This window comes from Haematobia irritans, chromosome 5, assembly GCF_050003625.1.
Source record: "Haematobia irritans isolate KBUSLIRL chromosome 5, ASM5000362v1, whole genome shotgun sequence".
Lineage (NCBI taxonomy): Eukaryota > Metazoa > Arthropoda > Insecta > Diptera > Muscidae > Haematobia > Haematobia irritans.
In genome coordinates, this window is record NC_134401.1 from 51,576,107 (window position 1) to 51,648,195 (window position 72,089).

Sequence of the window (72,089 nt, forward strand, 5' to 3'; positions counted from 1 at the left end):
AAATTGAAAAATCCACCCAAATCCTAAAAAAATTGAAATTTTCATATGAAAAACTTATTTTGGCCATATCTCCTTAAATATGCGTCCTAGAGCGAAAAGGACGATAATTCGTGACCACCCTCAAAAAATTGAAAAATCCACCCAAAACCTAAAAAAAATTAAATTTTTATATGAAAAACTTCTTTTGGCCATATCTCCTTAAATATGCGTCCTAGAGCGAAAAGGACGATAATTCGTGACCACCCTCAAAAAATTTAAAAATCCACCCAAAACCTGAAAAAATTGAAATTTTTATATGAAAAACTTCTTTTGGCCATATCTCCTTAAATATGCGTCCTAGAGCGAAAAGGACGATAATTCGTGACCACCCTCAAAAAATTGAAAAATCCACCCAAAACCTAAAAAAATTGAAATTTTTATATGAAAAACTTCTTTTGGCCATATCTCCTAAACTAAGCGTCCTAGAGCGAAAAGGACGATAATTCGTGACCACCCTCAAAAAATTGAAAAATCCACCCAAATCCTAAAAAAATTGAAATTTTCATATGAAAAACTTATTTTGGCCATATCTCCTTAAATATGCGTCCTAGAGCGAAAAGGACGATAATTCGTGACCACCCTCAAAAAATTGAAAAATCCACCCAAAACCTAAAAAAAAATTAAATTTTTATATGAAAAACTTCTTTTGGCCATATCTCCTTAAATATGCGTCCTAGAACGAAAAGGACGATAATTCGTGACCACCCTCAAAAAATTGAAAAATCCACCCAAAACCTAAAAAAAAATTAAATTTTTATATGAAAAACTTCTTTTGGCCATATCTCCTTAAATATGCGTCCTAGAGCGAAAAGGACGATAATTCGTGACCACCCTCAAAAAATTGAAAAATCCACCCAAAACCTGAAAAAATTGAAATTTTTATATGAAAAACTTCTTTTGACCATATCTCCTTAAATATGCGTCCTAGAGCGAAAAGGACGATAATTCGTGACCACCCTCAAAAAATTGAACAATCCACCCAAAACCAAAAAAAATTTAAATTTTTATATAAAAAACTTCTTTTGGCCATATCTCCTTAAATATGCGTCCTAGAGCGAAAAGGACGATAATTCGTGACCACCCTCAAAAAATTGAAAAATCCACCCAAAACCAAAAAAAAATTAAATTTTTATATGAACAACTTCTTTTGGCCATATCTCCTTAAATATGCGTCCTAGAGCGAAAAGGACGATAATTCGTGACCACCCTCAAAAAATTGAAAAATCCACCCAAAACCTGAAAAAATTGAAATTTTTATATGAAAAACTTCTTTTGGCCATATCTCCTAAACTAAGCGTCCTAGAGCGAAAAGGACGATAATTCGTGACCACCCTCAAAAAATTGAAAAATCCACCCAAAACCTAAAAAAAATTGAAATTTTTATATGAAAAACTTCTTTTGGCCATATCTCCTAAACTAAGCGTCCTAGAGCGAAAAGGACGATAATTCAAAAAATTGAAAAATCCACCCAAAACCAAAAAAAATTTAAATTTTTATATAAAAAACTTCTTTTGGCCATATCTCCTTAAATATGCGTCCTAGAGCGAAAAGGACGATAATTCGTGGCCACCCTCAAAAAATTAAAAAATCCACCCAAATCCTAAAAAAATTGAAATTTTTATATGAAAAACATCTTTTGGCCATATCTCCTTAAATATGCGTCCTAGAGCGAAAAGGACGATAATTCGTGACCACCCTCAAAAAATTGAAAAATCCACCCAAAACCTGAAAAAATTGAAATTTTTATATGAAAAACTTCTTTTGACCATATCTCCTTAAATATGCGTCCTAGAGCGAAAAGGACGATAATTCGTGACCACCCTCAAAAAATTGAAAAATCCACCCAAAACCAAAAAAATTTAAATTTTTATATAAAAAACTTCTTTTGGCCATATCTCCTTAAATATGCGTCCTAGAGCGAAAAGGACGATAATTCGTGGCCACCCTCAAAAAATTGAAAAATCCACCCAAATCCTAAAAAAATTGAAATTTTTATATGAAAAACATCTTTTGGCCATATCTCCTTAAATATGCGTCCTAGAGCGAAAAGGACGATAATTCGTGACCACCCTCAAAAAATTGAAAAATCCACCCAAAACCTGAAAAAATTGAAATTTTTATATGAAAAACTTCTTTTGACCATATCTCCTTAAATATGCGTCCTAGAGCGAAAAGGACGATAATTCGTGACCACCCTCAAAAAATTGAACAATCCACCCAAAACAAAAAAAATTTAAATTTTTATATAAAAAACTTCTTTTGGCCATATCTCCTTAAATATGCGTTTATATGAACTAGAGCGAAAAGGACGATAATTCGTGACCACCCTCAAAAAATTGAAAAATCCACCCAAATCCTAAAAAAATTGAAATTTTCATATGAAAAACTTATTTTGGCCATATCTCCTTAAATATGCGTCCTAGAGCGAAAAGGACGATAATTCGTGACCACCCTCAAAAAATTGAAAAATCCACCCAAAACCTAAAAAAAAATTAAATTTTTATATGAAAAACTTCTTTTGGCCATATCTCCTTAAATATGCGTCCTAGAGCGAAAAGGACGATAATTCGTGACCACCCTCAAAAAATTGAAAAATCCACCCAAAACCTAAAAAAAATTAAATTTTTATATGAAAAACTTCTTTTGGCCATATCTCCTTAAATATGCGTCCTAGAGCGAAAACGACGATAATTCGTGACCACCCTCAAAAAATTGAAAAATCCACCCAAAACCTGAAAAAATTGAAATTTTTATATGAAAAACTTCTTTTGACCATATCTCCTTAAATATGCGTCCTAGAGCGAAAAGGACGATAATTCGTGACCACCCTCAAAAAATTGAACAATCCACCCAAAACCAAAAAAAAATTAAATTTTTATATAAAAAACTTCTTTTGGCCATATCTCCTTAAATATGCGTTTATATGAACTAGAGCGAAAAGGACGATAATTCGTGACCACCCTCAAAAAATTGAAAAATCCACCCAAATCCTAAAAAAATTGAAATTTTCATATGAAAAACTTATTTTGGCCATATCTCCTTAAATATGCGTCCTAGAGCGAAAAGGACGATAATTCGTGACCACCCTCAAAAAATTGAAAAATCCACCCAAAACCTAAAAAAAATTAAATTTTTATATGAAAAACTTCTTTTGGCCATATCTCCTTAAATATGCGTCCTAGAGCGAAAAGGACGATAATTCGTGACCACCCTCAAAAAATTGAAAAATCCACCCAAAACCTGAAAAAATTGAAATTTTTATATGAAAAACTTCTTTTGACCATATCTCCTTAAATATGCGTCCTAGAGCGAAAAGGACGATAATTCGTGACCACCCTCAAAAAATTGAACAATCCACCCAAAACCAAAAAAAATTTAAATTTTTATATAAAAAACTTCTTTTGGCCATATCTCCTTAAATATGCGTCCTAGAGCGAAAAGGACGATAATTCGTGACCACCCTCAAAAAATTGAAAAATCCCCCCAAAACCTAAAAAAATTAAATTTTTATATGAACAACTTCTTTTGGCCATATCTCCTTAAATATGCGTCCTAGAGCGAAAAGGACGATAATTCGTGACCACCCTCAAAAAATTGAAAAATCCACCCAAAACCTGAAAAAATTGAAATTTTTATATGAAAAACTTATTTTGGCCATATCTCCTAAACTAAGCGTCCTAGAGCGAAAAGGACGATAATTCGTGACCACCCTCAAAAAATTGAAAAATCCACCCAAAACCTAAAAAAAAATAAATTTTTATATGAAAAACTTATTTTGGCCATATCTCCTTAAATATGCGTCCTAGAGCGAAAAGGACGATAATTCGTGACCACCCTCAAAAAATTGAAAAATCCACCCAAAACCTGAAAAAATTGAAATTTTTATATGAAAAACTTCTTTTGGCCATATCTCCTAAACTAAGCGTCCTAGAGCGAAAAGGACGATAATTCGTGACCACCCTCAAAAAATTGAAAAACCACCCAAAACCTAAAAAAAATTGAAATTTTTATATGAAAAACTTATTTTGGCCATATCTCCTAAACTAAGCGTCCTAGAGCGAAAAGGACGATAATTCAAAAAATTGAAAAATCCACCCAAAACCTGAAAAAATTGAAATTTTTATATGAAAAACTTCTTTTGGCCATATCTCCTAAACTAAGCGTCCTAGAGCGAAAAGGACGATAATTCGTGACCACCCTCAAAAAATTGAAAAATCCACCCAAAACCTAAAAAAATTGAAATTTTTATATGAAAAACATCTTTTGGCCATATCTCCTTAAATATGCGTCCTAGAGCGAAAAGGACGATAATTCGTGACCACCCTCAAAAAATTGAAAAATCCACCCAAAACCAAAAAAAATTTAAATTTTTATATAAAAAACTTCTTTTGGCCATATCTCCTTAAATATGCGTCCTAGAGCGAAAAGGACGATAATTCGTGGCCACCCTCAAAAAATTGAAAAATCCACCCAAATCCTAAAAAAATTGAAATTTTTATATGAAAAACATCTTTTGGCCATATCTCCTTAAATATGCGTCCTAGAGCGAAAAGGACGATAATTCGTGACCACCCTCAAAAAATTGAAAAATCCACCCAAAACCTGAAAAAATTGAAATTTTTATATGAAAAACTTCTTTTGACCATATCTCCTTAAATATGCGTCCTAGAGCGAAAAGGACGATAATTCGTGACCACCCTCAAAAAATTGAACAATCCACCCAAAACCAAAAAAAATTTAAATTTTTATATAAAAAACTTCTTTTGGCCATATCTCCTTAAATATGCGTTTATATGAACTAGAGCGAAAAGGACGATAATTCATGACCACCCTCAAAAAATTGAAAAATCCACCCAAAACCTAAAAAAAATTAAATTTTTATATGAACAACTTCTTTTGGCCATATCTCCTTAAATATGCGTCCTAGAGCGAAAAGGACGATAATTCGTGACCACCCTCAAAAAATTGAAAAATCCACCCAAAACCTGAAAAAATTGAAATTTTTATATGAAAACCTTCTTTTGGCCATATCTCCTAAACTAAGCGTCCTAGAGCGAAAAGGACGATAATTCGTGACCACCCTCAAAAAATTGAAAAATCCACCCAAAACCTAAAAAAATTAAATTTTTATATGAACAACGTCTTTTGGCCAAATCTCCTAAACTAAGCGTCCTAGAGCGAAAAGGACGATAATTCGTGACCACCATCAAAAAATTGAAAAATCTACCCAAATCCTAAAAAAATTGAAAAACTTCTTTTGGCCATATCTCCTTAAATATGCGTCCTAGAGCGAAAAGGACGATAATTCGTGACCACCCTCAAAAAATTGAAAAATCCACCCAAAACCTAAAAAAAATTAAATTTTTATATGAAAAACTTCTTTTGGCCATATCTCCTTAAATATGCGTCCTAGAGCGAAAAGGACGATAATTCGTGACCACCCTCAAAAAATTGAAAAATCCACCCAAAACCTAAAAAAATTGAAATTTTTATATGAAAAACTTCTTTTGGCCATATCTCCTTAAATATGCGTCCTAGAGCGAAAAGGACGATAATTCGTGACCACCATCAAAAAATTGAAAAATCCACCCAAATCCTAAAAAAATTGAAATTTTTATGTGAAAAACTTATTTTCGCCATATCTCCTAAACTAAGCGTCCTAGAGCGAAAAGGACGATAATTCGTGACCACCCTCAAAAAATTGAAAAATCCACCAAAAACCTGAAAAAATTGAAAGTTTTATATGAAAAACTTCTTTTGACCATATCTCCTTAAATATGCGTCCTAGAGCGAAAAGGACGATAATTCGTGACCACCCTCAAAAAATTGAAAAATCCACCCAAAACCAAAAAAAATTTAAATTTTTATATGAAAAACATCTTTTGGCCATATCTTAAATATGCGTCCTAGAGCGAAAAGGACGATAATTCGTGACCACCCTCAAAAAATTGAAAAATCCACCCAAAACCTGAAAAAATTGAAATTTTTATATGAAAAACTTCTTTTGACCATATCTCCTTAAATATGCGTCCTAGAGCGAAAAGGACGATAATTCGTGACCACCCTCAAACAATTGAAAAATCCACCCAAAACCTAAAAAAATTAAATTTTTATATGAAAAACTTCTTTTGGCCATATCTCCTTAAATATGCGTCCTAGAGCGAAAAGGACGATAATTCGTGACCACCCTCAAAAATTTAAAAATCCACCCAAAACCTAAAAAAATTGAAATTTTTATATGAAAAACTTCTTTTGGCCATATCTCCTTAAATATGCGTCCTAGAGCGAAAAGGACGATAATTCGTGACCACCCTCAAAAAATTGAAAAATCCACCCAAAACCTAAAAAACTTGAAATTTTTATATGAAAAACTTCTTTTGGCCATATCTCCTAAACTAAGCGTCCTATAGCGAAAAGGACGATAATTCGTGACCACCATCAAAAAATTGAAAAATCCACCCAAATCCTAAAAAAGTTGAAATTTTTATATGAAAAACTTATTTTGGACATATCTCCTAAACTAAGCGTCCTAGAGCGAAAAGGACGATAATTCGTGACCACCCTCAAAAAATTGAAAAATCCACCCAAAACCTGAAAAAATTGAAATTTTTATATGAAAAACTTCTTTTGACCATATCTCCTTAAATATGCGTCCTAGAGCGAAAAGGACGATAATTCGTGACCACCCTCAAAAAATTGAAAAATCCACCCAAAACCAAAAAAAAATTGAAATTTTTATATAAAAAACTTCTTTTGGCCATATCTCCTTAAATATGCGTCCTAGAGCGAAAAGGACGATAATTCGTGACCACCCTCAAAAAATTGAAAAATCCACCCAAAACCTGAAAAAATTGCAATTTTTATATGAAAAACTTCTTTTGGCCATATCTCCTAAACTAAGCGTCCTAGAGCGAAAAGGACGATAATTCGTGACCACCCTCAAAAAATTGAAAAATCCACGCAAAACCTAAAAAAATTGAAATTTTTATATGAAAAACTTCTTTTGGCCATATCTCCTAAACTAAGCGTCCTAGAGCGAAAAGGACGATAATTCGTGACCACCCTCAAAAAATTGAAAAATCCACCCAAAACCTGAAAAAATTGAAATTTTTATATGAAAAACTTCTTTTGACCATATCTCCTTAAATATGCGTCCTAGAGCGAAAAGGACGATAATTCGTGACCACCCTCAAAAAATTGAAAAATCCACCCAAAACCAAAAAAAAATTAAATTTTTATATAAAAAAACTTCTTTTGGCCATATCTCCTTAAATATGCGTCCTAGAGCGAAAAGGACGATAATTCGTGGCCACCCTCAAAAAATTGAAAATTCCAGCCAAATCCTAAAAAAATTGAAATTTTTATATGAAAAACATCTTTTGGCCATATCTCCTTAAATATGCGTCCTAGAGCGAAAAGGACGATAATTCGTGACCACCCTCAAAAAATTGAAAAATCCACCCAAAACCTAAAAAAATTAAATTTTTATATGAAAAACTTCTTTTGGCCATATCTCCTTAAATATGCGTCCTAGAGCGAAAAGGACGATAATTCGTGACCACCCTCAAAAAATTGAAAAATCCACCCAAAACCTAAAAAAAATTAAATTTTTATATGAACAACTTCTTTTGGCCATATCTCCTTAAATATGCGTCCTAGAGCGAAAAGGACGATAATTCGTGACCACCCTCAAAAAATTGAAAAATCCACCCAAAACCTGAAAAAATTGAAATTTTTATATGAAAAACTTCTTTTGGCCATATCTCCTAAACTAAGCGTCCTAGAGCGAAAAGGACGATAATTCGTGACCACCATCAAAAAATTGAAAAATCCACCCAAATCCTAAAAAAATTGAAAAACTTCTTTTGGCCATATCTCCTTAAATATGCGTCCTAGAGCGAAAAGGACGATAATTCGTGACCACCCTCAAAAAATTCAAAAATCCACCCAAAACCTAAAAAAAATTAAATTTTTATATGAAAAACTTCTTTTGGCCATATCTCCTTAAATATGCGTCCTAGAGCGAAAAGGACGATAATTCGTGACCACCCTCAAAAAATTGAAAAATCCACCCAAAACCTGAAAAAATTGAAATTTTTATATGAAAAACTTCTTTTGACCATATCTCCTTAAATATGCGTCCTAGAGCGAAAAGGACGATAAATCGTGACCACCCTCAAAAAATTGAACAATCCACCCAAAGCCAAAAAAAAAATTAAATTTTTATATAAAAAAACTTCTTTTGGCCATATCTCCTTAAATATGCGTCCTAGAGCGAAAAGGACGATAATTCGTGACCACCCTCAAAAAATTGAAAAATCCACCCAAAACCTAAAAAAAATTAAATTTTTATATGAACAACTTCTTTTGGCCATATCTCCTTAAATATGCGTCCTAGAGCGAAAAGGACGATAATTCGTGACCACCCTCAAAAAATTGAAAAATCCACCCAAAACCTGAAAAAATTGAAATTTTTATATGAAAAACTTCTTTTGGCCATATCTCCTAAACTAAGCGTCCTAGAGCGAAAAGGACGATAATTCGTGACCACCATCAAAAAATTGAAAAATCCACCCAAATCCTAAAAAAATTGAAAAACTTCTTTTGGCCATATCTCCTTAAATATGCGTCCTAGAGCGAAAAGGACGATAATTCGTGACCACCCTCAAAAAATTCAAAAATCCACCCAAAACCTAAAAAAAATTAAATTTTTATATGAAAAACTTCTTTTGGCCATATCTCCTTAAATATGCGTCCTAGAGCGAAAAGGACGATAATTCGTGACCACCCTCAAAAAATTGAAAAATCCACCCAAAACCTGCAAAAATTGAAATTTTTATATGAAAAACTTCTTTTGGCCATATCTCCTAAACTAAGCGTCCTAGAGCGAAAAGGACGATAATTCGTGACCACCATCAAAAAATTGAAAAATCCACCCAAATCCTAAAAAAATTGAAATTTTTATATGAAAAACTTATTTTGGCCATATCTCCTTAAATATGCGTCCTAGAGCGAAAAGGACGATAATTCGTGACCACCCTCAAAAAGTTGCAAAATCCACCCAAAACCTGAAACAATTGAAATTTTTATATGAAAAACTTCTTTTGGCCATATCTCCTAAACTAAGCATCCTAGAGCGAAAAGGACGATAATTCGTGACCACCCTCAAAAAATTGAAAAATCCACCCAAAACCTAAAAAAATTGAAATTTTTATATGAAAAACTTCTTTTGGCCATATCTCCTAAACTAAGCGTCCTAGAGCGAAAAGGACGATAATTCGTGACCACCATCAAAAAATTGAAAAATCCACCCAAAACCTAAAAAAAATTAAATTTTTATATGAAAAACTTCTTTTGGCCATATCTCCTTAAATATGCGTCCTAGAGCGAAAAGGACGATAATTCGTGACCACCCTCAAAAAATTGAACAATCCACCCAAAACCAAAAAAAATTTAAATTTTTATATAAAAAACTTCTTTTGGCCATATCTCCTTAAATATGCGTTTATATGAACTAGAGCGAAAAGGACGATAATTCATGACCACCCTCAAAAAATTGAAAAATCCACCCAAAACCTAAAAAAAATTAAATTTTTATATGAACAACTTCTTTTGGCCATATCTCCTTAAATATGCGTCCTAGAGCGAAAAGGACGATAATTCGTGACCACCCTCAAAAAATTGAAAAATCCACCCAAAACCTGAAAAAATTGAAATTTTTATATGAAAACCTTCTTTTGGCCATATCTCCTAAACTAAGCGTCCTAGAGCGAAAAGGACGATAATTCGTGACCACCCTCAAAAAATTGAAAAATCCACCCAAAACCTAAAAAAATTAAATTTTTATATGAACAACGTCTTTTGGCCAAATCTCCTAAACTAAGCGTCCTAGAGCGAAAAGGACGATAATTCGTGACCACCATCAAAAAATTGAAAAATCTACCCAAATCCTAAAAAAATTGAAAAACTTCTTTTGGCCATATCTCCTTAAATATGCGTCCTAGAGCGAAAAGGACGATAATTCGTGACCACCCTCAAAAAATTGAAAAATCCACCCAAAACCTAAAAAAAATTAAATTTTTATATGAAAAACTTCTTTTGGCCATATCTCCTTAAATATGCGTCCTAGAGCGAAAAGGACGATAATTCGTGACCACCCTCAAAAAATTGAAAAATCCACCCAAAACCTAAAAAAATTGAAATTTTTATATGAAAAACTTCTTTTGGCCATATCTCCTTAAATATGCGTCCTAGAGCGAAAAGGACGATAATTCGTGACCACCATCAAAAAATTGAAAAATCCACCCAAATCCTAAAAAAATTGAAATTTTTATGTGAAAAACTTATTTTCGCCATATCTCCTAAACTAAGCGTCCTAGAGCGAAAAGGACGATAATTCGTGACCACCCTCAAAAAATTGAAAAATCCACCAAAAACCTGAAAAAATTGAAAGTTTTATATGAAAAACTTCTTTTGACCATATCTCCTTAAATATGCGTCCTAGAGCGAAAAGGACGATAATTCGTGACCACCCTCAAAAAATTGAAAAATCCACCCAAAACCAAAAAAAATTTAAATTTTTATATGAAAAACATCTTTTGGCCATATCTTAAATATGCGTCCTAGAGCGAAAAGGACGATAATTCGTGACCACCCTCAAAAAATTGAAAAATCCACCCAAAACCTGAAAAAATTGAAATTTTTATATGAAAAACTTCTTTTGACCATATCTCCTTAAATATGCGTCCTAGAGCGAAAAGGACGATAATTCGTGACCACCCTCAAACAATTGAAAAATCCACCCAAAACCTAAAAAAATTAAATTTTTATATGAAAAACTTCTTTTGGCCATATCTCCTTAAATATGCGTCCTAGAGCGAAAAGGACGATAATTCGTGACCACCCTCAAAAATTTAAAAATCCACCCAAAACCTAAAAAAATTGAAATTTTTATATGAAAAACTTCTTTTGGCCATATCTCCTTAAATATGCGTCCTAGAGCGAAAAGGACGATAATTCGTGACCACCCTCAAAAAATTGAAAAATCCACCCAAAACCTAAAAAACTTGAAATTTTTATATGAAAAACTTCTTTTGGCCATATCTCCTAAACTATGCGTCCTATAGCGAAAAGGACGATAATTCGTGACCACCATCAAAAAATTGAAAAATCCACCCAAATCCTAAAAAAGTTGAAATTTTTATATGAAAAACTTATTTTGGACATATCTCCTAAACTAAGCGTCCTAGAGCGAAAAGGACGATAATTCGTGACCACCCTCAAAAAATTGAAAAATCCACCCAAAACCTGAAAAAATTGAAATTTTTATATGAAAAACTTCTTTTGACCATATCTCCTTAAATATGCGTCCTAGAGCGAAAAGGACGATAATTCGTGACCACCCTCAAAAAATTGAAAAATCCACCCAAAACCAAAAAAAAATTGAAATTTTTATATAAAAAACTTCTTTTGGCCATATCTCCTTAAATATGCGTCCTAGAGCGAAAAGGACGATAATTCGTGACCACCCTCAAAAAATTGAAAAATCCACCCAAAACCTGAAAAAATTGCAATTTTTATATGAAAAACTTCTTTTGGCCATATCTCCTAAACTAAGCGTCTTAGAGCGAAAAGGACGATAATTCGTGACCACCCTCAAAAAATTGAAAAATCCACGCAAAACCTAAAAAAATTGAAATTTTTATATGAAAAACTTCTTTTGGCCATATCTCCTAAACTAAGCGTCCTAGAGCGAAAAGGACGATAATTCGTGACCACCCTCAAAAAATTGAAAAATCCACCCAAAACCTGAAAAAATTGAAATTTTTATATGAAAAACTTCTTTTGACCATATCTCCTTAAATATGCGTCCTAGAGCGAAAAGGACGATAATTCGTGACCACCCTCAAAAAATTGAAAAATCCACCCAAAACCAAAAAAAAATTAAATTTTTATATAAAAAAACTTCTTTTGGCCATATCTCCTTAAATATGCGTCCTAGAGCGAAAAGGACGATAATTCGTGGCCACCCTCAAAAAATTGAAAATTCCAGCCAAATCCTAAAAAAATTGAAATTTTTATATGAAAAACATCTTTTGGCCATATCTCCTTAAATATGCGTCCTAGAGCGAAAAGGACGATAATTCGTGACCACCCTCAAAAAATTGAAAAATCCACCCAAAACCTAAAAAAATTAAATTTTTATATGAAAAACTTCTTTTGGCCATATCTCCTTAAATATGCGTCCTAGAGCGAAAAGGACGATAATTCGTGACCACCCTCAAAAATTTAAAAATCCACCCAAAACCTAAAAAAATTGAAATTTTTATATGAAAAACTTCTTTTGGCCATATCTCCTTAAATATGCGTCCTAGAGCGAAAAGGACGATAATTCGTGACCACCCTCAAAAAATTGAAAAATCCACCCAAAACCTAAAAAAATTGAAATTTTTATATGAAAAACTTCTTTTGGCCATATCTCCTAAACTAAGCGTCCTAGAGCGAAAAGGACGATAATTCGTGACCACCATCAAAAAATTGAAAAATCCACCCAAATCCTAAAAAAGTTGAAATTTTTATATGAAAAACTTATTTTGGACATATCTCCTAAACTAAGCGTCCTAGAGCGAAAAGGACGATAATTCGTGACCACCCCCAAAAAAATTGAAAAATCCACCCAAAACCTGAAAAAATTGAAATTTTTATATGAAAAACTTCTTTTGACCATATCTCCTTAAATATGCGTCCTAGAGCGAAAAGGACGATAATTCGTGACCACCCTCAAAAAATTGAAAAATCCACCCAAAACCTGAAAAAATTGCAATTTTTATATGAAAAACTTCTTTTGGCCATATCTCCTAAACTAAGCGTCCTAGAGCGAAAGGGACGATAATTCGTGACCACCCTCAAAAAATTGAAAAATCCACCCAAAACCTAAAAAAATTGAAATTTTTATATGAAAAACTTCTTTTGGCCATATCTCCTAAACTAAGCGTCCTAGAGCGAAAAGGACGATAATTCGTGACCACCCTCAAAAAATTGAAAAATCCACCCAAAACCTAAAAAAAATTAAATTTTTATGAAAAACTTCTTTTGGCCATATCTCCTTAAATATGCGTCCTAGAGCGAAAAGGACGATAATTCGTGACCACCCTCAAAAAATTGAAAAATCCACCCAAATCCTAAAAAAATTGAAATTTTTATATGAAAAACTTATTTTGGCCATATCTACTTAAATATGCGTCCTAGAGCGAAAAGGACGATAATTCGTGACCACCCTCAAAAAATTGAAAAATCCACCCAAAACCTAAAAAAAATTAAATTTTTATATGAAAAACTTCTTTTGGCCATATCTCCTAAACTAAGCGTCCTAGAGCGAAAAGGACGATAATTCGTGATCACCCTCAAAAAATTGAAAAATCCACCCAAATCCTAAAAAAATTGAAATTTTTATATGAAAAACTTATTTTGGCCATATCTCCTAAAATAAGCGTCCTAGAGCGAAAAGGACGATAATTCGTGACCACCTCAAAAAATTGAAAAATCCACCCAAAACCTAAAAAAAATTAAATTTTTATATGAAAAACTTCTTTTGGCCATATCTCCTTAAATATGCGTCCTAGAGCGAAAAGGACGATAATTCGTGACCACCCTCAAAAAATTGAAAAATCCACCCAAAACCTGAAAAAATTGAAATTTTTATATGAAAAACTTCTTTTGACCATATCTCCTTAAATATGCGTCCTAGAGCGAAAAGGACGATAAATCGTGACCACCCTCAAAAAATTGAACAATCCACCCAAAGCCAAAAAAAAAATTAAATTTTTATATAAAAAACTTCTTTTGGCCATATCTCCTTAAATATGCGTCCTAGAGCGAAAAGGACGATAATTCGTGACCACCCTCAAAAAATTGAAAAATCCACCCAAAACCTAAAAAAAATTAAATTTTTATATGAACAACTTCTTTTGGCCATATCTCCTTAAATATGCGTCCTAGAGCGAAAAGGACGATAATTCGTGACCACCCTCAAAAAATTGAAAAATCCACCCAAAACCTGAAAAAATTGAAATTTTTATATGAAAAACTTCTTTTGGCCATATCTCCTAAACTAAGCGTCCTAGAGCGAAAAGGACGATAATTCGTGACCACCATCAAAAAATTGAAAAATCCACCCAAATCCTAAAAAAATTGAAAAACTTCTTTTGGCCATATCTCCTTAAATATGCGTCCTAGAGCGAAAAGGACGATAATTCGTGACCACCCTCAAAAAATTCAAAAATCCACCCAAAACCTGAAACAATTGAAATTTTTATATGAAAAACTTCTTTTGGCCATATCTCCTAAACTAAGCATCCTAGAGCGAAAAGGACGATAATTCGTGACCACCCTCAAAAAATTGAAAAATCCACCCAAAACCTAAAAAAATTGAAATTTTTATATGAAAAACTTCTTTTGGCCATATCTCCTAAACTAAGCGTCCTAGAGCGAAAAGGACGATAATTCGTGACCACCATCAAAAAATTGAAAAATCCACCCAAATCCTAAAAAAATTGAAATTTTTATATGAAAAACTTATTTTGGCCATATCTCCTTAAATATGCGTCCTAGAGCGAAAAGGACGATAATTCGTGACCACCCTCAAAAAATTGAAAAATCCACCCAAAACCTAAAAAAAATTAAATTTTTATATAAAAAACTTCTTTTGGCCATATTTCCTAAACTAAGCGTCCTAGAGCGAAAAGGACGATCACCCTCAAAAAATTGAAAAATCCACCCAAATCCTAAAAAAATTGAAATTTTTATATGAAAAACTTCTTTTGGCCATATCTCCTAAACTAAGCGTCCTAGAGCGAAAAGGACGATAATTCGTTACCACCCTCAAAAAATTGAAAAATCCACCCAAAACCTAAAAAAAATTAAATTTTTATATGAAAAACTTCTTTTGGCCATATCTCCTTAAATATGCGTCCTAGAGCGAAAAGGACGATAATTCGTGACCACCATCGAAAAATTGAAAAATCCACCCAAATCCTAAAAAAATTGAAATTTTCATATGAAAAACTTATTTTGGTCATATCTCCTTAAATATGCGTCCTAGAGCGAAAAGGACGATAATTCGTGACCACCCTCAAAAACTTGAAAAATCCACCCAAAACCTAAAAAAAATTAAATTTTTATATGAAAAACTTCTTTTGGCCATATCTCCTTAAATATGCGTCCTAGAGCGAAAAGGACGATAATTCGTGACCACCCTCAAAAAATTGAAAAATCCACCCAAAACCTGAAAAAATTGAAATTTTTATATGAAAAACTTCTTTTGGCCATATCTCCTAAACTAAGCGTCCTAGAGCGAAAAGGACGATAATTCGTGACCACCCTCAAAAAATTGAAAAATCCACCCAAAACCTAAAAACATTGAAATTTTTATATGAAAAATTTCTTTTGACCATATCTCCTAAACTAAGCGTCCTAGAGCGAAAAGGACGATAATTCGTGACCACCCTCAAAAAATTGAAAAATCCACCCAAAACCTAAAAAAATTGAAATTTTTATATGAAAAACTTCTTTTGGCCATATCTCCTAAACTAAGCGTCCTAGAGCGAAAAGGACGATAATTCGTGACCACCCTCAAAAAATTGAAAAATCCACCCAAAACCTAAAAAAAATTAAATTTTTATATGAAAAACTTCTTTTGGCCATATCTCCTTAAATATGCGTCCTAGAGCGAAAAGGACGATAATTCGTGACCACCCTCAAAAAATTGAAAAATCCACCCAAAACCTAAAAAAATTAAATTTTTATATGAAAAACTTCTTTTGGCCATATCTCCTTAAATATGCGTCCTAGAGCGAAAAGGACGATAATTCGTGACCACCCTCAAAAAATTGAAAAATCCACCCAAAACCTGAAAAAATTGAAATTTTTATATGAAAAACTTCTTTTGACCATATCTCCTTAAATATGCGTCCTAGAGCGAAAAGGACGATAATTCGTGACCACCCTCAAAAAATTGAAAAATCCACCCAAAACCTGAAAAAATTGAAATTTTTATATGAAAAACTTCTTTTGACCATATCTCCTTAAATATGCGTCCTAGAGCGAAAAGGACGATAATTCGTGACCATCCTCAAAAAATTGAAAAATCCACCCAAAACCTCAAAAAAATTGAAATTTTTATATGAAAAACTTCTTTTGGCCATATCTCCTAAACTAAGCGTCCTAGAGCGAAAAGGACGATAATTCGTGACCACCATCAAAAAATTGAAAAATCCACCCAAATCCTAAAAAAATTGAAAAACTTCTTTTGGCCATATCTCCTTAAATATGCGTCCTAGAGCGAAAAGGACGATAATTCGTAACCACCCTCAAAAAATTGAAAAAACCACCCAAAACCTGAAAAAATTGAAATTTTTATATGAAAAACTTCTTTTGGCCATATCTCCTTAAATATGCGTCCTAGAGCGAAAAGTACGATAATTCGTGACCACCATCAAAAAATTGAAAAATCCACCCAAATCCTAAAAAAATTGAAATTTTTATGTGAAAAACTTATTTTCGCCATATCTCCTAAACTAAGCGTCCTAGAGCGAAAAGGACGATAATTCGTGACCACCCTCAAAAAATTGAAAAATCCACCCAAAACCTGAAAAAATTGAAATTTTTATATGAAAAACTTCTTTTGGCCATATCTCCTTAAATATGCGTCCTAGAGCGAAAAGGACGATAATTCGTGACCACCCTCAAAAAATTGAAAAATCCACCCAAAACCAAAAAAAAATTGAAATTTTTATGTGAAAAACTTATTTTCGCCATATTTCCTAAACTAAGCGTCCTAGAGCGAAAAGGACGATAATTCGTGACCACCCTCAAAAAATTGAAAAATCCACCCAAATCCTAAAAAAATTGAAATGTTTATATGAAAAACTTCTTTTGGCCATATCTCCTTAAATATGCGTCCTAGAGCGAAAAGGACGATAATTCGTGACCACCCTCAAAAAATTGAAAAATCCACCCAAAACCTAAAAAAATTGAAATTTTTATATGAAAAACTTCTTTTGGCCATATCTCTTAAACTAAGCGTCCTAGAGCGAAAAGGACGATAATTCGTGATCACCCTCAAAAATTTGACAAATCCACCCAAATCCTAAAAAAATTGAAATTTTTATATGAAAAACTTATTTTGGCCATATCTCCTAAACTAAGCGTCCTAGAGCGAAAAGGACGATAATTCGTGACCACCCTCAAAAAATTGAAAAATCCACCCAAAACCTAAAAAAATTGAAATTTTTATATGAAAAACTTCTTTTGGCCATATCTCTTAAACTAAGCGTCCTAGAGCGAAAAGGACGATAATTCGTGATCACCCTCAAAAATTTGAAAAATCCACCCAAATCCTAAAAAAATTGAAATTTTTATATGAAAAACTTATTTTGGCCATATCTCCTAAACTAAGCGTCCTAGAGCGAAAAGGACGATAATTCGTGACCACCATCAAAAAATTGAAAAATCCACCCAAATCCTAAAAAAGTTGAAATTTTTATATGAAAAACTTATTTTGGACATATCTCCTAAACTCAAAAAATTGAAAAATCCACCAAAAACCTGAAAAAATTGAAATTTTTATATGAAAAACTTCTTTTGACCATATCTCCTTAAATATGCGTCCTAGAGCGAAAAGGACGATAATTCGTGACCACCCTCAAAAAATTGAAAAATCCACCCAAAACCTAAAAAAAAATAAATTTTTATATGAAAAACTTCTTTTGGCCATATCTCCTTAAATATGCGTCCTAGAGCGAAAAGGACGATAATTCGTGACCACCCTCAAAAAATTTAAAAATCCACCCAAAACCAGAAAAAATTGAAATTTTTATATGAAAAACTTCTTTTGACCATATCTCCTTAAATGTGCGTCCTAGAGCGAAAAGGACGATAATTCGTGACCACCCTCAAAAAATTGAAAAATCCACCCAAAACCAAAAAAATTTAAATTTTTATATAAAAAACTTCTTTTGGCCATATCTCCTTAAATATGCGTCCTAGAGCGAAAAGGACGATAATTCGTGACCACCCTCAAAAAATTTAAAAATCCACCCAAAACCTAAAAAAATTGAAATTTTTATATGAAAAACTTCTTTTGGCCATATCTCCTTAAATATGCGTCCTAGAGCGAAAAGGACGATAATTCGTGACCACCCTAAAAAAATTGAAAAATCCAGCCAAAACCTAAAAAAAATTAAATTTTTATATGAAAAACTTCTTTTGGCCATATCTCCTTAAATATGCGTCCTAGAGCGAAAAGGACGATAATTCGTGACCACCCTCAAAAAATTGAAAAATCCACCCAAAACCTAAAAAAATTGAAATTTTTATATGAAAAACTTCTTTTGGCCATATCTCCTAAACTAAGCGTCCTAGAGCGAAAAGGACGATAATTCGTGACCACCATCAAAAAATTGAAAAATCCACCCAAATCCTAAAAAAGTTGAAATTTTTATATGAAAAACTTATTTTGGACATATCTCCTAAACTAAGCGTCCTAGAGCGAAAAGGACGATAATTCGTGACCACCCTCAAGAAATTGAAAAATCCACCCAAAACCTGAAAAAATTGAAATTTTTATATGAAAAACTTCTTTTGACCATATCTCCTTAAATATGCGTCCTAGAGCGAAAAGGACGATAATTCGTGACCACCCTCAAAAAATTGAAAAATCCACCCAAAACCTAAAAAAATTGAAATTTTTATATGAAAACCTTCTTTTGGCCATATCTCCTTAAATATGCGTCCTAGAGCGAAAAGGACGATAATTCGTGACCACCCTCAAAAAATTGAAAAATCCACCCAAAACCTAAAAAAAATTAAATTTTTATATGAAAAACTTCTTTTGGCCATATCTCCTTAAATATGCGTCCTAGAGCGAAAAGGACGATAATTCGTGACCACCCTCAAAAAATTGAAAAATCCACCCAAAACCTAAAAAAATTGAAATTTTTATATGAAAAACTTCTTTTGGCCATATCTCCTAAACTTAGCGTCCTAGAGCGAAAAGGACGATAATTCGTGACCACCCTCAAAAAATTGAAAAATCCACCCAAAACCTAAAAAAAATTAAATTTTTATATGAAAAACTTCTTTTGGCCATATCTCCTTAAATATGCGTCCTAGAGCGAAAAGGACGATAATTCGTGACCACCCTCAAAAAATTGAAAAATCCACCCAAAACCTGAAAAAATTGAATTTTTTATATGAAAATGTTAGAATGTTAAGAATATGTGTATGTATATACTTGGCAACATGAATGTTTAAATGTACTTTACTTTTGATTTCCCATTTTAGTCTTAGTAGCCATGATTTATATATTCCAATGCTTTGTACATATTTTCAGTTAGTCTCAATAAAACATTTAAAACTATCAAAAGCTATCAGGTTATGGGCACCAGTTGTATTGTTTGACATTTTGTGAAAAAATATAATTTGTGAAAAATGAATTCAATATGTCAAATTGAAAAACTCGAGGAAGGAAATTATGAGAGCTGGCGTATCCAGATGAAGAGCGTTCTTATACATTGCGGACAATGGAGCATTGTTAACGGGGATACGAAACTCGAAAATTGTAAAGATGCTGGTGAGACTCAAAAGTGGAAGATGGAAGATGAGAAAGCTCTGGCAACAATTTGTCTCAGCGTTAAGTCCACACAACTGAATTTGGTAAAAAATTGTTCCACATCGAATGAGGCATGGATAAAACTTCAAAGCGTCCATAAACCCCAAGGGCCATTGCAAAAGTTTGGCCTATACAAAAAGCTGTTGAATTTGTCAATGAAGGAGAACAGATCAATAGCTGAACACATAAATGAATTCGTGGAAGTGTCGGAAAAGCTATCAGAAATCGGAATCGAGATTCAGGAGGAGCTCTTGACAATCATTTTGCTGACTAGTCTTCCAAAGCAGTATGACAATTTCGTGGTTGCTATAGAAACTAGAGACAGCCTTCCTAGTTTTTCAGCATTAAAGCAAAAACTGATGGAAGAAGGAGAGAGAAGAAGCCAAGTGCAAGAAATTGAAGGTGCGGAACAACAGGTTTTCGCCGTAAAATCTTTCAAGAAACAGGAGAAAAATTCAGAAAATAGCAAAAATTTTAGAAAGAATATGAATGCTGGTAAGAAGAAGCAGTTTCAAGGTAAATGTTTTTGCTGTGGCCAAGTCGGACATTACGCGAATGATTGTAAGTTCAAGGAGAACAGCAAGAAAAATCAGTCGTTTTCAATGATAGCCGTTGCGGATTCAGGTAAGCTGGAAAAATCTAAGTGGTATCTTGATAGTGGTGCAACTGCGCACATGTGCAACGACAGGAATATGTTTGCTACATATGAGAAATATAACGAACGAATTGCTCTTGCCGGAAATAATTTTCTGAATGCTATTGGGATTGGCGATGTTTTGTTAAAATGCGAGGATTTTAATGTTCGATTAAAAAATGTATTGCATTCGCCGGATCTACAAGCTAACTTCGTTTCAATAAGTAAGGCTGTAAATCAGGGGCTAAAGGCTATCTTCACAAACTCAAATGCAATTATTAAGAATAGAAATAATGAAATCGTAATGAAAGCGTCGAAAACTGACAATATGTTTGTTCTAGAAAACCGGATGGAAAAATTATTAATGATTACAGCAGATATTTGGCATAACCGTTATGGCCATTTAAATCATAAAAGTTTGATGGATTTATCTACGAAAGAAATTGTGCATGGAATGGAGATAAATGGTCATTCAGGAAACGAAAAATGTTCGAGCTGTATGCTTGGTAAGATACACACACTTCCGTTTCCAAAAGATACCAATACATCGGCAAAAGAAATACTAGAAGTCATCCATAGCGATGTCTGTGGCCCGATAAACATTCCATCTGTAGGAGGTTCAAGATATTTTTTGACTTTTATTGATGAAAAATCTCATAGAATTTTTGTTTATTTTTTAAAGTCAAAAAATGAAGTATTTCCAAAATTTAAAGAATTCCAGAAACTAGTTGAGAATCAAACTGGTAGGAAAATTAAGATCCTTCGTAGTGACAACGGAAGAGAATACATAAATACGGATTTTGACAATTATTTAAAGAATTGTGGCATTGTTAGACAACTTACTGTTCCGTATACACCGCAACAAAATGGAATGGCAGAACGTGCCAATAGAACTTTAGTAGAAATGGCAAGGACCATGATGATACATGCAGGTGTACAAAACTCTCTGTGGGCTGAAGCTATAATGACCGCCGCATATTTAAGAAATCGAAGCCCAAGCAAGCAATTAATGAACAAAACACCATATGAAATATGGCACGATAAGAAACCCAATGTGAAACATTTGCGAACTTTTGGGTGCTATTGCGTAGCTTTGAATAAATCCCAGAAAGCCAAATTTGACAAGAGAGGAAAAGAATATATTATGGTGGGATATTCGTTAGTTTCAAAGGCATATAGATTGTATGATAAAGAGAATAAAAAGGTAATAGAAAGCAGAGATGTTATTTTCGATGAAAATAGATTTAATGTTGAGGAAAAAGTATTACCTCAGAAGGATTGTCTTACACTATATTTGGATCAATGGCAAGCAAATCAATACGAAATTGACATTGAAAGAGATGAAAACGAAAATTCGAATACAAGTGGAAATAATGAAATACGAGCAATTAGAAGTGACAGTTGTGGAGAGGAAAATTTTAATACAGCAGATGATAACTCCAGTTCAGAAGGTAATGAACATGTTAAAATTGGACCCGGTAGGCCAAAAATTATTAGGTCTGGAAAACCAGGTAGACCAAAAAAGGTTTATAATAAATTAAACAAAATAGTATCCGAAAATATTCCTCAATCATTCCGAGAAGCTTTAGAAAGTGAAAAATCTGCAAATTGGCAAGAAGCTATGAAAACGGAATACAAAGCCTTGCAGAAAAACAAGACCTGGGATGTCGTTGATTTGCCGCCAAAATGTAAAGCTATAGGTTGCAGATGGGTTTTTGCAGTTAAACGGGATAAACATGGACATATCGAGAGGTATAAAGCTCGTTTGGTACCAAAGGGTTGTAGTCAACGGTATGGATTAGACTATAAAGAAACCTTTTCACCGGTAGTAAGATACGCAACTATACGAATGCTTTTAGCTATTGCAGCAGAAGAAAAGATGCATTTACATCAAATTGATGTAAGCACTGCTTATTTGAATAGCGATTTGCAGGAAGATGTATATATGTAGCAACCAGAAGGATTTAGTAGTGATAACGAGAAAGTTCTTAAGCTAAAAAAATCAATATATGGACTGAAACAGTCTGGTAGAGCATGGAATAATAAATTGGATTCAGTTTTAAAAGGATTAGGATTTATTCCTTGTGAAAGTGAGCCATGCTTGTACAAGAAGGATAACGGAGAAACCGTTTTAATTGCTGTATATGTGGATGACATTATTATTGCATGCAAAAATGAAGAAGAAATCTTGAGGGTGAAATCAAATATTGCAGAATATTTCGACATAAGTGACAAGGGAAAATTGCAACATTTTCTTGGTATGGAGGTAGAAAGAGATACCCCGACAGGTCCTATAAAATTAAGTCAAGTACAGTACATAAAAGATATCCTAGAACAATGTGGTATGAGCGACTGTAAACCTTCTTATATACCTTTAAATTGTGGATATCAATCAGGATGTAACAAAAATTGCAAGAAGACAAATCAACATGAGTACCAATCGATTATTGGGGCTTTGACTTATCATTCGATTACAACACGTCCTGATATTCAGCATTCTGTCAACAAACTTGCCCAAAGAAATGTGGATCCTCATGTGGAGCATTTAACTGCTGTCAAGAATATTCTCCGATACCTAGCAGGAACCAAAAACTACAAGTTAATATTTAAAGCTGGTCAGAAAGGAATTCAAGGTTACGCAGATGCAGACTGGGCAAGCGATACAACAGACAGGAAATCAACAACAGGATATATATTTTTCGTGAACGGATGTGCCGTATCTTGGGAGAGCAAGAAACAAAAGACTATAGCACAAAGTAGCACTGAAGCCGAATACATGGCGATGTCAAATGCTGCAAGAGAAGCAACATATTTGAAGCGATTGATGGCAGAAATTGGTTATGATTCTGGGGAAGCAGTAATTTTAAATTTCGATAATCAAGGCGCTGGAAAATTAGCAGAAAATCCTGTTTTCCATAATCGCTCCAAACATATAGATGTAAAATTCCATCACGTCCGTGAAGTCATACGAAACAAGGAAGTTGAACTCAAATATTGCCCGACTCAAGATATGGTGGCCGATATTTTAACCAAGAATCTAAGTCGGACAAAACATAATCATTTTGTAAATTTAATTGGAATATCTTAAGTATTTTTTTTTGTTTATTCATTTGCTATAACATCCATGTTGAGGAGGAGTGTTAGAATGTTAAGAATATGTGTATGTATATACTTGGCAACATGAATGTTTAAATGTACTTTACTTTTGATTTCCCATTTTAGTCTTAGTAGCCATGATTTATATATTCCAATGCTTTGTACATATTTTCAGTTAGTCTCAATAAAACATTTAAAACTATCAAAAGCTATCAGAAAAACTTCTTTTGGCCATATCTCCTAAACTAAGCGTCCTAGAGCGAAAAGGACGATAATTCGTGACCACCCTCAAAAAATTGAAAAATCCACCCAAATCCTAAAAAAATTGAAATTTTTATATGAAAAACTTATTTTGGCCATATCTCCTTAAATATGCGTCCTAGAGCGAAAAGGACGATAATTCGTGACCACCCTCAAAAAATTGAAAAATCCACCCAAAACCTAAAAAAAATTAAATTTTTATATGAAAAACTTCTTTTGGCCATATCTCCTTAAATATGCGTCCTAGAGCGAAAAGGACGATAATTCGTGACCACCCTCAAAAAATTGAAAAATCCACCCAAAACCTGAAAAAATTGAAATTTTTATATGAAAAACTTCTTTTGGCCATATCTCCTAAACTAAGCGTCCTAGAGCGAAAAGGACGATAATTCGTGACCACCCTCAAAAAATTGAAAAATCCACCACCTAAATAATTTGAAATTTTTATATGAAAAACTTCTTTTGGCCATATCTCCTAAACTAAGCGTCCTAGAGCGAAAAGGACGATAATTCGTGACCACCATCAAAAAATTGAAAAATCCACCCAAATCCTAAAAAAATTGAAATTTTTATATGAAAAACTTCTTTTGGCCATATCTCCTTAAATATGCGTCCTAGAGCGAAAAGGACGATAATTCGTGACCACCCTCAAAAAATTGAAAAATCCACCCAAAACCTGAAAAAATTTAAATTTTTATATGAAAAACTTCTTTTGGCCATATCTCCTAAACTAAGCGCCCTAGAGCGAAAAGGACGATAATTCGTGACCACCCTCAAAAAATTGAAAAATCCACACAAAACCTAAAAAAATTGAAATTTTTATATGAAAAACTTCTTTTGGCCATATCTCCTAAACTAAGCGTCCTAGAGCGAAAAGGACGATAATTCGTGACCACCCTCAAAAACTTGAAAAATCCACCCAAAACCTAAAAAAAATTAAATTTTTATATGAAAAACTTCTTTTGGCCATATCTCCTTAAATATGCGTCCTAGAGCGAAAAGGAAGATAATTCGTGACCACCCTCAAAAAATTGAAAAATCCACCCAAATCCTAAAAAAATTGAAATTTTTATATGAAAAACTTATTTTGGCCATATCTCCTAAACTAAGCGTCCTAGAGCGAAAAGGACGATAATTCGTGACCACCCTCAAAAAATTGAAAAATCCACCCAAAACCTAAAAAAAAATTAAATTTTTATATGAAAAACTTCTTTTGACCATATCTCCTTAAATATGCGTCCTAGAGCGAAAAGGACGATAATTCGTGACCACCCTCAAAAAATTGAAAAATCCACCCAAAACCTAAAAAAATTGAAATTTTTATATGAAAAACTTCTTTTAGCCATATCTCCTAAACTAAGCGTCCTAGAGCGAAAAGGACGATAATTCGTGACCACCATCAAAAAATTGAAAAATCCACCCAAATCCTAAAAAAATTGAAAAACTTCTTTTGTCCATATCTCCTTAAATATGCGTCCTAGAGCGAAAAGGACGATAATTCGTGACCACCCTCAAAAAATTGAAAAATCCACCCAAATCCTAAAAAAATTGAAATTTTTATATGAAAAACTTCTTTTAGCCATATCTCCTAAACTACGCGCCCTAGAGCCAAAAGGACGTTAGTTCGTGATCACCCTCAAAAAATTGAAAATTCCATCCAAATCCTAAAAAAATCAAATTTTTATATGAAACACTTCTTTTGGCCATATCTCCTTAAATATGCGTCCTAGAGCCAAAAGGACGTTAATTCGTGATCACCCTCAAAAAATTGAAAATTCCATCCAAATCCTAAAAAAATCAAATTTTTATATGAAACACTTCTTTTGGCCATATCTCCTTAAATATGCGTCCTAGAGCCAAAAGGACGTTTATTCGTGATCACCCTCAAAAATTTAAAAATCCATCAAAATCCTAAAAAAAATCAAATTTTTATATGAAAAACTCCTTAAATATGCGTCCTAGAGCCAAAAGGACGTCAATTCGTGATCACCCTCAAAAAATTGAAAATTTCATCCAAATCATAAAAAAAAATCAAATTTTTATATGAAAAACTCCTTAAATATGCTGAAATGTTTGTCGTTTTAATATTGTTTTGTTGTGGATTAGTTGGTGAAATAGTGTTTTTTTCTTTTGTTTATAAATGCCTGCCTATGTGGTTTTGCCGGCGCTTAATAACGCCACGGGCAGAAAAAGGGTTTTTGCTTTCCTTTGCAGGCACAACCAGGTGCCACAGCAAAAATAATTATTTAAATAGAAAATGCCGGTTTAGGCTTTCAAAACTGAATGATTTTCTTTATTGAAAAATGTCCTCTTTTATACTTAAATAACGGTATTTCTAATTTCTAATTCTTTTTTCATATTTATCCTTAAAAATAAACAACAATCCTTAAACATAACATATGATCTAAACTTATAACTAAACAGCTGATTAAAAATACAATTATTCTCAAACTACTTAACAGCTGATTCATACATATAATACCGTTTACACTACACCCTCACCCTATAAAAAAAAATAATTTTTGAATATTCATATGAAAAAATTATTTTTACAAATATTAAATTATTAAATTCAGTTACATTTTAAGTCTTTGTTATAAAAAAATTCATTTGTTTTATCATCATAAAGAAAAATTTCTTTAAAGAATACATAATATATAATTAGGTTGAATTCAATGTTAAATAATTCCATGGTTTTAACATATTATTATGGAATTTCTTTATCTTTCCATCGACATTTATAAAACTATTTACGCCCTCTCTATTTACAATTTCATATGGGCCTAGATACGGTGATTGATTCTTTTTTCTATTTATCTGGCGTAAAAGTGCAAAATCGCCTTTTTTCAAAATAAGTGGATTAGAAGTTTGATTACTAAGAACTCTCTTTATTTTCGATTTCTCTAAATATTCTTTTGACTTAGCAAGAGAATACTTAAGTCTTTGCTTCAACTCATTGGCGTAATCATCCATATTGTAACATTTTTTAGCTGTTCTTATTTCATCGTTCGGTAAATAAGGTAACCTACCAAAAACTAGCTCATATGGTGAATAATTAGTATCAACATGAGGTGTTGTATTATAGGCAAACGTAAAATATGGTATCCAAGAGTCCCATTCATCATCTTTGGTGAAATTTAATAAAAATTCGTTAAGAACTCTATGATTTCGCTCTATTGAACCCAATGTCTCGTGGTGGTATGGGGCACTAAATATTTGCTTTATATCCAATAAACGACATACTTCCGCCATCAGCTGATTCGTAAACTCTGTACCCTTATCTGACTTTAGAACTTTAAAATTCCCATAAATTAAAATGAATTTCTCTACGAGAGTTTTCGCAACAGTTTTTGCGTCTTTTGTCTCCATTGGATATGCTACAACATACTTTGTTAATTCACATTGTATAGTTAAAATATACCTGTTATTATTAGAAACCCTTAATGGACCTACTGTATCTATTGATATTGTTTCAAAACTTGTTCCTGGTGTATCTGTCATCGTAAGTGTTTCTTTTGTGTGTCTAGTCTGTTTGTTCAATTTACATTGTGGGCAACTTAAGACATATCTCTTGACCATTTTTGACATATTCTTCCATATGTATCGCTGTTTTAATTTCAGTAATGTTTTGCGGACTCCTAAATGTCCTCCGTGTGGTGAGTCGTGGTATTCTGCTATTATTTTCAATTGTGTATGTGTGCAATTTATTCTTTTCGGTTCTTCGTATAATATAATTTGCAAATTTACTTTATTCTTTTGTATTAATTTATTCATAATTGTTTTGAATTCTTCCATGGCCATGGATTTGAACAATTCATCATTTTTGCTCATTGCTAATTCTTTTATTCGTTGCTGTTGCATCTTCAATATAAGTTTCTCCAAAGTCACCTTGGTGTTCGATGGATTATCGCTGTATATCACAGATACACTGCTATTATTTATCTCAAATACTGTTTTCTTTCTCTGCATATCCGGTATAAACTCGAGTTTTCTCATATTTCGTATGTCAGTGGGTGATGTGCATTCCCAAATTAAAAGTTGATCAGGCTTCGAAATTGGTACTTCATCACTATGGGTGTCATTGTTATGGTTTTGTGCATGTAATTCTTTTTGCATGCTTCTAGTAACGGCTAGGACTTGAGCGTCTCGCTCGATTGAAGTGGGAATCATCGCTTTTAAAGTTTCGCTATTTATGTTTATTCTTGACAAAGCGTCAGCATTCGTGTTCATCTTCCCTTTCTTGTACACTATTTCAAAATCATAGTCACATAAATCCATTCGAATACGTGTCATCTTAGAAGATGGATTTTTATGTGAGAATAATGAAACAAGTGGTCTGTGGTCAGTCACAACTATAAATTTTCTGCCATAAAGGTAGGGTCTAAAAAAGTTGATTCCCCAATGAATGGCAAGGAGTTCCTTTTCTAATACTGGTTTATTTAAATCATGTTTTGATAGAGTAGCGCTGGCGTACGAAATTGGTAAATCGCTGCCAATTACTCCTTGAGACAGAACTGCTCCTAAAGCATAATTAGATGCGTCTGTCGTCAATATAAAAGTTTGTGAAAAATCCGGGTATTGTAGTACTGGAGGTTTAAGTAAACTAGTCTTCAAAGTTTCAAATGCATTTTGGCACTGTAAACTCCATTCGAATTTCTGATTCTTTTTCAGAAGCATATTCAAGTATTTTGCTTTATCGGCAAAGTTCGGTATAAAGCGCCTATAATAATTACAAAAGGCTACAAATCGTCTGACTTCATCAGCGTTATTTGGTACTGGATATCGTCTTATTACTTGATCTTTGGCTGGATCAGTCTTCACTCCTTTATCCGTTATGAGATGTCCCAAATAGACTACCTCCGGCTTCAAAAAACTGCATTTGTTTGCATTTAATTTAAGGTTGAATTTTCTCAATCTTCGAAATACATCTCGCAGATTTTCGTTATGATGTTTGAGACTACATCCAAAAACGATGATGTCATCCACATAAAGAAAAGCGGATGCATCCAAACCACTTAAAGCAACTGTTAGCATTCTTTGAAAACTATTTGATGAAATTTTCAAACCAAACGGTAAACGTTTGAATTGATAATGTCCATTTCCAGTTGAGAAAGCTGTGAGTGGACGTGATTCGCTGTGAAGATTTATTTGGTGGAACGAGCTTGTCATATCAAGTGTTGAGAAATACTTAGCTCTTCAAAGTCTGTCTAAAACGTCTTCAATCCGGGTTAGTGGAAACTTATCATTTACTATTCTGTCGTTGAGTTTCCTAAAATCAACAACCAAACGCCATTTCTTTTGCCCATCTGTGGATTTCTTTGGTACAACCAATAATGGTGAATTGTAAGGACTGACAGAATCTTCAATTATGTCGTCTTCCAAAAGTTGTGCAACTTGTTCGTTAATTTCTTTCATTTGTGTATGTGGGAGTCTATAGTTCTTTATGTAAACTGGAGTAGAGTCAGAAGTTTCAATGCGTTGAGTATAAAAATTGTTTACACTAAGCTTCTCACCAGGTAAATGGAAAATATCTTGAAATTCTCTAAAAATATTTATTATCGACTCTCTAGCTTCTGGATCACTTGTACCAATATCCAATGATTCCAATAAAGTGTCCAACCTAGTGGTGTTTTTCTCGTATTGATTAGTAGTTGTGTGGCAGACATGATAATCACTTAAAGGATTCACTTCACAATCAATATTATCAATAGTTACATCTTTGTCAGTGGAGTTCAGTAGTTTAACATGAACAACCCCGTGTGCTGGTATAATGCAATTGGCAAGATAAACTCCTTCTGCCAATTCTTTGTTGAGTACAATACTCTCTTCTTTCACTCTAATGTTGAGAGGTAAAATTATCTCTGATCTCGATGGTATGGTTATACTGCGGTAAGTCACTGGTCTGGAGTTCATGGGTAACACCACATCTCTGTCATTAACGTTGAATGCAATTGTGTACGTTTCAAAATCGATTCTGCATAAATATTCTGATAAAATATCTCTTCCTATTATTCCATCAGTTGGTATAGGAAAATCACCTTGAACAACATAGAAATTGTGCACGATGGCATCGTCCTCCATTTCCAAACGTAAACTTGATGTACCAATACATTGAATTGCCTCTCTGGTTATTCCAGTTAATCTTGCTGTGTCCCGTGTATTTATCCTCATAAAATCTTGAACTTTACATACAGAAATATCCGCACCAGTATCTATTATGAATGTTAACACTTTACCTGAGCATTTTAGTGTTACGAAAGCATTTGTCCTCAATTCGATGTTGAATATTCTTAACTTTGGGCCCCTTGGATGACATCCTGCGTCATCCGGCCATTGGAGTTTTCCTGTCCACACGTACAAGGAAAAGCTCGATAGTTTCTTCCACTACTGTTCGTATATGTGCGGCCTCTGCCACCAAAATTGCGACTTCCAACATTATTATTATTACTGTTATTGCCATTTCCATTAGAATATGTGGTATAATTATTATGAATTTGCCGATTAATATGGCGAGAGATTCCTCTTTGATTTACTCGTATGCTCACATTGTGTCTGTTACCACTGCGGTAATCGTTAGTGTCATTGCGTCTATTATTGTAAGTGTAATGTGTGTTACCGTATCTGTTGTTTCGGTTATCGTATCTCGTGTCGGTTCTATTGTTTTCTTCGTATCTATTCCTGTGGTAGGTATGACTTCCACTAGACCTATGAACCGGAAAAACTTGTCTCGTCTCCATACCTAAGCTTTTCTCAGCTGTCAAACACCTTTGAGTAGCCTCAGCTAGTGAAGACGGCATGTTGGCCAATAATATTGGTTTAAATTCAGAATTTACACCCTTCATAAAAACATTTAACGCCATATTTTCATTTGCCTTGTAAATGGCATCCTTAGTGTCCTGAGTCGGATTTGTTAAATTTCCTATTTCAAACCTGCTGAGCTCATCACTAAGTTCCGAAATTTTCTCCCTAAATGATGTCATGCTAGAATTGCCCTGTTTCGTATTTCCTAACTCTGTTAAAATTTGTTGTATTGACCTAGGATTAGGGTAAGCGTCTTCTAATGCCTTTTTCAAACCCGCGAACGTAGTCGGTCTATTAGATCGGCCTAAAGTGCTCCTTACCTGAGCCGTAAGTTTGAAATTGTAGACGTACTTAACGAATATTTCCTTATCCTCATTTCTTAACAGGTCATGCAGTAACTCTGACTGCGCTATAAAATCTTCCAAGTTGTTAAATGAGCCCTTGAATATTTGTAGGTTTTTACCCACCATAGAAATATCGAATTGAGCCATAGTTGGTAAATTTCTTATTTCCTTTATGTCTTTTGTTTTCACTTGTTCAAGTAGTAGCCAAACCTCCTCTTTCAACTCAAAAAATTCTACTTTTAATTCGGATAATTCCTTGCAATCGAAATCAGTACCATCCACCGTATCTTGTAAAACGTCTATTCTTCTTAATTTAGATTCTTTATAATCTATAGAAAATACTGTATTTTTACTTTTCTTTAAATTCGACTTCAATGATTCTAATTCTTTTATATATTCTTTTAACTTTTCCATTAATTCGTTTTTTTCAATACTTTTTTTTTTGTTACTATACAAATGTTCTTATCATATTATTTCTATTATATTGTACACTTTTCTTTTTCTACTACTTAACTTCCTTTAAAATCTTAGAAATTCAAATATATATAATTCCAGTGTGAACATTAAAATGTGAATGCAAGATTTTATGTGTGAACGCAAATTTATATTCAAGTGTGAATGCAAAACTCAAGTGTGAACGCAAAATTTTACAATGTGAACGACAAACTTTAAGTGTGAACAGCAAATATTTTACAACCCTATTCAGTGTAAACCCTCTTTTACGTTATAATCGATTATTTAGTATTCGATAATCGATTACCATTCATAATATTTGACGCTTTACTTTTACATTCGTGTTTTGGTTACGATCATTTTTACATTCGCGTGTGCTTTTGCAAATATTTCTTCTAATTTTATAATAAAAATCTTTCAATATCATAGTTTTAAGAATAACAATAATGAATTCAATTCATTGTGATTTATATATATTTTTTCAATAAATAAATGAATATGATATATGTACAAAATGTGTATCAGTGTTGTGTTTTATGGTGTTGATTGTTTCATTGTTGGTTTTTTCTTTGGCATCTGTGTCTCAAGCTCATCAATTCTTTGCCAAATTTCGCATGAACGCTGCCAAGACGGTGGTGGATCAGAATTTACCAATTCTTTCAATGCAGCCAACTCTCGTCGCAACCGCACAATTCTTCCACCTCTTCTGTGTTTGGGTTTTGCCGTTGGTGGAATCCGGGTCAGTTTTTCTTCCAGCAAACGTTGCTGCCTTTTCAAATAGTCTTCAACTGTAAGCTTTTTGGGACCCACGTTCAGCGCAGCTGGAACGATACCCTCGATTGGTATTTTTTTCTGGTCCGTGTTGGGCAGGATCGCCATGAAATGTTTGTCGTTTTAATATTGTTTTGTTGTGGATTAGTTGGTGAAATAGTGTTTTTTTCTTTTGTTTATAAATGCCTGCCTATGTGGTTTTGCCGGCGCTTAATAACGCCACGGGCAGAAAAAGGGTTTTTGCTTTCCTTTGCAGGCACAACCAGGTGCCACAGCAAAAATAATTATTTAAATAGAAAATGCCGGTTTAGGCTTTCAAAACTGTATGATTTTCTTTATTGAAAAATGTCCTCTTTTATACTTAAATAACGGTATTTCTAATTTCTAATTCTTTTTTCATATTTATCCTTAAAAATAAACAACAATCCTTAAACATAACATATGATCTAAACTTATAACTAAACAGCTGATTAAAAATACAATTATTCTCAAACTACTTAACAGCTGATTCATACATATAATACCGTTTACACTACAATGCGTCCTAGAGCCAAAAGGACGTCAATTCGTGATCACCCTCAAAAAATTGAAAATTCCATCCAAATCCTAAAAAAAATCAAATTTTTATATGAAAAACTCCTTAAATATGCGTCCTAGAGCGAAAAGGACGATAATTCGTGACCACCCTCAAAAAATTGAAAAATCCACCCAAAACCTGAAAAAATTGAATTTTTTATATGAAAATGTTAGAATGTTAAGAATATGTGTATGTATATACTTGGCAACATGAATGTTTAAATGTACTTTACTTTTGATTTCCCATTTTAGTCTTAGTAGCCATGATTTATATATTCCAATGCTTTGTACATATTTTCAGTTAGTCTCAATAAAACATTTAAAACTATCAAAAGCTATCAGAAAAACTTCTTTTGGCCATATCTCCTAAACTAAGCGTCCTAGAGCGAAAAGGACGATAATTCGTGACCACCCTCAAAAAATTGAAAAATCCACCCAAATCCTAAAAAAATTGAAATTTTTATATGAAAAATTTATTTTGGCCATATCTCCTTAAATATGCGTCCTAGAGCGAAAAGGACGATAATTCGTGAAAAATCCACCACCTAAATAATTTGAAATTTTTATATGAAAAACTTCTTTTGGCCATATCTCCTAAACTAAGCGTCCTAGAGCGAAAAGGACGATAATTCGTGACCACCATCAAAAAATTGAAAAATCCACCCAAATCCTAAAAAAATTGAAATTTTTATATGAAAAACTTCTTTTGGCCATATCTCCTTAAATATGCGTCCTAGAGCGAAAAGGACGATAATTCGTGACCACCCTCAAAAAATTGAAAAATCCACCCAAAACCTGAAAAAATTGAAATTTTTATATGAAAAACTTCTTTTGGCCATATCTCCTAAACTAAGCGCCCTAGAGCGAAAAGGACGATAATTCGTGACCACCCTCAAAAAATTGAAAAATCCACACAAAACCTAAAAAAATTGAAATTTTTATATGAAAAACTTCTTTTGGCCATATCTCCTAAACTAAGCGTCCTAGAGCGAAAAGGACGATAATTCGTGACCACCCTCAAAAACTTGAAAAATCCACCCAAAACCTAAAAAAAATTAAATTTTTATATGAAAAACTTCTTTTGGCCATATCTCCTTAAATATGCGTCCTAGAGCGAAAAGGAAGATAATTCGTGACCACCCTCAAAAAATTGAAAAATCCACCCAAATCCTAAAAAAATTGAAATTTTTATATGAAAAACTTATTTTGGCCATATCTCCTAAACTAAGCGTCCTAGAGCGAAAAGGACGATAATTCGTGACCACCCTCAAAAAATTGAAAAATCCACCCAAAACCTAAAAAAAAATTAAATTTTTATATGAAAAACTTCTTTTGACCATATCTCCTTAAATATGCGTCCTAGAGCGAAAAGGACGATAATTCGTGACCACCCTCAAAAAATTGAAAAATCCACCCAAAACCTGAAAAAATTTAAATTTTTATATGAAAAATTTCTTTTGGCCATATCTCCTAAACTAAGCGTCCTAGAGCGAAAAGGACGATAATTCGTGACCACCCTCAAAAAATTGAAAAATCCACCCAAAACCTAAAAAAATTGAAATTTTTATATGAAAAACTTCTTTTAGCCATATCTCCTAAACTAAGCGTCCTAGAGCGAAAAGGACGATAATTCGTGACCACCATCAAAAAATTGAAAAATCCACCCAAATCCTAAAAAAATTGAAAAACTTCTTTTGGCCATATCTCCTTAAATATGCGTCCTAGAGCGAAAAGGACGATAATTCGTGACCACCCTCAAAAAATTGAAAAATCCACCCAAATCCTAAAAAAATTGAAATTTTTATATGAAAAACTTCTTTTAGCCATATCTCCTAAACTACGCGCCCTAGAGCCAAAAGGACGTTAGTTCGTGATCACCCTCAAAAAATTGAAAATTCCATCCAAATCCTAAAAAAATCAAATTTTTATATGAAACACTTCTTTTGGCCATATCTCCTTAAATATGCGTCCTAGAGCCAAAAGGACGTTAATTCGTGATCACCCTCAAAAAATTGAAAATTCCATCCAAATCCTAAAAAAAAATCTAATTTTTATATGAAAAACTTCTTTTGGCCATATCTCCTAAACTAAGCGCCCTAGAGCCAAAAGGACGTTTATTCGTGATCACCCTCAAAAATTTAAAAATCCATCAAAATCCTAAAAAAAATCAAATTTTTGTATGAAAAACTCCTTAAATATGCGTCCTAGAGCCAAAAGGACGTTAATTCGTGGTCACCCTCAAAGAATTGAAAATTCCATCCAAATCATAAAAAAAATCAAATTTTTATATGAAAAACTCCTTAAATATGCGTCCTAGAGCCAAAAGGACGTCAATTCGTGATCACCCTCAAAAAATTGAAAATTTCATCCAAATCATAAAAAAAATCAAATTTTTATATGAAAAACTCCTTAAATATGCGTCCTAGAGCCAAAAGGACGTCAATTCGTGATCACCCTCAAAAAATTGAAAATTCCATCCAAATCCTAAAAAAAATCAAATTTTTATATGAAAAACTCCTTAAATATGCGTCCTAGAGCCAAAAGGACGTCAATTCGTGATCACCCTCAAAAAATTGAAAATTCCATCCAAATCATAAAAAAAAAATCAAATTTTTATATGAAAAACTTCTTTTGGCCATATCTCCTTAAATATGCGTCCTAGAGCCAAAAGGACGTTAATTCCTGATCACCCTCAAAAAATTGAAAAATCCATCCAAATCCTAAAAAAATCAAATTTTTATATGAAAAACTTCTTTTAGCCGTATCTCCTAAACTAAGCGCCCTAGAGCCAAAAGGACGTTAATTCGTGATCACCCTCAAAAAATTAAAAATTCCATCACCCTCAAAAAATTGAAAATTCCATCCAAATCCTTAAAAAAATTAAATTTTTATATGAAACACTTCTTTTGGCCATATCTCCTAAACTAAGCGTCCTAGAGGCAAAAGGACGTTAATTCGTGATCACCCTCAAAAAATTGAAAATTCCATCCAAATCCTAAAAAATTCAAATTTTTATATGAAAAACTTCTTTTGGCCATATCTCCTAAACTAAGCTCACTAGAGGCAAAAGGACGTTAATTCGTGATCACCCTCAAAAAATTGAAAATTCCATCCAACTCGCAAAAAATCAATTTTTTCATATGAAAAACTTCTTTTGGCCATATCTTCTTAAATATGCGTCCTAGAGCCAAAAGAACGTTAATTCGTGATCACCCTCAAAAAATTGAAAATTCCATCCAAATCCTAAAAAAAATCAAATTTTTATCTGAAAAACTTCTTTTAGCCATATCTCCTAAACTATGCGCCCTAGAGCCAAAAGGACGTTAATTCGTGATCACCCTCAAAAAATTAAAAATTCCATCACCCTCAAAAAATTTAAAATTCCATCCAAATCCTAAAAAATCAAATTTTTATATGAAACACTTCTTTTGGCCATATCTCCTAAACTAAGCGTCCTAGAGGCAAAAGGACGTTAATTCGTGATCACCCTCAAAAAATTTAAAATTCCATCCAAATCCTAAAAATTCAAATTTTTATATGAAAAACTTCTTTTGGCCATATCTCCTAAACTAAGAGTCCTAGAGCCAAAAGGACGATAATTCGTGATCACCCTCAAAAAATTGAAAATTCCATCCAAATCCTAAAAAAAATCAAATTTTTATATGAAAAACTTCTTTTAGCCGTATCTCCTACACTACGCGCCCTAGAGCCAAAAGGACGTTAATTCGTGATCACCCTCAAAAAATTGAAAATTCCATCCAAATCCTAAAAAATTCAAATTTTTATATGAAAAACTTCTTTTGGCCATATCTCTTAAACTAAGCGTCCTAGAGCCAAAAGGACGTTAATTCGTGATCACCCTCAAAAAATTGAAAATTCCATCCAAATCCTAAAAAAAAAATTCAAATTTTTATATGAAAAACTTCTTTTGGCCATATCTCCTTAAATATGCGTCCTAGAGCCAAAAGGACGTTAATTCGTGATCACCCTCAAAAAATTTAAAATTCCATCCAAATTCTAAAAAAATTAAATTTTTATATGAAAAACTTCTTTTGGCCATATCTCCTTAAATATGATTCATAGAGCCAAAAGGACGTTAATTCGTGATCACCCTCAAAAAATTGAAAATTCCGTCCAAATCCTAAAAAAACTTAAAATTTTTATATGAAAAACTTCTTTTGCCCATATCTCCTAAACTAAGCGTCCTTGAGTCAAAAGGACGTTAATTCGTGATCACCCTCAAAAAACTGAAAATTCCATCCAAACCCTAAAAATTCAAATTTTTATATGAAAAATTTCTTTCGGTCTCCTAAACTAAGCGTCCTAGAGCCAAAAGGCTCTAGCCTCAATAAAAAAGTTAAAAATTCCCTCAAAAATTTGAAACTTCCATCCAAATCCTAAAAAATTTCACATTTTTATATGAAAAACTTTTTTTGGCTATATCTTTTTTAATATGCGTCCTAGAGCCAAAAAATCAAATTTTTATATGAAAAATTTCTTTTGGCCATATCTCCTTAAATATGCGTCCTAGAGTCATAAGGACGTTAATTCGTGATCACCCTCAAAAAATTGAAAATTCCATCCAAATCCTAAAAAAAATCAAGATTTTTATATGAAAAACTTTTTTGGCCATATCTCCTAAACTAAGCGTTCTAGAGCCAAAAGGACGTTAATTCGTGATCACCCTCAAAAAATTGAAAATTATATCCAAATGCTAAAAAAATCATATTTTATATGAAGAACTTCTTTTGGCCATATCTACTAAGCTAAGCGTCTTAGAGGCAAAAGGACCTTAATTCGTGATCACCTTCAAAAAACTGAAAATTCCATCCAAATCCTAAAATTTTAAAATGTTTATATGAAAAACTTCTTTTGGCCATATCTCCTAAACTAAGCGTCCTAAAGCCAAAAGGACATTAATTCGTGATCACCCTCAAAGATTTGAAAATTCCATCCAAATCTTAAAAAAAAAATGCAACTTTTTATATGAAAAACTTCTTTTGGCCATATCTCCTTAAATATGCGTCCTAGAGCCAAAAGGACGTTAATTCGTGATCACTCCTCAAAAAATTGAAAATTCCATCCAAATTTATGGGGTCTGAAACCAATATTTCGATGTATTACAAAAGGAATGAATAAGTCTATTTACACCCATCCTATGATGGAGTGTTTATACCCTGTGCAACACTGTGTTTTCAACACCCAGAAGGAGACGAGATAGACACATGGTGTCTTTGGCAAAAATGCTCATGGTGGGCTCCTGATTCGATATAGCCATGTCCGTCTGTCCGTGAACACATTTTTGTAATCAAAGTCTAGGTCGCAGTTTTAGTCCAATCGACTTCAAATTTGGCACAAGTATGTGTTTTGGCTCAGAATAGATCCCTATTGATTTTGGAAGAAATCGGTTCAGATTTAGAAATAGCTCCCATATATATGTATTTCGCCCGATATGGACTTATATGGCCCCAGAAGCCAGAGTTTTACCCTAATTTGCTTAAAATTTTGCAAAAGATGAACAATTAGTACTAGAGTCAAGTTTGATTGAAATCGGTTCAGATTTAGATATAGCTCCCATATATATCTTTCGCCCGATATGGACTAATACGGTCCCAGAAGCTAGAGTTTTATCCCAATTCGGTTGAAATTTTGCACTAGGAGTATAATTAGTACAATTAGTACAATTAGTGTAGTTAAGTATGCCAAATTTTATTGAAATCGGTTCAGATTTAGATATAGCTTCCATATATAGCTTTCGGCCGACCGGTGAACCGTCTCCGAAGCGTTCAAAGACTCAAAAGTCCGCTGGCAAAGTAATGGCCTCTGTTTTTTGGGATGCGCATGGAATAATTTTTATCGATTATCTTGAGAAGGGAAAAACCATCAACAGTGACTATTATATGGCGTTATTGGAGCGTTTGAAGGTCGAATTGCTTCCCCACCCACCGTATTCTCCAGATCTGGCCCCCAGCGACTTTTTCTTGTTCTCAGACCTCAAAAGGATGCTCGCAGGAAAAAAATTTGGCTGCAATGAAGAGGTGATCGCCGAAAACTGAGGCCTATTTTGAGGCAAAACCGAAGGAGTACTAACAAAATGGTATCAAAAAATTGGAAGGTCGTTATAATCGTTGTATCGCTCTTGAAGGGAACTATGTTGAATAATAAAAACGAATTTTGACAAAAAATGTGTTTTTCTTTGTTAGACCGGGGACTTATCAGCCAACCTGTTATATATACTTTATATAGTCGATAATCGATATTTCGATGTGTTACAAACGGAATGACAAACTTATTATACGCCCGTCACCATTCTAAGGTCGTGGGTATACAAATTCGCAATTCTTCCAAGAGTCTCTTAAGATTTAAGATTTTTATCTATGTTAAAAATCAAGTACATAAGTATTTGATCATATTTGTTTATATAGGTATGTGAAATGTATACTTTGGCGACACAAAAAATGCTTCATTTTTATTACATACATGTCGATGTCTACATTCCATAATACGTTAAGTCTAAAAAGTGAATTTTAAAGGAGATGGGTTCAACATTTATTTGTAATTTCTCAAAAACCGTATAAGATAGAAATTTGCTTTTCATTGTAAGGAGTTTGTTTGAAAAAAGTATATACATTTTGTGATAAACGTTGATTGTTTACACGATGTAAAAACAATTTCATAAAGACTAACTCAAAAAATTGTTTTTCCTGGCTAATTGCCTAATCTTCCTTCAAAACTTGCTCACTACCATGAGGATTTTTAGTTCTTACTACCTTTTTCTATAATACAATCAATGTGGAAGAAATTATTCTATTTTATAATTTTTTTTTAATTTTACCTTTCGCCTGGACGGACATTTGAACCGCGGACCACACCATACCATACTATCCACTGGCGTAAGAAGCTGCACAAGCAACGCAGTAAAGCAGTTATATTTATAAAGCAAAGTTTTCGGCGCCCACGAGCCGATGTAAAGAATGTGGGATATACATTTTACACATTTTAATATGTTTTAATATTATTAATAGCATTCACAGCAACATTTTGCGTAGGTGCAAAAATGCTCTCTTTGAGGCATGTAAAATTGCCTGCTTATAGAAGCGAAACATGCCTTACTATCTTGTCTTCGAGAAGCGCTTATAGTTGCAGTGTAAATGAGAAGCCATCTAAGATTCCGCTGCTGGGTATTTATTAAACTTATAGTAAATATATGAATAATAGAGAATAATCTAGCATTAGCTACTAAGGCTATCAGCTAACAGTTTGTTTGTTTTATTTTCTTCAAAATTTCAATATGACTTCCTGTAATGTGTTCCCAAATATATATTTTTGTCCATTCGCCCGGATGGAGACATTTTTTGTTAGGAATTGTATAGATTTGTAGCTGGCACTTTTTTCAGTACCTTAGTATTCTCGCTTTTTTGGTTCTTTATGGGAAGTTTGTCAATGGAAAATTTTGTATAAATTATACGCACTAGAGCCCTTCCCAGCAAAAAAAAAATGGAAGTTGTTCCGCAAACATTTCTTTTAAAGCCCATTCCAGAATCCCCCAACGAGTTTTTTCAACTTCCGATGCAGTCCTTTTGGACAAGTCCACAAACATTTCTTCTAAAGCGCATCGTGGGATCCCCCAATAATTTTTTTCCACTTCCGATGCAGTCCTTTTGGACAAGTGCACAAACATTTCTTCTAAAGCGCATCTTGGGATCCCCCAATGATTTTTTCTACTTGCGTTGCAGTCCTTGTGGTGAGATTTGAACCTGCGTTTCTTATTTTTCGTTCATACTAAAAAAGAACTCTCGAGAAGCAATTAGAATGTTATTCCTTGGTGTCGTATTACGATCATATCACAAACGTTTGAATCGACCTTTCGACGCTTTATGTTCAATGGCGTTTGTGGCTGAGTGTGCTAAGGCGTTCTGTTATGGTGCCAGCAAACCCAGGTTCAACCCCTGGTCGGAGCGAAAAAGTTTTTCAAATTGTAAAAATTAGATAATAGGAAAATAAAATAAAACATATTGATGAAAAAAAAAGTGAAATTGGTTGAAAAATTTTTTTTCGCTTTTTAAATTTCTTGATTCAAATTAACTTCCAGGGCACAACTTCTAAATCAATGCAACGGATCCAAAAAGGAAGTACTTCCGTCCTATGACAAGCCCATGTAAAATTCATTGGAGATGATCCAAGTTTGCACTACTTCCGGATCACAGATTGGGGATCCAAACTACTTTTTTGGAAGCTCTTTTTTGCTGGGTTGGTATTTGTATTACGTATACGCTACCAAATCAATTTTAATAAATTTCCAGTCGCTATAATTTCATTTGATAAATTTTGAGTTGAAAATGAAAATATTTCGACAAAGGATCAGTCATACATAACATATACGTATGAGAATGTGAATTTTCTATTTAAATTTCGTGGGTATGTCCGTTTTGTGAATGAAATTGTTTTAAAAATATAAATAGATTGGTTTTGTCTTGTTTTTATAAAAAATTTAATTTTACTAATAAATTACATACGTTTTTTTATATATGTTGGTCTTACAAATCAAATTGATAGACATATTAATATAAATTATACGCACCCGTGTACTTTTCTTGTTACACATACGCCACTTTTACTCAAATATTTTCCTTTCAATCTAATTTTGTATTTACAAAATTTTTTGTTACTATAAAATTCTTTACATTTTCCCATTTGAAGAGGAAATTATTTGGGTACAAGACATATTGTTGCATATTTCCCCAGGGTATAGAGACCTAATCAAGTCTACTCTTACCTGTTTAATAACCATCTTCGTATTTTATGAAAGATATGCTAATTTGTTTGAAATTTTTGAATTTTATGCCATCCAGCAATTTGGCATATATTTGAAGATAAACTCATTTTCCATTTCCCTGGTGTAAAGATATCAGGCCAAAACAGGCCAAGTATAGAAGTGAGAGAATGAGTCTGCTAAAACACAACAGGCCCAACAAACACACAAGAAAAAAGAAACTGCTTTGAGAACAAGTGTTAAGTGTTGTTGTATGGCTCTTTGGCTCTTTGGATTGTTAATGCCATCAACATGCACCAACACTTCTGGGGGTGTGAAAAATATCACAAAGTAAAAACAAAACAAGTATATACGGCCGTAAGTTCGGCCAGGCCGAATCTTATGTACCCTCCACCATGGATTGCGTAGAAACTTCTACGAAAGACTGTCATCCACAATCGAATTACTTGGGTTGTGGTATCATATACTATCACCACGAACCAAATTTCAAGCAGATCGGATGAATTTTGCTTCTCCAAAAGGCACCGGAGGTCAAATCTGGGGATCGGTTTATATGGGAACTATATATAATTATGGACTGATAGGAATCAATTCCAATTTTGCTCTTCCAACGGGCTCTGGAGGTCAAATCTGGGGATCGGTTTATATGGGGCCTATATATAATTATGGACCGATACCGACCAATTTTTGCATGGGAGTTTGAGGCCATATATTAACACCACGTACCAAATTTCAACTGAATCAGATGAATTTTGGTCTTCCAAGAGGCTCCGGAGGTCAAATCTGGTGATCGGTTTATATGGGGGCTATATATAATTATAAACCGATATGGACCAATTTTTGCATGGTCATTAGAGACCATTTACTTACACCATGTACCAAATTTCAGGCGGATCGGATGATATTTGCTTCTCTTAGAGGCTCCGCAAGCCAAATCGGGGGATCGTTTTATATGGGGGCTATATATATATAATTATGGACCGATGTGGACAATTTTTGTATGGTTGTTAGAGATCATATGCTGACTCCATGTACCAAATTTCAGCTGGATCGTATGAAATTTGCTTCTCTTAGAGTCCCCGCAAGCCAAATGTGGGGGTCCGTTTATATGGGGGCTATACGTAAAAGTGGACCAATATGGCCCATTTGCAATACCATCTGACCTATATTAATAACAACTACTTGTGTCAAGTTTCAAGTCAATAGCTTGTTTCGTCGGAAGTTAGCGTGATTTCAACAGACGGACGGACGGACATGCTCAGATCGACTCAGAATTTCACCACGACCCAGAATATATATATTATGGGGTCTTAGAGCAATATTTCGATGTGTTACAAACAGAATGACAAAATATACCCCCATCCTATGGTGGAGAGTAGAAAAACTTGAAATCAAAGTTGCACTTCAGTCTTTAATACAAAGTTCTGGTACTGGTTTTGTTATTCAGACGACAAGTTGCCACTTTACATTGAAGAACAATTGTCTTGCTGGCTCATCTTCATCCAGCCAGACAATGGCAATAAAAAACAATAAAAATAAAAGAAAAAATTTAGACAAATTATGTAAAAGAAATAAGTTAAAGGGGTATAAAAATAAATAGAAGTAAATTATTAGTGTTAATTTAATATAAATTAATTAAATTATTTATATTAATTGCTTTGCTAAAATGATTTATTTTATTTTAATGCAATTCAAATCTATGTTTAACTTAATTTAATTTTGTATAATTGAATATTAAGTTTTGAACTAAACTTAAGTTTTAGTTAAACTTAAATTTATATTTATTAAATTAAATATTTTTTTTTTACAAAAATAATTTATAAAAAAATAATTTATTTATTTTAATTTTAACTTAAATTAACATTTAATAAAATTAATTACACTTGATTAATTTAAATTATTATTTTTCTAAGATAATTTATTTTATTTTAATTTAACTTCAACTTAAACTAAATTTCAGTTTAATTTAGTTTAAATTGTTTTTGTTTTTGTTTTTATTCAGTCTGTTTGTTTCAAAATGCATTGATCAGCTATGATGCGCGCATTCGAGACTGTTGTTGTACGAAGTACATTATTGTACTCTAGTACATGTAATGATATTATTGCTCATATATATGAGCCTATCATTACTCATTTTTTTAATGATACTATGGAAGAGCAAAAATGTTGTCCAAAATGGTTGGGAAGACAGCTGTTTCGGATTTCCACATCCTCATCAGTTCCCTTTATTGGACGATCTACTAATTTCAATTATTAGACAATATTGGTAAAGCTTTCTTATATTGCAAAGAATGAGCTTCAAACAATCCAAAATGTCCAAAAAAAAGAAAAATAGTAGAAGCATTTTTGCCTTCCAATTAACACCACTCTAGTATATTGCAGACTGAATAAAAACAAAAACAAAAACAATGGAAGAAGGTAGCATACAGCCGTTGAATGTCATTACATGGCATTCATACTCTAGTAAATCAATTGCCGACGGCAATATACTAGAGTGGTGTTAATTGGAAGGCAAAAATGCTTCTACTATTTTTCTTTTTTTTGGACATTTTGGATTGTTTGAAGCTCATTCTTTGCAATATAAGAAAGCTTTACCAATATTGTCTAATAATTGAAATTAGTAGATCGTCCAATAAAGGGAACTGATGAGGATGTGGAAATCCGAAACAGCTGTCTTCCCAACCATTTTGGACAACATTTTTGCTCTTCCATAACATCATTAAAAAAATGAGTAATGATAGGCTCATATATATGAGCAATAATATCATTACATGTACTAGAGTACAATAATGTACTTCGTACAACAACAGTCTCGAATGCGCGCATCATAGCTGATCAATGCATTTAGTTTAAATTGTAATATAATTTAATATTCATTTTTAATCTAACTTTACGGGGAATGTGGTAATTTTGAAGCAGCTGGCCATCCAACTATCTTGAAGTCTATAGTCCAATATTTGACAAATATACTATTCCTCTGTTGGTTAAGCTACACTTTTAGTTTAGTCAACTAGACAAATTTTAGTAAGCAAGTTAATTTTTTGATAAAATATTTTTTTTTTTTTAATATACTTTCAAATTCAGTTTAAATTAAATTTTAGTAAAAATTAATATTAATTTATAATCAAAATTTTAATTTTGTTAAATTAATGTATTTTTTGCTAAAATAATTCATTTTATTTTAATATAATTTCAAATTCAGTTTAAATTTAATTTGATTTAAATTTTATAATTTAGTATTAATTTATAAATTAAATTAACATTTATTAATATTTAATTTTATTAAATTAAATTATTTGCTGCTAAAATAATTTATTTCAATTTACAAAATTTTAATTTTAGTTTAATATAAATTTTATTTTAGTATAAATTCAAATTCAGTTTAAATTTAATTTGATTTAAATTTTATAATTTAACTAGCGTAACCCGGCCCGCTTCGCTGCGCCTTCCGAAGCGTATTTGGAGGAACATTTTGCGTTAACTTAGTCAACTATATCCTTCGTGCTGAAAACAAATTCGAAAAGATTTGAATTCTTTTAAACAAATCGGACTACTTGATTTTTCGTTTATAGGTACAAATACGGCGGGAGAGGGTGTACCCTTTCCTCCAAATTTTTTTAATAATGTTCTGTATTCAAGTAGTTGGACAATCTTCTATATTTCTTGTGAATTTTAAGTGTGGTTTGTCAAGGAAAGGTATCCTTTTCCTCAACAAATCTGAAAATTAAGCACTATATTATCCAATAAATCGGAAAAAGCAAACGTAGTAAAAAATTTTACCACATTAACATTTGCTAAAATGTTGGAAAATGATGTACCCTCTACGTTGGCTACCAATTTCATGTAAATTTAAGTTCTTTACTAAAAAGAAGTCTGGCAGAAGCCTTTGCAAAAATCATAAAATTATGTACCGAGTTCCCATTTATGGACAACCCTCTACTTTCAATTTAAGAAAAAAAAAAAAAAAACGGACAAAAGGGCACCCTCTCCCCACCTTCGCACCACTCCGACCTGATATCGGACTATCACGTACCCTTTCGCAACTACTCAATGGTCCCTATAAATTCTATCTAAGTAAATCGACAAAGTTTATTTCAATTTTCCCTTCCCCAACCAGATATCGAAAAATCATATACCAATTTAAAAATCATGTATAAATTAAATCAACTCCTCCCACGTTCCCTGTAAATTTCAAGTAGATCGGCGATGTTTAAATTTTGCTCTATTGTTTTAAAGGGACGTCACTTTCCCCGATACAATATCGACAAACACCGTAGTGAATAGCACCCCTAACCTTCCCAGAAAATTCTTAAAACTTTCCTTCAAGTGTGGGGCAAGGAAGGTTGCCTCTTCGTTCATAACGTTCCCCCACTGCTTTTGTAAATTTCAAGAAAACTTAATTTTTTTTGCAGTTTTAGAGGAGGACCTCCTCCCCGACCAAATATCGAAAAGTGATGTAGCGTATCTTTTGTAAACGTCCCAGAAAATGTCAAACAAATTATAAGCCTAAAGGGGCGGCCTCTCTTCCGTCCAAATATCACAAAATCAGGTATCAACTATTAATATCGTAACCTCTCCCCAGTCCTCAAGTAACTCGGTAAAGTTTAATTGTTTCTCTGTATGTACTTAAGAGAAGCGGATGTCTCCCTATGCCCTTTTATTTTTATTAAAAAATCAGGAACCTGGTATAAATTTCATAACCCGTTTTTTCCGTAAAATTTCAGTCGGGGGAGTTTAGTTTTGTTTGTACTTTCAAAAAAAAAAAAAAAAAAAAATCGGCAAAGGGGAGGTCCCCCTCCCCGATCAAATACCGAAAAATAATGTAGCGGATTTTTGTCTAGATGCCAACCCCAACATTCAATGAAAATTTCAAGCAAATCGCATAATTTTGTTCCAAGTTTCAAAAAGTAGGGCAAGGGGGAGGTCCCGCTCCCCATCCACATATGAAATCATCAGGTACCCCATATTAATTCCATAACCTCACCACATGTTTTCTGTAAATCTCAGATAATTTAGAGAATTTTAGTTTTTTCACAGTACTTTAAAAAAGTCGAACAAAGGGGAGGCCCCCTCCGCCGCCAAATATCGAAATAAAAAGTAGCGGATCTTTGTCTAGATGCCAACCCCAATCTTCAATGAAAATTTCAACCAAATCGGTCAACTTTGGTCTAATTTTCAAAAAGTCGGACAAAGGGGAGGTTCCTCTCCGCGACCATATGTCAAAAATGAGGTAGTCTATTTTCAGCACATGAGTGCCCCCCACGATCTCTGAAAGTTTCAAGTAAATCGGTTCAGCCGTTTTCGCGCTAACCCGGAACATACAAATAAACAAACAAACAAACAAACAAATAAACAAACATAATTTGAATTTTATATAACAAACAAACAAATAAACAAACATAATTTGAATTTTATATATATAGATATTAATTTATAAATTAAATTTACATTTATTAATATTTAATTTTATTAAATTAAATTTGTTGTTGCTAAAATAATTTATTTTATTTTAATAAAATTTTAATTTTAGTTTAATATAAATGTCAATATATTCCAATCGTAATTTTAGTTGTTAACTTAAATTTAATAAAATTATTTGAATGTTATTATATTAAATTAATTGTTGGGTAAAATAATTTATGTTATTTCAATTAACTTTCAATTTAGATGAATAAAAATTTAATCTAATTTAAATTTTACTATAATTTTATATTAATTTTTAATCAAAATTTAAATTAAATTATTTATATTTTTTAAATTAAATTATTTGTTTGCAAAATTAATTTATTTTATTTTAATTTAATTTCACTTTTTGTTTAGTGAAATTTTAATATAATTTAATCGGAATATATCTTTTTTAAACAAAATTTAATTAAATTAATTACATTTTATTCAACTAAATTAGTTATACCCTTCACCACTACAGGTACAGGGTATAATAACTTTGTGCATTTGTATGTAACGCCAAGAAGGAAAAGTCTGGGACCCATCGTTTGGTATACCGATCGTCTTAGAATTAAATTCTGAGTCGATTTAGCGATGTCCGTCCGTCTGTCTGTATATGTAAATTTGTGTGCAAAGTACAGCTCGCAGTTTAAGTCCGACATTGGCTCATAGACAATCGCTATTGATTTTGGAAAAAATCGGTTCAGATTTAGATATAGCTGCCATATATATTTATCACCGATCTGGTCATAATTGACGTATTTATCAACGTATTTTCTCAAAATTTCGGCCAGCCAAATACTTTGAGGCTTTCGTAAGATGTGCAAAATATCAGCCAAATCAGTTCAGATTTAGATATAGTCCGATTTGAACTCATATGGCTCCAAAAGCCAGAGTTATGCCCTGATTTGCTTCAAATTTTGCACGAGTGTACCAAATTTCGTTGAAATCGGTTCAGATTTAGATATAGCTCCTATATATACCTTACGTCCGATTTCGACTAATATGGCCTCAAAAGCCAGAGTTTTGCCCTGATTTGCTTAAAATTTTGCACAAGGAGTACGTTTAAGAGTATAATTCAGTGTGCTAAATTTGGTTAAAATCAGTTCAGATTTAGATATAGCTCCCATATATATCTTTCACCCGATTTAGACTCATATGGCCTCAAAAGCAAGAGGTTTTCCATGATTTGCTTCAAATTTTGCACAAGGAGTACGTATGAGTAGTATCGTAAAGCGTGCTAATTTTGATTGAATATCTCCCATATATATCTTTCAGCCGATATACACCCATATGACCACGGAGGCCAAAATTATTCTCCTATTTACGTTTTTTTGCTGAGATAGCAGGATTATTATTCTAACTATGCATGTCAAATTTGGTCAAAATCGGTTTATATTTAGATATAGCTCCCATATATATGTTTCCACATAGAATACATTTAATATGCTATTTAAGTGTGTCATCTTGATCTAATATGGCCAAAATACCCACATTTTACACAAAATTCTGTGATGATTTCCCCATATCGTAGTCATATCCTACACACTGTAATGCCAAACTTTCAACAGAATGGTCAATAAACCTCCGACTTGTAGAAATATCGCCCGAATTGCCCAAAAAATATATCACAACCCACAATTGACCACATATCTTGGCGAGTTTTAACCAATATCCTTGTAAAATCGACACTGCTGAGTAGCAAAAATTTTAAATATTACTCAAATTGTCCTATATCTCGAATACATATGTATCGCCCGATAAATCATAAATGGTATTTTGTACAATTGCATCAAAATTGCTCTAGCTTTATATTTCCCATATTTTTATACCCTGCTCCACACTGTGGAACAGGGTATTATAAGTTAGTGCATATGTTTGCAACACCCAGAAGGAGACGAGATAGATGCATGGTGTCTTTGGCAAAAATGCTCAGGGTGGGCTCCTGAGTCGATATAGCCATGTCCGTCTGCCCGTCTGTCCGTCTGTCCGTGAACACATTTTTGTAATCAAAGTCTAGGTCGCAGTTTTAGTCCAATCGACTTCAAATTTGGCACAATTATGTGTTTTGGCTCAGAATAGATCCCTATTGATTTTGGAAGATATCGGTTCAGATTTAGATATAGCTCTCATATATATATTTCGCCCGATATGGACTTATATGGCCCCAGAAGCCAGAGTTTTACCATAATTTACTTAAAATTTTGCACAAGAAGAACAATTAGTACTATAGTCAAGTGTGCCAAATTTTATTGAAATCGGTTCAGATTTAGATATGGCTCCCATATATATCTTTCTCCCGATATGGACAAATACGGTCCCAGAAGCCAGAGTTTTACCCCAATTTGGTTAAAATTTTGCACAGGGAGTAGAATTAGCATTGCAGCTATGCGTGTCAAATTTGGTTGAAATCGGTTCAGATTTAGATATAGCTCCGATTTACACTCATATGACCACAGATGCCAATTTTTAACTCCGATTTAGTCGAAATTTTGCACAGGGAGTAGAATTGACATTGTTACTATGCGTGCCAAATTTGGTTGAAATCGGTTCAGATTTAGATATAGCTCCCATATATATGTTTTTCTGATTTCGACAAAAATGGTCAAAATACCAACATTTTCCTTGTAAAATCGCCACTGCTTAGTCGGAAAGTTTTCAATATGACTATAATTTTCCTAAACTTCTAATACATATATATCGAGCGATAAATCATAAATAAACTTTTTCGAAGTTTCCTTAAAAGTGCTTCAGATTTAAACATTTCCCATTTTTATACCCACCACCATAGAATGGTGACGGGGTATAATAAGTTTGTCATTCCGTTTGTAACGCATCGAAATATCGATTTCCGACTATATAAAGTATATATATTCTTGATCAGGGAGAAATTCTAAGACGATATAAGCATGTCCGTCTGTCCGTCTGTCTGTCTGTCTGGCTGTCTGTTGTAATCACGCTACAGCATTCAATAATGGAGCTATCGTCCTGAAATTTGGCACAGAATCGTCTTTTGTCTGCGCGCAGGTCAAGTTCGAAGATGGGCTATATCGGGCCATGTTTTGGTATAGCCCCCATATAAACCGACCTCCCGATTTGGGGTCTTTCGCTTATAGAAACCGTAGTTTTCATCCAATTTGCGCGAAATTGAAAATCTAGAGGTATTTTGGAACCTTGAAGAGGTGTGCCAAAAATGGTGAGTGTCAGTGCATGTTTTGGTATAGCCCCCATATAGACCGATCTCCCGACTTTACTTCTTGGGCTTATAGAATCCGTAGTTTTTATCCAATTTGCCTCAATTTCAAATTCTAGAGGTATTTTAGAACCATAAAGAGGTGTGCCAAAAATGGTGAGTAGCGGTCCATGTTTTGGTATAGTCCCCATATAAACCGATCTCCCGATGTTTCTTTTTGGGCTTATAGAATTCGTAGTTTTTATCCAATTTGCCTGAAATTTAGAACTAAATCCAGAATCTGATATAGTCCTCATAGGTGAAATCTTTAAATTTATCATCGGGAAGTGTCCTCAAGTCCTCAAGCCCTCCTGAAATTTCAAAGGAAACCCTAATAATTGGTTCATGGTGGTGGGTATTTAAGATTCGGCCCGGCCTATCATATTCTGTCCAGATCGAGTGATATTTAAATGTATGTATTTGGGACAAACCATTATATATAGCCCCCAACACATTTGACGGATGTGATATGGTATCGAAAATTTAGATCTACAAAGTGGTGCAGGGTATAATATAGTCGGCCCCGCCCGACTTTAGACTTTCTTACTTGTTTTACTTACATTGTGTTTCATCCCAGGATATTAGTCGATTTAATTTTTAATTCTAGCGATTTTGTAGAAGTACAAAAAATTGTCTCCAAATCTTTTCAGATATAAATCGGATATGGTAACACAAACTTTGGTCTACATAGTGGTGAAGGGTATAATATATTTGGCACCGCCCGACTTTAGACTTTACTTACTTGTTTTTTTTTGTTTTTGTTTTTGTTTTTTTTTGTTAAAATAATTCATTTTTTAATTTAATTTCATTTCAATTTAATTTATATTTTGATATTAATTTTTAATCTAGATTTAAATTTCAATTTAGTTTTATTTAATGTAAGTTTAAATTTAATATACATTACTTCAAGTTATATGTACTAATAATTTTTTTTACACTATGCTACTCGTAGGCCTTAAGTGTCCAACCTTATTTCTAAAGAGATATAATAAAATGTCACCCCGTTATAGGCATACTGTAAAACAAAACTAAAGGCACCATAGAAAAAGAACAAAAAACCCAAGCGAAAACTTAAACATTTCTCACCTCTTCACACAGCATTGTTTTAATAATAATAACAAACACAACAAAAACAAACAATCAAGAAAACCCCATAGCTAAGCCAGAACTCATTCACCACAACCATAGTGTATATACACATCCACACATCGACTACCGGCACTACTCTAACAAAACAAAAGAAAGTTTAACCATTGTAGTAGTAACGGTGATAGGTGAGATGAGAACAAAACTGAAATAGTTTAATTGTTTCTATTGTATACACATGAGGATGAGAGTATGAGTGAATATAATGTGAAGAGTACAATAAATGCCAAGTGCTTTGATTTAGTCTATGTAGCGTAACAGAAACACTAAAAGCAATGGATTAAAAGAGGAGAGGCAGGCTAGGAGAGGAGTATTGTTGTATGGATTTGCCATAAACTATATTCTCATACTCGTTTTTTTTTGTATATAAAAACCCAAACAAATGCAGTCAAGCACGCACCTATCATAACAGTTAAGCTTAAGGCACTTTCATTTATATAAACATACACTCGATTCTCTTCTCTAATTTTGTTAATGTATGTGTGTGTGTGTGCATACATTTAGGCGTGCATAATATGAAATGAAAATTAATTAAAGCCTTGCTTATTTTCAATTAATACATGCATGTGTATGGGGATCATGTATGACATAATTATAATTGTATGGATTTATGCATGTCCTATGAGTGTTTTTTGATTGTTGTTGTTTCTTCTTCATCTTCTTGAGAAAATTGCATAAATATTTAGCAAATCAACAACAATACTACAATCTAACCATATTAAGCCTTTAATGATACGAATTTATGTTCTCATCACCCTTCCCTCATATGCTGGTATATGGTATGCTCACTCACTCACGCAACAAGCATAATTGGATTGTGTCAGCTTATAGCTATGGCTTGTGTTAATAAACTTGACATAGAAAATAATGAGAGCCAACCAAAGTGATATAACAATAGAGAATGTTGTGCAATTTATTCCTTTGTTACCACAACAACTATGTATATGAAATGTTTAAATGTGTATGCGTGCCAGAGCGTGCGGTATGCGGATAATTGATATTAATTTGAGGCGATATGGATATTGGTTAAATTGTTAGATAATGTGGAATGAAATGCAACAATTGGTGGCTGTACGCAATTAAATTACCTTTAGACGGTTATATTGATAAACATTAAGAGATCAAACTGTTCATATGAGAGATAGAGAGAATCAAATGTTCTCTTTAATATTCCTTTTGAAGAGAACATTTGATTTTAAAATGACTTATATGGTAAAATAAACTCATTTATTAGACTTTTTCGATCTAAGGGAAAATCAGATTTGGAAGGACAATTTAGTTAAAAATTTAGTTAAATTTCAACAAAATTTTAATTGAATTTTAAAAACTCAACTCAAAATTTTAAATTGACTTTGGTGGTTGATACTGTCATTTTGTGATAATAATTAATTATATCAATTACTTTGCGATTGAGAATAAAAAATAGTTTTTTTTTCTGTGGTAGTTAATGGTCGGATTTGAAAGAAAATTTTAATGTTAATAGATCAATAAATTTCGTGACTGAAAACAAATATATGATAGTTAATGGTTGAAACATATTGGAGTTGTAAGAAAATTTTAATTAAAGCAAGTAAGTAAAGTCTAAAGTTATGTAGACCAAACTTTGTGTTACCATCTCAACTCTTCCAAATTTGTTGGGAGTTATTATGAAGGTTTGCATTCCCATATACAAATACGTATAGCTTAATCGATTTGGTGACAATTTTTTATACTTCTACAAAATCTCAAGAATTACAATTTAAATCGGCTAACGTCCTGGGATGAAACACAATGAAAAATATAGGTGAAAAACAAGTATATACGGCCGTAAGTTCGGCCAGGCCGAATCTTATGTACCCTCCACCGTGGATTGCATAGAAACTTGTACTAAAGTCTTTCATCCACAATCAAATTACTTGGGTTGCGGTAACACTTGGCGATGACAAGGTATCTTAAAACTTCTTAAAACCGCCTTCCCAATTGTAAGTTAGTCCATACGGGGTATATATTAAACAAAAAAGGCCGATTAACTACGTATATAATTCAGTTTAACAAAATTTTCTATAGAAATAAAATTTTGACAAAATTTTCTATAGAAATAAAATTTTGACAAAATTTTCTATAGAAATAAAATTTTGACAAACTTTTCTATAGCAATAAAATGTTGACAAAATTTTCTATAGTAATAAAATTTTGACAAAATTTGTATATAACTATAGACCGATATGGACCAATTTTGGCATGGTTGTTAGCGGCCATATACTAGCGCACCAAATTTCACCACGTACAAAATTTCAACCGGATCGGATGAATTTTGCCCCTTCAAGAGCTCCGGAAGTCAAATCTGGGGATGGGTTTAAATGGGGGTTATATATAATTAAGACCGATATGGACCAATTTGTGCATGGTTGTTAGAGACCCTATACTAACACCACGTACCAAATTCAACCGAATCGGATGAATTTTGCTCATCCATGAACGACCGAACACAAAAATGTTTTTTTTTTCAGCGGTGGATTATCCCACCTCAGTAATGCTGGTAACATTTCTGAGGGTTTCAAAGCGGTTTCACTGGAATGTGGAACGCCGTTCGGACTCGGCTATAAAAAGGAGGTCCCTTGTTATTGAGCTTAACATGGAATCGGGCAGCACTCAGTGATAAGAGAGAAGGTCACTAATGTGGTATCACAATGGACTGAATAGTCTAAGTGAGCCTGATACATCGGGCTGCCACCTAACCTAACCTAACCTAACCTAACCTAACCTACGTCGGCATTTTCGATTTTACTCATAAAAAAGCTGAATCACATATCCCTTTTACTTTAAATGCGACTTTTCCATACTTTGGTTAAAATTCAAATAGTCAAATAATGTCATTATAAAAAGTCGCTTAGTCGTTTTTGATCTTCTGAAAATCGAATCATATCAATTTTCAGAAGATCAAAAACGAAGTATGAAAAAGTCGCTTTTTGGGTAAAAGGGATATGTGATTCAGCTCGAAATTCGAAAATACCGACATAAAAAGTAAAATTTTAAAAAATCGCAAATGTTGAAATTGATATGACTTGATTTTCAGAAGAAAAAAATAAAAGTCGATTGGTCAATTTTGAAGATTACAAAAAAATACATTACGCAAGCAATCGATTTTCGTCTTTTCTATCCTTATTACCATACTAACCAACTTGGGACAAACATGGTAATCAGTGGTCTGATGCTTTAATGTGGATGGCCAATGTTAGAATATTTATGTAGGGATTCCTATACACTAATCTAAATAAGTATCTCACAAACTATTATGTGTATCCCCCAAAAAACCTTCACTCCTCAAACATGCACAGTACTTCCATTACCTTATAAAACCATAAGCACATTGTGATCCTTGACATGTCTATGTTTACACTTCTATGGCATTCAAACTTTAACCACACATCACTTAGTGAGGCCCACGTCAAGCCTGTAATGGTCCCATATCTCCCAAATACACACATCAACATTAGCATAATCAAGCTCAGATGCATGCAATCAGTAAATGCCAAACCACATTTGTGGTATATTCGATGATTTGTGGTTACAACGGCATCATAGAGTGCTTGTGGTCAATGCAATTGCAATATGGGGTTTGCTGGACAAATCCCTTTCACCTTCTCATTATTGTTTTTTTTTCGGCATCAATTACCAAATAATTTTTGTGGTTAGCATTGAGTTTGTTAAATACGTTTATGAAATTAAGAGAATCTTTTTTTGGTGATGCTGCAGTAATGGAAACATAATTAAAATGTAATTGATTTTTGTTTTCTGCATTTTATAGCCAATGATTTTTTATATAAGAAAAGTATTTAATTTTTTGTTAAATGGTGAAATAAATACCAAAAAAATATCATAATTGTTTTTACATAATATTACTAAAAAGGTAAATTATTTATATAAAAAATAAAGGACCACGTTTGCGTATAATTGATATTAATTTTATAACAAAACAAATTGTACATCAGAGCGTATAAATTATGTTAATTATAATTGTCCTAAAGTATACGCACCAATGTACAGATAAGCTAATGGAAGTTTGTAGGAAAATGACAGAAACGCCATCATTGTGAAAAAATAGGCAAAATATCTCCATATATTGCTCTTATTATATGGAAAATATACTTCTTCTTATGCTACTATAAATCTCAGGCATGAATTTACATTTCAATTTCATAAAGTCATACACAGCACAGTAATGGTCGATAACAATTGGTTCTCGAAAAAATAAAAGTCTTTAAGGCGACTATTAACACTAAAAAAAACCATCATAAAAACTGATGCTGTAAATGAAAGCCAAATAAAAAAAAAATAATTACTATTTTTCATGTTTAATTGCAATAAATGTGAATATTAATCATTTCATTGCATTTAATTAACATATGTGGTAGAGTGTTTTAAAAACTCTTGTTTACTTTTATGATGCAATAAAAAATTGTAAATGAACTTCATCATGTTAAATAACAATTTAAAGCAGAACTTATAGGGCTTTTCTAGTAATTAGGTTAATTGATTTTTATACCCTGCGCCACACTGTGGAACAGGGAATTATAAGTTAGTGCATATGTTTGCAACACCCAGAAGGAGACGAGATAGACACATGGTGTCTTTGGCAAAAATTCTCAGGCTGGGTTCCTGAGTCGATATAGCCAAGTCCTTCTGTCCGTGAACACATTTTTGTAATCAAAGTCTAGGTCGCAGTTTTAGTCCAATCGACTTCAAATTTGGCACAAGTATGTGTTTTGGCTCAGAATATAACCCTATTGATTTTGGAAGTAATCGGTTCAGATTTAGATATAGCTTCCATATATATTTCGCCCGATATGGACTTATATGGCCCCAGAAGCCAGAGTTTTACCCTAATTTGATTAAAATTTTGCACAAGAAGAACAATTAGTACTATAGTCAAGTGTGCCAAATTTGATTGAAATCGGTTCAGATTTAGATATAGCTCCCATATATATCTTTCGCCCGATGTGGACTAATACGGTCCCAGAAGCCAGAGTTTTACCCTAATTTGCTTCAAATTTTGCACAAGAAGAACAATTAGTACTAAAGTCAAGTGTGCCAAATTTTATTGAAATCGGTCCAGATTTAGATATATATTATATCAAAATTTTATTTCTATTAGAAATTTTGACAAAATGTAATTTCTAAAGGAAATTTTGTCAAAATTTCATTTCTATAGGAAGTTTTGTCAAAATTTCATTTCTATAGGAAATTTTGTCAAAATTTCCTATAGAAATAAAATTTTGTCAAAATTTCATTTTATAGGAACATTTCATTTCTTTGGGAAATTTTGTCATACTTTCATTTCTATGTTATAGGAAATTTTTGGCACAATTGCATTTCTGTAGGAACTTTTGTCAAAATTTCATTGTGTAGAAAATTTTGTCAAAATTTTTTTTTGGATATAGGGAATTTTTCACCATATCTTTCTCTATGGGAAATTTTGTTAAAATTTTATATTTTTAGGAAATTTTGTCAGAATTTCATTTCTTTAGGAAATTTTGTCAAAATTTCATTTCTATAAGAAATCTTGGATAAAATTTAATTTCTATAGGAAATTTTGTCAAACTTTCATTTCTGTAGAAAATTTTGTCAAAATTCCATTTCTGAAGGAAATTTTGTCAAAATTCCTTTTCTGTAGGAAATTTTTTCAAAATTTTATTTCTATAGGAAATTGTTGTCAAAATTTTTTGTCTATAGGAAATTTTGTCAAAATTTCATTTATATAGGAAAATGTTGCCAAAATTGCACTTCAATAGGAAATTTTGTAAAAAGCCCATTTCTATTTTAAATTTTGTAAAGATTTTTATTTTTTTAGGCAATTTTTTCAGAATTCAACATATCTTTCTCTATGGTATATTTTGTCAAAATTTTATATTTTTAGGAAATTTTGTCAAAATTTCTTTTCTTTAGGAAATTTTGTCAAAATTTCATTTCTATAAGAAATTTTGACAAAATTTCATTTCCATAGGAAATTTAGTCAAAATTTCATTTCCATAGGAAATTTAGTCAAAATTTCATTTCTTTGAGAAATTTTGTAATACTTTCATTTTTATAGGAAATTTTGTCAAAATCGCATTTCTGTAGGAAATTTTCTCAATTTCATTGTGTAGAAAATTTTTTTAACATTTTTTGTCTATAGGGAATTTCGTCAACATATCTTTCTCTATCTCCCATAGAATTATGTCAGAATTTCATTTTTATAGGAAATTTTGACAAAATGGAACTTCTAAAGGAAATTTTGTCAAAATTTCATTTCTATAGGAAATTTTGACAAAATGCAATTTCTAAAGGAAATTTTGTCAAAATTTCATTTCTATAAGAAGTTTTGTCAAAATTTCATTCCTTTGAGAAATTTTGTCATACTTTCATTTCTATAGGAAATTGCACTTCTGTAGGAAATTTTGTCAAAATTTCATTGTGTAGAAAATTTTGTCAAAATTTTTTGTCTATAGGGAATTTTGTCAATATATCTTTCTCTATGGGAAATTTTGTCAAAATTTTATATTTTTAGGAAATTTTGTTAAAATTTCTTTTCTTTAGGAAATTTTGTCAAAATTTCATTTCTATTGGAAATTTATTCAAACTTTCATTTCTATAGAAAATTTCGTCAAAATTCCATTTCTGAAGGAAATTTTGTCAAAATTCCATTTCTGTAGGAAATTGTTTGAAAATTTTATTTCTATAGGAACTTTTTGTCAAAATTTCTTTTCTTTAGGAAATTTTGTCAAAATTTCATTTATATAGGAAAATTTTGCCAAAATTGCACTTCTATAGGAAATTTTGTAAAAAAGTCCATTTCTATTTGAAATTTTGTAAAGATTTTTATTTCTATAGACAATTTTGTCAGAATTTCATTTCTGTTGGAAATTTTGTCATACTTTCATTTCTATAGGAAATTTTGTCAAAATTGCATTTCTGTGGGAAATTTTGTCAAAATTTCATTGTGTAGAAATTGTGTAGGAAATTTTGACAAAATGCAATTTCTAAAGGAAATTTTGTCAAAATTTCATTTCTATAGGAAGTTTTGTCAAAATTTCATTTCTTTGAGAAATTTTGTCATACTTTCATTTCTATAGGAAATTGCACTTCTGTAGTAAATTTTGTCAAAATTTCATTGTGTAGATAATTTTGTCCAATTTTTTTGTCTATAGGGAATTTTGTCAATATATCTTTCTCTATGGGAAATTTTGTCAAAATTTTATTTCTATTGGAAATTTTTTCAAAATTTTATTTCTATAGGAAATTTTTATCAAAATTTTTTGTCTATAGGAAATTTTGTCAAAATTTTATTTCTATAGGAAAATTTTGAAATTTTGTAAAGATTTTTATTTCTATAGGCAATTTTGTCAGAATTTCATTTGTCAAAACTTCTTGACTATAGGAAATTTTGTCAATAATTCTTGTATATAGGTCTTTGTTTTTACAAAATTTAATTTCTTTAGGATATTTTGTCAAAAATTTAATTTCTATAAAAATTTTAATTTTCAAAGGAACATTTGTCAAAATTTCATTTTTTTAGGCAATTTTTCAAACTTTCACTTTCAAAATTTTATTTCTATAGAAAATCTTCGCAAAATTTCTTGTACACTGGAAATTGTCTGAAAATGTAATTTCTTTAATAATTTTTTCCAAATTTTCTTGTCTATGCACAGAGAATACATATTGGTTGTGATGACCGAATTTATTGCCGACCTCCTTTTGGCAGGTGCAGCAACTATCTGCTGGCAGTTGTGATACCCGATAAATTCGGTAGACTCAATCGAATTATGGGAAATCTAGCCAATACCATATATGGTGTTGGTTGTACTAGACTATGCAATTTATCGTTACTCCCTTCTTATTTGGTTGTATTACCCAACTTTATTAGCTCCTTAGCCGAATTGAAAATAAATTTTCCTCAAAATATTGTATTTCACATTTTTAAAAGATGGAAAGGTACATAAAATCACACTATACCTAAATACGATACATTCATAACAATTTAACAAAAATTGTCACCTTTAAAAGTACCCGCCGCCAGCTTGGATTGTTGAATTGACAGGCAATGGGAGTTAAATCTCTGGGACTCTTAGTACATTAGTACTTATAAATGGAGTCTAAACTGAGCACATAGCATAAAAATGGGCCAACATAGCTTGCCTAAAAACACAACAAATTAAGTTAGAAAATTAGTGTGGAGTTTTAAAAATTTAATAAGTATCTACTCTACATGGTCACTTCCTTTGGGGTTTCATAAATAAAATAAAGACATGAAGATAGATTTTTCCAATAGAGGCCCTTTAAAGTCGTTGCATGATTTATACTTTTGCCCTTTAACACAAGAAAATTGTTCCACATCTAATACTTTACGAGTATATAACTCGATCTCCATTTGATCCCAAACAATTGAAGATGCACACTGTTTATCTGACTCGTAGCATTGAGTATCCTGACGATTGCGCGAGTAGTTCGTGAAAATATACGACAGACAGTCCACCGAGGATTTAAATAAACTTAGAAACGGCTAAAAACGGCTTCCTTCCACATTGAATAATTGATAATATCAATATTGACATTTAAAAATATTTCCAATGGAATTCGGCTGTGACTATCAATTGTAAGGGCTGAATACTAAATGACGGTTATGAAGGTTTTATAAGGTAGGTTGTGCGTATCGAATTCGATCAAAATTTTCCAAGAGAGAGGCAATTAGTTCAGACAACCATTTGACTTGTATTTCAAACAACAATCTATAATAATAAGCTCCAAAAGGTAGAAGGAATCAAATAATGGTTGTAAATAAAGTAAATAGATTGACATAACTGTGATTTCATTCTAAATGCAGAATTTTCATTACAACAATCGATTTCTAACCAATATCTTCTCTGTGTGTGGGAAATGTTCCTAAAACGTCTTTTCTATAAGAAATTTTATTAAAATTTCACTTATTTGAAACTTGCTCAAATCTTTTATTAAATTTTCTATAGAAATTGAATTGTACAAACTATTTCATTCATTTTTAACTTTCCCAACTTTCGTTTGCACAAATTGTGCCATAATTGTTCCAACATCTGCTCCAACACATTTCATGGTTATTCGTCGCAACAAGCCACGATGCCACGACGAAGTAATTATAACAAAGACTGGCTGTGAGGTCGGTTTGTTTGTGGGTCTGAAACAATGCTCTCAGTGTTCTGCGTCATGTGATGATGGCATTTATAAGAGCTTTGGGCATTTAAGAAAATTTAAAAAAATTTTGCAAAATTATTTTCTTATTTAATTTCATTTGAAATGTTATAAAGTATAAGAACGAAGGTCATTATCTAGTAATTAAAAACAAAAACAAGGGTCAAGTTTTAAGTTCTTATAAACCAGTACTCTGCTGTTGTGAAATTAGAGCAACCAGAAAACTATATACATCAGAGCAGAGACAATTTTAAGACTTCCTCTATATTGTCACAATTTCCTGAAGGGTGAAAAACTTCAATTTTCATGTGTGAAAATTGCTATTGCTAAGGCCAAAAGAGGAATTTTGAAAAATGTGTTATAGAAATAAATTTTTTAATCAAAGTTCTATAGAAATGAGATGTTGATAAAAATGTCCTACACTGAAAGAAGAGTTTTCTTTTCTGAGAAACGAAATTTTAGACAAGCAAAGTTTTCATTTGATGCTAACAAATTTTCTTTAAAAGCAAATAAAAAAATCTAGAGACAATCGTTGTCTCGCTTATCATAAATTCGGGTTTATTTGATGTAAATGAAAATACTCTACAAGAAGTTGGAATTCCGTTTGTCTAAAATTTCGTTCCGCAGGAAAGTATTTTTTCTTTGGGTGTATTGAAATGCATTTATAATAAGTTTGTCATTCCGTTTGTAACATATCGAAATATCGATTTCCGACTATATAAATTATATATATATTGTTGATCAGGAATAAACTCTAAGACGATATAAACATGTCTGTCTGTCGGTCTCTCTGTATATTTGTCTGTTGTAATCACGCAACAGCCTTCAACAATTGTGCTATCGCCCTGAAATTTGGCACATATTCGTTTTTTGTTTGCAGGCAGGTTCAGTTCGAAGATGGGCCCATACGAGTATAAACCGACCTCCCGATTTTGGGTCTTGGGCTTATAAGAACCGTATTTTTTATCAAATTTGCCTGAAATTGGAAATCTACATCTATTTTAGGACCGTAAAAACGTGTGCCGAAAATGGTGCCTATCGGTCCATGTTTTGGTATAGCCCCCATAAAAACAGATCTCTCGATTTTACTTCTTGGGCTTCTAGAACTACATTTTTTATCTGAATTGCTTGAAATTTGAAATCTAGAAATATTTTTTGACCACAAATAGGTGTGCCGAAATTGGCATGTATTGGTCAATGGTTTGGTAAAGCACCCATAAAGACTTTAATTTCTATAGGAAATTTTATCAAACCTTCATTTCTATAGGAAACTTTGTCAAAATTATATTTCTGAAGGAAATTTTGTCAAAATTTAATTTCTATAGGGAGTTTTGTCAAAATTTCATTTCTATAGGAAATTTTGTCATACTTTCATTTCTATAGGAAATTTTGTCAAAATTTGATTTCTGTAGGAAATTTTGTCAAAATTTCATTGTATAGAAAATTTTGTCAACATCTTTTGTCTATAGAGAATTTTGTCAACATTTCTTTCTCTATGGGAAATTTTGTCAAAATTGTATATTTTTAGGAAATCTTGTCAAAATTTCATTTCTATAGGAAATTTTGTGAAAATTTCATTTCTATAGGAAATTTTGTCAAAATTTCATTTCTATAGGAAATTTTGTCAAAATTCCATTTCTGTAGGAAATTTTGTCAAAATTCCATTTCTATAGGAAATTTTGTCAAAATTTTATTTCTGTAGGAAATTTTTTCAAAATTTTATTTCTATAAGGAATTTTTGTCAAAATTTTTTGTCTATAGGAAATTTTGGCAAAATTTGTAAAGAGGCTAGAGGTTTTTAGGACAATAAATTGGTGTGTAGAAAATGGGGTGTATCGGTTTGGTATAGCCCCCATTTTATTTCAACCGTCGAACGGAACGGACGTGTTTTTTAATAGCGGATAAAATCATCGTAATAAGTACCTACTACGAATTTCAAGTGTGGTGGGATATTAGGCCACCATGCAGAGAAATTCAAAGACATCCACTGGGTTGCTAACTTCAGGGCCCAGTGGACAGGTATCGACTGGAGTTATAAATTTGGGCAATGACCAAGAGTTAGGCCCAATTAGTCGACCTGTAGACGGGTCGACAGGTGGCGACAATTTGACAAGTCGGACCTTTTCCAAGGTAACGGCATCAAAAGGAGGTAATCCCTCACGAAAGAGATTCAAAGAACGCAGAAATGCTTTGTTTATCCTAAAGAAGTTAGGATCAGTCGACCCAAGCACGCTGTCGGCTAAACAAAGCGATTCCTTAAAATGGGCTCAAGGAATTCTTGAGACTGGAAAAAGGGAACGATCGCCGGATGAGCTGCCATCCTCCAAAAGGGATCAAAGATCGTTTGCCTCAGTTGCTAAAGATAGCCTTGTGATGGCTATCATTAATAAAGGAGCATTGGACGGTATGATTCCAAAGCAGAAATGGGGGGAAATTGAGAATGCTCTGTCTGTCGTCTACTCACAGGTGCTGGAAAAGTTTCCCGGCCCAGATCCTCGACACCAAGAGGCTGGTTGGTATCAAGGACGATTTAAGCTAGTCGCATTTGAGGACCAGAGGTCTATAGAATGTTTTAAAGCTGCTCTGATACTAATTGGTGAAGTTTGGGAAGGAGCTGCTCTAGAGTTAGTCGAGAAGAAAGACATACCGGCTAGACCAAGAGCACATGCGTGGATACCTGCAAACCCTCCTGACCCTGAATCTATTTTAAATAGACTGAAACAATGCAATCCAGATCTTCCAACAGCTGATTGGAAGGTTGGCCGTTTGGATGAAGTGGATGGGCCACGACGGCATGCAGTGTTTATATTGAACACTCAGTCTTTGCCACATCTAGCAAAGTCCCAGGGCCGTGTATGTTATGGCTTTCATTATATCCAAATGAAGGTGTATAAAAACGATCAGCTAAAGGATTCAGAAATGGACAAGCCTCTGTCTGAATCAGAAGTAAGCGGATCCTCTTGCGAAGTCGAGGAGGATACCAAGACATTTGAAGACATTGATAGATACCGTATGCGTGAGGAGGCTTCTACTGCCTCAGAACTCACCAAAGTTGAACCTATGGTTATTGCGAGAGTCACCGATATCTCTGAAGAGGACATTCTTGATGACTCGATTGAAGCGGCTGATGTGACGGTTGTTGAAAATCTCGATGGTCCTACGGATCCTCCAGATAAATCTTCATCATTGTAAGGCTGCATGTGCTGCCTTAAAAGTTCTCCTGATGAAAGGGGACATAGATATAGTTCTTATTCAAGAACCATATGTTTATAAAATCAAAATATGTGAATTAAGTACTCCGGGGTTCAAACTATTGCAGTATACTGGTAATGATGTAAATCGAGCCTGTATAATTGCTAAAAACGAGCTCAACTTGTTTCTGCTTCCTTCAATGTGCAATACAGACACTGTCGTTGCAAGTTTAGAAATAGCCAAATGCAAATATTGGGTATCTTCGGTCTACATGGGACATGACAGGGAGATGCCTCCATATGCCGTTAAGACCTTAGTGGAGGAGTCACTGAAAACAAAGACGAAACTCATTATGGGATGCGATGCGAATGCACATCATAGTATATGGGGAAGTAGTGATACTAATGCAAGGGGAGAGTCGCTAATAGAGTTTATTTTGCGTACTAATCTGGTAGTTTGCAACAAGGGAGATTTCCCAACCTTTGTCACTAAAAACAGGCAAGAGGTTTTGGACATCACCTTGGCCTCGCAAGAACTGAATGAAATGATATCTGAGTGGCAGGTTTTAAGTGAACACAGCTTCTCAGATCATCGCTACATCAGTTTCAAATTTGATGTTCATATCACCAAGATCATATTTCCGCCAAATGTTAGGAAAGCTGACTGGAATAGGTATAGGGAATCGTTCAATATGATGATACCGGAGATAACAGAGACAAATATGAGAAATGTGCAAGATATCGAACACGCAGTGGAGCGGATTACTAAGGCCTTCAACATCTCACTGAAAGCTGCATGCCCTAGAGGAAAGCCAAGGGGGAAACATAGACCACCATGGTGGTCTACGGAATTAAGTAATATGAGGAAATCCTGCAGGAAGCTCTTTAACAAGGCAAAGTCCACCAGAGCCCCTGAGGACTGGGACGCTTACAAGAAGAATCTGAGAGGATACAAGCGAGAACTGAGAAGGGCTCAGCATAACTCTTGGAATGCTTACTGCAGCAGTATTGAGAATACGTCCGAGGCTTCCAGACTACGGAAGGTTCTAGCATCCACCAACTCCGCTCCAGGTTTCATTAAAACATCGGAGGGCAATTGGACAACGTCCAGTGAGGAGACGCTGGAGGTACTATTGGACACACATTTTCCTGGAAATCAGACGGTTGAACCATGTACTGGCGGTGCCACAGTTGCTCAGCGGTCGTTTCCTGTCGAGGAAATTGTATCGGAAACTAGAATAAGATGGGCGCTAAATAGCTTTGGACCATTCAAATCCCCTGGACCTGATGGAATTACTCCGGCGGAGTTACAAGCTGTAACTGACAAAATTATCCCCTGGTTGTCGGTGATATATAAAGGATGTATCAACTTATCATATATCCCAGGAAAGTGGAGGGAAACAAAAGTCGTTTTCATACCTAAAGCAGGAAAAGCCTCTCACTCGAGGGCGAAGGATTTCCGACCAATCAGCTTATCCTCATTCCTACTTAAGACTCTGGAGAGGATGATAGATATTTATCTTAGAACTAGAATCGATTCAAGGTTGTTCTCGAAAGGACAGCATGCATACTCGAAGGGCAGGTCTACTGAGACCGCACTACATGAACTAGTCAGCTTTATTGAAAGCTCACTATCTGTCAAAGAATACACAATCGTGGCGTTTCTAGACATCGAAGGGGCGTTCAATAATGTCCATCCGAGCTCGATATTAAATGGACTCACAACTCTGAATGTTGATCCATGTATACTCAGGCTGTTAGACGAACTGCTAATGAAGAGACGTATTTCAGCCACACTAGGACAAGCAAACATACAAAGGTATGTGAACAGAGGCACTCCCCAAGGAGGAGTTCTATCACCTCTTCTTTGGAATGTTGCTATAAATAGCCTTCTGGTTACTCTAGAAAAAGAAAGGATAAAAGTGGTGGCATACGCAGATGATGTGGCTCTGGCAGTCAGGGGAAAATTCCCATCCACAATCAGAGATATTATTCAGAGGGCCCTCCGGATGACTGAGAAATGGGCGAAAGACAATGGTCTTGGGGTAAATCCTGCAAAGGCAGAATTAGTCATGTACTGCAAAGATCGCAAAACTCCCACGGTTAGGCCTATTTCCTTAAGGGGTATTGAAATTCCCTTTGGTGATTGTGCAAAATACCTTGGCGTTATTTTGGACAGGAAGCTGAACTTTAAGCTTAATATTGAAGAAAGGGCGAGGAAGGCAACTGTAGCTTTGTACTCGTGCAAAAAGGCAATAGGAAAAAAGTGGGGACTGAAACCAAAAATTGTGCATTGGCTATACACGGCAGTGGTTAGACCTATAATGCTATATGGTGTTGTAGTCTGGTGGCCGGCACTTCAGAAACCGACTTGTTTAGATAAAGTTCAGCGTATGGCGTGTTTGTGTATTTCAGGCGCATTCAGCAAGACAGGAACAAATTCCCTTAATGTCGTGCTGCATCTATTGCCTTTAGACATTTTGGCCAAACAGTCAGCTGCAACAACGGCTGTGCGGTTGCGCGAACTATCGCTGTGGTCGGAAAAAGGTTACGGTCACAGTTCTGTCCTCAAAATAATGCCAGATGTGCCTAACGTAGTGGATTACACTTTGGCGAGTCCACTTTTCGACAAAAAGTTTGAGACTCTAATCCCCAACAGTGAGGCGTGGTGCACACAGACCCCGGGGAATAAAGAATATATAGATTTCTACACTGATGGCTCCAAATTGGATGGACAAGTGGGGTTCGGAGTATATTCTAATGATCTGGAACTTCGAATAGCGAAAAGATTACCTAATCACTGTAGTGTTTTTCAGGCTGAAATATTAGCAATAAGAGAGGTGGCGAATTGGCTGAGAAGTAATGTTCCAAAAAATGTGGGCATTAATATATACTCAGACAGTCAACCTGCAATAAAATCCTTGGACTCTGTGTTCCTCAACTCGAAAACGGCCATCGATTGCCGCAAATCTCTCAATGAGATGGCTGAGCAGTACAATATTCACCTAATATGGGTGCCTGGCCATAGGAACATACCGGGGAACTGCGAAGCGGATGAGTTGGCAAGGCTAGGGACTACCTTACATATTCCAGGGGAACTAGAATTTGTTGGTATGCCCCTAGCTACCTGCAAGCTCATGCTGCGTGAGAAGGCTGTTATGATGGCAAATGTTCGATGGGAGAATTGCAAGGGTTGTAACGACACCAAGCAAATATGGCCCCATTTCAACTTAAACCGCACACTAGATATGCTAATGTTCTCGAGACGTCAGATATCACTCCTGATATCTGCTATAACGGGTCGCTGCCTGATAGGAGATTTTGCAAAAACAATTGGCGCGAAGTATAATGACTATTGTATGAGCTGTCATGATGCGGAGGAAAAAGAATCAATTAAACACCTCTTGTGTGAGTGTCCTGCATTTTGTGTAAAGCGCAAGCAACTTTTAGGAGCATATAGCTTCGGATTACTGGCGGATCTGGAAAACGTTAACTTAAGCAGTCTGCTAATGTTTTTAGAACAATCTGGTTGGTTCAACAAAGAAAAATAATCAAGAAGGTTCAGCGGTTAAAACTAGAAGTGCCCATATGTAATAGGTACTTTGAGTTAATGTGGTATCACAATGGACTGAATAGTCTAAGTGAGCCTGAATCTTAATCGGGCTGCCACTTTAACCTAACCTAACCTAACCTAGACCGATCTCTCGATTTTACTTCTTGGGCTTCTAGAACTACATTTTCTATCTGACTTGCTTGAAATTTTAAATACACACAAAAATTTTTTTTCTGATTCAATCACGAAATTAATTGATCCAATTAATTTTTTAATTGAAATGTCTTCAATCACGAAAATGATAGTATCAATCATAGTTTTAATTGGGCATAGAAAAAATTCTTGATTAAAAAATTAATTGATTTCATTAGCAAATTTCAACTAAATTTTTAATTGATTCAATTAATAATTTAATTGATGTTGATTGCAAAACTCAATTAATTTATTAATTAAAAAAGGTAACTATTTTCAATTACTTTCTGAATTGATTTAGAGTTCTTATTTAGATTAACATTGATTGGTTGAAAAACATTTTCAATTAAAAATTTGAAAAAGTCTCATCACGTTTTTTTAACTGAATTAGTCTTCCTAATTTGATTAAAAAGTTAATTGTATCAATTAATTTTTTGATTAACAATTTTAAAATTTTCTATCATTGACTTAATTAGCTTAATGTTTCTATCATGATTAAAAAGTTAATTGTATCAATTAATTTATTAATTGAAAAAATTTCAACTTCAATTAACTTTTTAATTGGAAATATTTTAGTAACATTTTTTTCTGTGTATAGAAATATTTTATGACCACAAATAGGTGTGCCGAAATTGGCATGTATAGGTCAATGGTTTGGTATAGCACCCATATAGACTGATCTCCGAATTTTACTTCTTGGGCGTATAGAAAATATATTTTCTATCCGATTTGCTTGAGACCCATATAGACCGATCTCCCGATTTTAATTCTTGAGCTTCTAGAATCCGTAGTTTTTATCCAATTCGGTTGAAGTTAGAATTCTAGAGGTATTTGAGGATCATTAAGAGGTGTGTCGAAAATGGTGAGTATTGGTCCATGTTTTGGTATAGCCCCCATATAGACCAACCTCCCGAATTTATTTCTAGGACTTTTAGAATCCGGAAGACCACAAATTGGTCAGCTAAATAAGGTGCGTGTCGACCTATGTTTTGGAATAGCCCCCACATGGACCGATGTCCCGATTACAGGTGTGGGCGTGACTGAAATTTCATTAACACTCACGAAGAAAAATGTTTATTCACGCACGCTCACGTACGATACGTGTGGTAGCCAATCCCACTCACGCACTTTCACGAAATGAAAACCACTACTCACGCACGAACTGCTTTTAAAGACTCACGCATGATTCACGAAAATTCTCGTGATTCACGACAAATTCACGAGACTCACGACATTTTCCAAACGGAAATCAGCAAAGGTAACAAAATTCAAAAATAGAATATAGTTCGGGAGTTAAATTAACCCTCTAATGCCCAGATTTTTTTGCCAGCGGATTAAATATTCAATGTTAACGACACAAAATGTAGAAAACTAAACAAGAAAAAAATATACGGTAAAATTCAGTATATGCTGTAAAGCCTCTTGAATAGTTTAAGCTAAATTTTCTTTTTATTTTATTCATTTTTGTTGTTTTAAGATGCGTTTTACTAAAAGCTTGCTAATTAATTGAAGCCCGCCTAAAGGCGGGATTGGGCATTAGAGGGTTTCAGTTAACATACGGCTATGAATTAAATCTTGATTTTTTGGTGAGCGTGATTTTGCTGAAATTTGATTCACGCACATTCATGAGGCGATTTTATTTCTCACGCACGCTCACGTACGACATATTTATTTTAGTCCCTTTGGATTTTGTTTGCACGCGCGCCACGACAATTTCGTGCTACGCGAACACCTCAAGTCCTGATTTAACTCCTTGGGCTTCTAGAAACCGTAGTTTTTATCAGATTTGCCCGAAAATGTAAATATACTGCTATTTTAGACCCTCAAAAATCTGTATCGCATTTATTTTTACCGATCCATTTGGTAGGGCATCGATATAGACCGATTCAACATCCTGAGGGTATACCCAAAGAAAAAATATATTTCTCCGGAAGGAAAACGAAATTCTCCTATCGTATAAAGTATTTTCGTTTAGAGCAAATTAATCCGAATTTTTGATAAGCGATTCAACGATTGTCTCTAAAATTTGTGTCAAAAGAAAACTTGCTTGTCTAAAATTTCGATCCTCAGAAAAGAAAACTCTTCTTTCAGTGTATAGCAGGCGCACTGATCATGAAAATTGCTTGAAACTGAAAGTAAAATTTCCAGATTTTACTCCTCGTAATCATTTAAATAAGATTGCAAATCAAGGCGTTATTTGATCACTTACACGATATGTTTATGATTTCTCTAAAACTGCAACGAAATTGGTTCTTATAAATCCAGAATCTGATCTAGTCTTCATATGTAGAATCTTTAAATTTATTTTCGGGAAGCGCACTGATTTGCTTGGAAGAATATTTGTCATCAAACCCCCTGAAATTCTATATATTATCAAGTAACCCGTTACGACGATGAGTTTCCAAAGAAAACTATTATATTTGATTCATGGTGGTGGGTATTTAAGATTCGGCCCGGCCGAACTTAGTGCTGTATATACTTGTTCCATTTAGAATATATACCACGTTTATGCATAATAGACAAGGGGCACATATTCTCTATGCTTACAGGTAAGTCCAAACGGAGTATCAGTTTTGGCATGGCCTTCTTGTCAATTTCTTTCTTATATTCCTACCGACCTACCGTACGTATACTTTATACAAATGCGTAAAACTGATATGTATCAATTATACGCACTAGTGTACATGCCTATGAAAATAATATCAATTAATTTTTAATTTGTAAAATTTTAATAAATATTACAATAGAAATAATATTTTGGAAAATATCCAACAGCATTGAAATGTTGACAAAACTTCCTATAGAAATGAAACTTTGAAAAAAATTTCACACAGAAATTGAATTTTGATAAAATTTGCTATAGTAAAAAAATTAAAAAAAATATTTTAAAAAAGAAATTATAAGTAAATTTTTTATAATAAGGAATTTTGAAAAAATATAAGAAATTGCACAAAATATCTTGTGGAATTAAATCATTGACAATATTTTGAGAAAATTTGTATAGAACTACAAATTTGAGAAGACACTCAAGAAATTGTGAGGCAATTTCATAAACAATGTATCCAAGAATTTCTTATAGAAAATTTCTTATAGAAATGAATAATTGACAAAATTTCTTGTAGGAAAAAAACTTTGCAAAAACTTGCAGGAAATTTTCATAGAAAAGAAGTTGTGGGAAAATTTCCGATACATGAAGAATTGACAAAATTTTCGTTAGAAATGAAAATCGAACAGAATTCCGTTAGAAAATAAAATTTGGTAAAATTTCTTGTAGAATAGATTTTATGACAAAATTTGACAATATTTTGAGAAAATTTCTTATAAAAAAGAAATTTTGAGACAATTTCCTTTAGCAATGAAATTTGGACAAAATTTGCATTAGAAATAATAATTTTGCGAAAAATTAAAAATGAGAATTTAACAAAATTTTATAAAAGTTATTTTCGAATAGAAATTTTGACAATAGTTTGAGAACAATTCCTATAGAAAAGAAATTTTAAGGAAGTTTGCTTTAGAAAAGAAGTTTTGAGGAGATTACTTTTGGAAATAAAATTTTGATAAAATTTTCTTAAAAAGTAAATTTTGATAAAATGTTCTTAAAAAGTAAATTTTGATAAAATTGTCTTAAAAATTAAATTTGAATAAAATTTCTTTTAAAAATGAAATTTTGAGAAAATTTCCTGTAAAAAAAAAAAACAAGTATATACGGCCATAAGTTCGGCCAGGCCGAATCTTATGTACCCTCCACCATGGATTGCGTAGAAACTTCTACGAAAGACTGTCATCCACAATCGAATTACTTGGGTTGTGCTATCTTAAAACTTTTTAACATCGTTTTCTAAATTGTGAGTTAGTCCATATTAGACAAAAAAGGTATGTATAGGTAAGTCTACAAATAATAACGAATCGACATGGACTTTTGCACGGTACGTAGAGAGCCAGAATTGAAATATGGGGGTAGCTTATATGGGGGCTATATAGAATTATGAACTTGATATGGACCAATTTTTGTGTGATTGGGGAACGATTTATCTGAGGGCTATATATAACTATAGACCGATATGGACCTAGTTAGGCATGATTGTTAACGGTCATATACTAGGACAATGTTCCAAATTTCAACTGACTCGAATGAAATTTGATCCTCCAAGTTGCTCCAAAACCAAATCTCGGGATCGGTTTATATGGGGGCTACGAGCTTAACCCGGCCCGCTTCGCTGCGCCTCCCGAATCGTATTTGTAGGAACATTTTGCGTTAACTTAGTCAACCATATCCTTCGTGCTGAAAACAAATTCGAAAAGATTTGAATTCCTTCAAATAAATCGAGAAGGTGAACCCTTTCCTCCAAATTTTGTAAATAATGTTCTGCATTCAAGTAGTTGGACAATCTTCTATATTTCTTGTGAATTTTAAGTGTGGTTTGTCAAGGAAAGATATCCTTCTCCTCAACATATCTGAAAATTAAGCACTATATTATAATAACATACAAAGAATTACTGTTTCCCATCCAATAAATCGGAAACAGCAAAAGTAGTAAAAAATTTTACCACATTAACATTTGCTAAAATGTTGGAAAATGATGCATCCTCTACGTTGGCTGCCAATTACATGTAAATTTAAGTTCTGTACTAAAAAGAAGCCTGTGCGAAAATCATAAAATTATGTACAATTTAAGAAGACAAAAACGGACAAAGGGAACCCTCTCCCCACCTTCGCTTCACTCCGACCTGAT